At 39.7% G+C, this 60,948-nt stretch overlaps 5 protein-coding genes across 5 annotated transcripts; all 5 read right to left on the reverse strand.

Annotated features, from left to right (window-relative positions):
• Window positions 1-4,269: 4,269 nt before the first annotated feature.
• LOC115078529 (olfactory receptor 10G7-like) lies at window positions 4,270-5,208 on the reverse strand. Its single transcript, XM_029581452.1, has one exon. It carries the CDS (start codon window positions 5,206-5,208, stop codon window positions 4,270-4,272), a length of 939 nt encoding a protein of 312 aa, XP_029437312.1.
• A 13,712-nt stretch (window positions 5,209-18,920) lies between these two features.
• LOC115078530 (olfactory receptor 10G9-like) lies at window positions 18,921-19,859 on the reverse strand. Its single transcript, XM_029581453.1, has one exon. It carries the CDS (start codon window positions 19,857-19,859, stop codon window positions 18,921-18,923), a length of 939 nt encoding a protein of 312 aa, XP_029437313.1.
• Window positions 19,860-34,024: 14,165 nt separating this feature from the next.
• On the reverse strand, window positions 34,025-34,972 carry LOC115078531 (olfactory receptor 1509-like). Its single transcript, XM_029581454.1, has one exon. It carries the CDS (start codon window positions 34,970-34,972, stop codon window positions 34,025-34,027), a length of 948 nt encoding a protein of 315 aa, XP_029437314.1.
• Window positions 34,973-35,729: 757 nt separating this feature from the next.
• On the reverse strand, window positions 35,730-46,097 carry LOC115078532 (olfactory receptor 1509-like). Its single transcript, XM_029581455.1, has 3 exons — window positions 45,195-46,097; window positions 41,247-41,325; window positions 35,730-35,791 (listed from the first exon to the last, which is right to left on the reverse strand). Exons 1-3 carry the CDS (start codon window positions 46,095-46,097, stop codon window positions 35,730-35,732), a joined length of 1,044 nt encoding a protein of 347 aa, XP_029437315.1.
• A 10,544-nt stretch (window positions 46,098-56,641) lies between these two features.
• LOC115078533 (olfactory receptor 1509-like) lies at window positions 56,642-57,589 on the reverse strand. Its single transcript, XM_029581456.1, has one exon. The coding sequence runs from the start codon at window positions 57,587-57,589 to the stop codon at window positions 56,642-56,644; it is 948 nt and encodes a 315-aa protein (XP_029437316.1).
• Between the last annotated feature and the right edge of the window lie 3,359 nt (window positions 57,590-60,948).

The raw sequence follows: 60,948 nt of genomic DNA on the forward strand, positions 1-60,948 counted from the left end.
GCTACAGGGGTGTGGTATTATTTTCCTTCCATGATATTTGTTCTTGTGAATGTGTTCAAGGCTAGTGGTATAATTTCTCCACCTCTTATGCTTCTTAAAGAGGGGAGGGAGAGAGAGAGAGAGAGAGAGAGAGAGAGAGAGAGAAACTGACTAGCCATAATGCCCTCACACTAGATAGGTATTTATATCCCTATGGGAGGCCCCCGCCCCCCCAGTAACTCAAGGTGAGGTTTAGCTATTAGTGTAGGGGTTAGGGGCCACTTTGACATTCAAAGTGAGAAGTACGAACAGAACAGTGCTCTCTTGTGAAGCTCTGATGACCTTCGGAGTGAGGAAACTCACCCAAAGATTAGATTTGTGCAATGTTCTCTCAACCTAGGTCATCAAATCTTCACTAGAGAGCACTGTTCTGTTCGTACGTCTCACTTTGAATGTCACAGTGGCCCCTAACCCCTACACTAATAGCTAAACCTCACCTCGAGTTACTAGGTGGGCCTCCCATAGAGATATAAATACCTATCTAGTGTGAGGGCATTATGGCTAGTCTCTCTCTCTCTCTCTCTCTCTCTCTCTCTCCCTCTCCCCCCCCCCCCCCCCAATAGCCAGGTTAGCCCTCTGGGAACTTCAAAGTCCCAGACTCAGCATCCACAAAACACATCACAATGGGTGATACAGCCATAACACAAGCTATCACACAGCTAAAATCAGCATTAAAGCCATGCAATAGGGCTCCTCTTTTTCAGATTTGCATCGCACCATACGATATGGTGCATCGCACGTGTTAACAGCGCTTTTCACACGCGATAAGGCCTTAATGCATGTGAAAATGCCTTATCGCATTTTGATAAATGAGGGGGTTAAATTGTGTCTACAGAGCTCAGTGTAGTTTTACTAGCAACGGTAACATGGAATAGACTTAGTGTTTGGGTACTTGCCAGGTTCTTGTGACTTGGCTTGGCCTCTATTGGAAACAGGATGCTGGGCTTGATGGACCCTTGGTCTGACCCAGTATGGCAGGTTCTTATGTTCAGATTTATTTCCTGAGATCTCACATCTCCTTTTCAGGAATTGAATAGAGATGGGAGGATAGATTTTTTGATTTCTCTGTAAGGGTCTTTCTTTTCATACTCTGTCATTGTTTATCTTGATTGCTGTTACTCTCATTCTTGCTGCTTTTTATTCAAAGTTTCTGCTATTATTGCTTGCTTAAAGTTATAAACAAATAGTATAAAAACATCTGTTCTTGCCTTGTTTTTATTTTATCAGTGTCTTTATGTAAGTGCACAGGGCATACTTTACATACACATTTCTTTAAAGATCACATGAAATTCTGAATGTTATAGAGTATATAGAAATTTGAAAGACATACTACATAATATAGTGCTAGATTATACAAAGCAAAAAAATCTTTTAGCACACTGTATTTACTGATCAAAGCTGGCCTCCTCATATTTTCATGCTATTACATTCTTACACATAGCCATTAAAAGAACTTACTGCTAGAAATCTAAGAAGCCCGTTCTGTGACAAACCTCTGATCTAAACGCAACACACACTTCTTCAAACCATCTTCTCCAAATATCTGTTTGATTTTGTCTTTGCTTGTTCATCAACTGATTCTTCACCACTTAAAAGTCAGCTTATTTGCTTCTGGTGAGGCACCTTGGATATAATTTCTGTACATATAGCAAAGAAAATTGATAGGCACCTAAAATGAATTGGGAATTACAGTAGGGCAGAGTTAAAAAGTTATTACTGTTCAGAAGGGCTGATTTTTAACATAAGTCCCATCCTTGCTACACATCCACCCACCTTTTTCCAGTTTTAATGATATAAACCTGATCTCCTGCATCCTTTCCCAGTTAGGTGCTATAGGTAGTCCCTTTCCTCAATGAATTATATCTATTAACACTCCCAGGTTTGGTCTTCCTATTTTCCATCTATCAATCCATCTTGGAACCCTCTAATTTTGGGGGTCATTTTCTATCCATATCGCATGAGAAAAGGGACTTTTCGCATGCGATAGCAAGAAGGGGGCGGAGTCGGGGCGGCGAGGAGGTAAGCCACATTAGTATCTTCGCTGGCGGCAATAAGGTAAGCCACATTATCGTCACCAGTAGTATGCCCAATAGCACCACCTTTCACAGTGGAGCTATTGGGTGCGAAAGCCAGCAGCGATAACACTGCAGTTGTGCGATCGCTGCCGGCTTTCGCAGGATTTTCCAGTTTCTGTGAGAATGGAAAAGCCAGGCCCTTGTGAATTATTACATCAATTGACTGTTTTTAAAAAGTGAAGCATTCGCGCATATTTCATATTGTCAAAACAGGTCAATGAAGGAATATCTTCTATGTGATTATTTATTTATTTATTATTTTTATATACCGACATTCGATCTCATTTGAGATATCACGTGTCCTTGAAAGTTGTTATATGTGAGTAAAACTGATTATCTTTTATAGACGTGGATTATAGTAATTTGAAGAATGTTCATGTTGAGATACCGCTTGTTCAGCATTGATTAGAACTACAACATTCTGCGAAGGATTTATGTTTTTGGAGGGGGAGGGGTTTGCTTTTCAATAGTTGACTTCATATTACTGTGGTTGTGATATGTCTCATCAATTAGTGTAGAGCAGAAGTGGATTTATCCTTTGGATTCTGTTGCTCCTAGTGTCTTGAATATTAAAATTGAGTATTGGGGTTTTTTTTGGGAGAGTGTATGAATTCATAGTTTTTGAGAACTGATTGAATAGTTTATGAGTAGAGATTGTATTATTGGTTGGTGGCCACTGCGAGCCAGGAGGATGCCAATTTGGTGGTTTATTTGTCAGTAAGGTTTTAAAAACATGAAGGATATGAGCTTGTATAACTTTGCGTCCTGTCCAAGGGTTGCAGTAGGGACGCTTCTTATTTTGTGTTAATTTTTGTGTTAATTGAATTTATTTGGTAAGTTTGAAGCCTTATAGCAATTTTGTTAACATGATGGTTATATTAATTTGTTGTGTTTTTTGAGCATGCATTTGAATTGGGATGGACTGTAATGTACTTTTTGTTTACATTTGTAAAATGTGGATAAATGAAGAAGGATTGTGTTGATTTGTTGTTTTTGGGGGTTCGGTTGTTTTCTATTTGTGGTTTATTTATTTAATTTTAGTTTCCCTGAAGCAGTCTCATCTATGAGGTGAAACACGGGCCTGTGTCAGGTTGTGATTCCAGTCACACTGAGAAATATTTTGTAGCCCCGTGATTCATCAGAAGATATGTTTGTTGTATTTTCGGTGGAGGAATTATTTTTGAAGTTACATTAGGAAGAGTTTGAAGCTCCATGGACCATCAAATCATGTTTTGACACTTCATGGACCATCGATAGTTTTGAGTGGATTCGGAAATTATTGAGGGATATCTCTTTTTGTTTTCTTCCTTTTTTGTTGGATTGTAGCTTGATCATATTTTTGTTCATTTTTTGTTTTGATTTGAATGTAATATTTCTGTTTGAATTGATTTGCAAGCTATTTCTGATTGTTTAAGATAGGGGTTTTATGGGAAGAGATTTATATGGGATGGGGGTTTATGTATGGTTTGCTCTGTGGTTGTATTTTATTGTTTGATGTTCAATTTATTGATGGAAAAGAAGTATAGTGGAATATGTATTATGTATAGATGCATTATTACATTATATAATTTGTTTAATTACATTAAAGGTTTTGGTGTATGTTGTTTGATTACTTAAATGTTTTCACTTACCATAATTTTCATTTGTATATAGTATTCATACTTTTACCAGGAAAATTTTTTAAAAGGACATAAAGTCTGCTCTGAAAATCGTTGTAACTTATGTGCATATTTGCCAGCTAATGCATGCATGAAATTAAAAGATTATCCCATTAATGGACATGATAGGCTTCCTCATATATTCAGCTATTTTGTCTTACACCTTTTTATTAGAACAACTTTTTTTCCTGACAACCAATAAGCCATTTCTCTGGCAAACCTCTGATCTAAATGCAATGCACATCTTTTCCAATTTGCATTTCCAAATGCCTACTTCCTCTTTTTAATTTTATCTTAGCTCATTTTTCAATTGATTCTGCAGTGCTGAAAGCTTAACATTTTTGTTTAATGTGAGGGCCTCGACTCCATACCATATCAATATAGTAAATACATATATGAATATAACTAGTAAGAGGTGACAGATAGAAACATTCAATAACTCAGGAGATTCCATGTGACAGACTCCAAGCGTGCTTTTGATGTAAGATACTTCCTGTCTAAGTACATAGAGAAAACATGTGTCTTCCTCTCAGTTTTCTCAGAGCTAATTTCACTTCCTTATTTCTCAAAGAATAAATAATTGGATTTAACATGGGAGTAACCACAGTATAGAATACAGCAAGAGCTCCATCCACTGAATAGAGAGAATGAGGTCTCAAGTAGATAAACAAAGGTGGTGCAAAGAATAAAATAACCACAGTGATGTGGGAGGCACAGGTGGAGAAGGTCCTTCGCCTCCCCTCTGCAGTGCTGATCTTCAAAATGGCCAAAACAATGTGACCGTAAGAGACCAAGATCAGAAGAAAGCAGCCCAAGCCGACGATTCCAATGTTAGCCAGTATCACTGCTTCATTGATGAAGGTGCTAGAGCAAGCCAGCTTCAAGATCGGTGGGATGTCACAAAAGAAATACGGAATAAGGTTGGACCTACAAAAGGGCAGCCTGAAAGTTAAGATGGTGTGCATCATGGAATGGATGGAGCCAGTCAGCCATGTTCCTGCAGCCATCTGGATACAGATTTTCTTACTCATAATCTTATTATAATGCAAGGGGTGGCATATTGCAGCATAACGATCATATGCCATGACCGTGTACAGGAAACACTCTGTGCTCGCCATGAAATGAAAGAAATACAGCTGGCAGATGCAGCCAGAGAACGAGATCACTTTTCTCACTTCCAGGAAGTTTGCAAGCATTTTGGGGACAGTGACAGTTGACAGGCAGATGTCTAAGAAAGACAAGTTAAATAGGAAAAAGTACATAGGGGTGTGAAGTCGGGGATCCCCCCTAACTGTTACCAAGATCAGGAGATTCCCCAGTATTGTACAGATATAGATGAACAAAAACACTAGGAAAAGTGGGATTTTCAGTTCATCAGCATGAGGCAATCCTAAAAGAATGAATTCCTTCACAGATGTATGATTCTCCTTCTCCATAGCTAGGAATCCTAGAAATTAACAATGGTAGCAATTTTATTGATAAAGTTGTATCAATGCTGATAAATACAAGTTGTGTGTTTGTAATGTTTCTACATTCAGGAATTTACAATACAAGATTTAGTATGTAAAGAATACATTAAATCCTGAAATATTCTCTAGATAAAAGTCTGAAATTTGCATTGATAGGTATCACATCCTTATCCTCATTTGTGCCTTTTCCATGTAAAGTCTATTGACTTACCTCTTAAACTAGAGATGTAAATCTTTATTTAAAGCAAAAAAGTAGATTTAGAATGAACTAGTCACTTCTTAAAAATACAAATAGTTTATATGAAAACACTTTCAAACAGTTGAAACTAAAATGCAATTTTAACATTAATTTGATATTGTAAGAATGTATTGTTTGTGTGAGTTTTAGGTGCAGTTTCTTAGAACTGCTCTAAAGGGCTGATTTTTAATATATGGTCCCATCCTCCCTACTCCACATCCACCCACCTCACTTACAGTTTTTCTTATAGAGTTTTGAAGGAGAAACCTGACCTCTTGCAACTTGTCTCAGTTAGATAAGGTAGTTTGTTTCCTAAATGAATTCCATTTAATAACACACCTGGTTCTGGATCTTCCCAAACAGATCTTTGTTAATTTTAATTTGTTTTGGCTGTGTTTCCTGAGTAGACTGCAAGTTCCATGGATCAGTGAACACCTTTTACATTTATCTGTATAGTGATGTCTGCATCTAATACGGTATACAAATGACTAATAGTAGTAAGAGTAATGAAGCTCTTCTTATGAAATAAATGAATAGGAGAATGAAACAAAAAATAAAAAATGAGCTGATATAAAGAAATAATGAAATGCCTTGAAAGGCAGAAAATAAAAACTAAATAGTGAGATTTAAAAAGGAAAGAGGAAATGCAAAGAGGAAAAAATTTAAAAAAGAAAGAACTTACATTTTAGTTAATAGATTATGGAGACCCATTGAAAGTCATTTTGTTGTCACTTTCAGTGCTGACATGTTCTGGAAATCAGATAGGGATAGAATAAATCATATGCTAGGTTTCATATTTTATGTCCCACAAATCAGGCATTCATACTGTAATTGCTGAATTCCGCACTCCATGCACTACAGTATTTAAGGGGTTGAGATGACTTTAGGGAATAGCTCCCAGGAGCCCCTCAACCATCTCTGTGTAAAGCAGGCATGATCCAGCAATTAGTTTTCAAACAACCGAGGTCTCTAAAATTAGTAAAAAAAAAAAAAAAAGATGCAGATAAATAGGTATGTATTCCATATTTAACTTTTGATTTCTTTTTTCATCTTTATTTTATATACACAAATTTACTATTTTTATGGACATTTGTACTACACAAGCAATGCAATTAATAGCTCTTGCTATTTACAGAGACATATAATATATATTTGACAGATTTAGCAATTCATGCTGAACTATGTAGTTTATTTTCTATCCTTCATCTATCTTGGCTCCCTCTAATTTTTTGAATCAGTACATGGACTGACTGCATTCCAAAAGTCACTGTGTTTTGTGTCTTTAGATCCATTGTTGTACATCAGATTTACCTCCCCCACAGCAGACAAAATCAAAAAGTGAAGATTTTCCCTCTTGGGTGCATACAGAAAACTCAATTAGTACATAAGTAAAACAGAGTTCTGTCGAGGGATAGAAAGATAATGAGGAAATTAAGGTCATGCTATTATACAGAGAATAATTGCATCAAGATACAATGAAACACATCCCCCTGAACTTTCAAAGAAATATTAAACATCTTTTATTAATCCCAGAGGATACTGTATCGGCAGGAAATAAACGAGAAGGTAAATGATTTGATTTTCAGGATCTTAACAGAACTCTTTATATAGCTCAATAATTGCAGGTATCATCCCTACTTGCATAAATGAACTCTTTTGGTAATGGCCATTATTAATTATTCAATTAATAATGTCCTACCAAGTCCTACCAAGGACTGCTTTCATAAACTTCATGTCTTAAAAAGAATAAAACCACTTTTCCACTTTCATGACTACAGAACTGTCCTGCAAGCAATAATCTTCTCTAAGTTAGATTATTGCAACTCTTTATTATTAGGTCTCCCCTCATCTCACACGAAACCTCTTCAGATGGTTCAAAACATGACAGCCAGAATATTGACAAACACAAGGAGAAGAGATCACATAACTCCAATCCTCAAAGACCTACATTGGTTACCAATTCACTATAGAATTATATATAAGTCCATTACCACTATCTACAAAGCCATCCATCAATACTCGCTGCTCAACCTACAAATCCCATTCAGAAAACACATCTCCTCCAGACCCATCAGAGAATCCTATAGAGAATCTCTATAGGTACCACACTCTAAAACCTCTCATCATATAACTTTCAGAGACAGGGCATTCTCCACAGCAGGACCACCTCTTTGGAACTCCATTCCACCGGATCTACGACAGGAACCATGCCTTCCAACATTCAGAAAAAGACTCAAAACGTGGTTATTTAAAAAAGCCTTTCCAGACCCCAACTGAACCTTAACTAACCATTAATAGAGCCTTAACTCACCATTAACAGACTCTCAGACTTTACCTTAACACGGTAAAATAACAACACTGCAAAACACCATAACTTAGCAAATACCAAAAATGTTGTAAATATTGTTCGTTCTGTTAAACTTCCTATCGACTTTTTTGCTCCCAGTTGTGTATTTCCCAGTTTTATTGTAACTGCAACGTTTTTTAGTTTAACACCTTTTTAATGTTTATGGCATCTTCTTGTGACACCCCTTTGTTAATTGTAAACCGGCATGATGCGATACCTATTGTGAATGCCGGTATAGAAAATACACAAATAAATAAATAAATAAATAAATATTCATGTTTTTATGAAGATTATTAGCATATTGGCAAATAGGTTGCAGAAGGCATTAAAAATTGTATTCACAGTATCTTGGGGACAAAGGGATGCATAGACAACCACATGAACTGTCCACTAAAGCAGGGGTGATCAAACTTGTCCTTGCCTCTCGTCCCCCAAGCCAATCAGGTTTTCAGGATATTCCTATGATATCCTGAAAACCTGACTGTTTGGGGGGGGGGGGGGCTAGAACTAATTTGAGCACCCCTGCCCTAAGGGATTATTATTATGCTTTTTAGATCATTAGTTTTGATGCATAAACTTCTACATCTACACACACACACACACACTTTTAGATATTTTATACACTTATAGGTGATATAGATAAAATGTATGATGTGTTTTTAATTGTTTTTCTGTATTATATCTATATTTGACCATTTATATATATAAGGGCTAATAACATAGTCTGGGTAAAACAATTAAGCATGGGTGCAGCTTGCTTATTGCGGCGGCTACTACCCCTAACGAATCAAGCTAGATATTTCACTTGGATGCAGCTCCATCACTGCTCTCTACATTAAAGGTGGGGGTGGAAGGGAAATAGAACCAAGAGCTAAGAGAAACAGATAAGTATGAGAGAAAATATGTGTGAAGCTTGCTGGGCAGGCTAGATGGGCCATTTGGTCTTCTTCTGCCGTCATTTCTATGTTTCTATGTTTCTATGTTTCTATGTTGGAATGAAGATAGAATGGGGAGGGGTGGTGGCTTGTCTTCGTATGGCAGGAGTTAAGACCTCATCTAAAAATAATCCAGAATAAGTGAGAGTGAAAAAAATTGAATTAAGAACAAAAACACTCATTCATTCCCATTTAAATATTTGAATAGGCAGAATTCTAAATGAGGCATAAATACTTAATTAGTTGAAGGACCATCATAACACCGGAGCCCTTACTTTTCTCCGGGAGAATGGTGATATTTCTCACAAATGCTCCACCCACATCACACCCACTCTTAAAGACCTCCACTGGCTCCCCATAACCCACAGAATACAATACAAAGCCCTAACTCTCATGCATAAGACCATCAACAATGAAAATATTGACTGGCTAAAGGATGCCCTCTACCCTCACGACTTGCAAAGAGACCTCTGATCCAGGAACACTGGACTGCTAACAATTCCTTATACAAAAGAGTCTTACCTTACCACAATAAGAGAGTGCGCCATTTCAATAGCAGGCCCCTCACTATTGGGCCAATACAGTAAAGTCCGCGGGAGAGCAGGCAAATGCCCACTCTCCTGGCACGCGCACAGGCCACTCGCCCGTGTGCGTGATTCTGTATTTAAATGAGGCCTGGTGGTAAAAACAGGCAAAACAAGGCACTAGGGACACTAGCGCATCCCTAGCGCCTCCTTTTGGACCAGAGTGGCGGCTGTCAGTGGGTTTGACAGCCAACATTCAATTTTGCCGGCGTTGGTTCTCGAGCCCGTTGACAGCCACAGGTTCGGAAACCAGATGCCGGCAAAATTGAGCGTTCGGTTTTTGACCCGCGAGCCGTGGGCCGACTTCAATTTTTTTTTTTACTTTTGGGACCTCCGACTTAATATCGCCATGATATTAAGTCAGAGGGTGCACAGAAAAGCAGTTTTTACTGCTTTTCTGTGCACTTTCCTGGTGCCCGAAAAAATTAGCACCTACCTTTGGGTAGGCGCTAATTTCTGAAAGCAAAATGTGCGGCTTGGCTGCACATTTTGTTTTCTGAATTGTGCGGGAATACCTAATAGGGCCATCAACATGCATTTTCATGTTGTCGGCGCTATTAGGTTCTGGGGGTTGGACGTGCATTTTCGGCCCCTTACTGAATAAGGGGTAATGCTAGCGCATAAAAAATGCACATCCAATACAGGGTTAACAGTGCGCTCCGTCAGTCCTCTACATAACTTTAGTTACTGAGTCCCTATTCAAGTGTTTAAACTGCCAAGTGTTTGCTAGCTGCCCTTTAAAGAAAAATAAGACACTCCTATCTCATGGTCTCATGTGCTTTGTATATCAAAGGAGAGTTCCAAACTGTTAACCAAGTTACTCTGTTACTTTGTATATCAAATTTGTAACCTATCATTAAAATCATCCATTGTACCTGAAGACTGGAGGTTACAAATTTTAACTAATAGATCAGAAATTTCATTTTTTAGTTCCTTCAGTTCCCTAGGATGCATACCATCCAGTCCAGGTGATTTGCTACTCTTTAGTTTGTCAATCTGGCCTACTACATCTTCCAGGTTCACAGTGATTTTGTTCAGTTCATCTGACTCAACACCTCTGAAAACCATCTCAGGAACTGATATCTCCCCAACATCCTCATTAGTAAACACGGAGGCAAAGAATTCATTTAGTCTTTCTGCAATGGCCTTATCTTCCCTAAGAGCCCCTTTAACCCCTCGGTCATCTAATGGTCCAACTGACTCCCTCACATGTTTCTTGCTTCAGATATATTTTTTAAAGTTTTTATTATGAGTTTTTGCTTCTATGGCCAACTTAATTTCAAATTCTCTCTTCGCCTGTCTTATCAATGTTTTACACTTAACTTGGCAATGCTTATGTTTTATCCTATTTTCTCCAGATGGATCCTTCTTCCAATTTTTATGTCTAGCAAGTCCTGATGTTACATTTACCCAGTCAATATTGGGGTAATTGAAATCTCCCATTGTTACTGCACTGCCAAATTGGTTAACTTCCCTGATTTCTCTTAGCATTTCATCATCTGTCTGACCATTTTGTCCAGGTGGACGGTAGTACATGACTATCACTATACTCTTACCCAACACACATGGGATTTCTACCCATATAGATTCTACTTAGTATCTTGTATGATCTTTATCCTGTTGGACTCTATACCCTCCCAGACATAAAGTGCCACATAAAGTCTCCCAGAGTCTCTCCAAGCTAGGGTCAATTTGAGGTTCTCATGGCCAGAATTTCAGATACCCAGACTTGGCCTAAGCCAGAATCTCTGTGTTGATTTCAAACTTCAGGCACACATATATCAACTAAAATGAAGATTTAGAAAAAAAAATACATCCTGCATTTATAAAGCACAGACCCATGTGTTATTCATTTCTGATCCCTGTGTAACTGGGGAGAAAGATAACTTTCATCTATAGATAGATTGTTGTGCATTCTTTAGGCATATCTGACACATAGTGATGTGGAATTATGGAAAAGTGTGTGTGTGTGTATGTGCGTGAACCTAACAAAATAAAGACTATATACATGTATTTAAAAGGTGTCAGAAATGAAACTCATAACCAGCCAAAATAAATTGCTATGTTAATATAAGATCTAAAAGGGAGACAAACATGTGTTCATAGATCCTACAAGAGTCAGTTTGAAATTTATTTCATCAAGCAAGAAATCATGTCAGAAGAAAAGGAAAACTGAGGCAGCACATGGGCACAATGATATATTAAAAGCCAGCCCTTAAGCTCCCCTTCTCTGAATTGTTTTACGTTTTATTTGATCTGATGTTGGGCAGAAATAAAACATGAAATTACACCATTCACCACTAGGTGCCGCTAATAGATAACCAACTGGGGCTCTATTTATTAAGCATTTTTCCCGTAGAGACAGAATAGTCGAAAAACCTTGATAAATAGGCCACTTGAATAGAAAACCACAGCGAGGGAAGCGGGGGAGACTGTGAGAGATTCCAGTATGTACCATAGACTGCTTACAGCTTAATACATTTCAACTACATATTGTCTCTGTATTGATCCATGTTGCAATTGCACCTTGTGTTCATCTCTGGTCTGTCCATCTCTAAAATAAAATAGTGGAACTAGAGATGGTGCAGACAAAAGTAACAAAAATTATAAAGAGGATATAATTTCTCCCCTACAAGTTAGGACTCTTCAGCTTGAAAAAGAGACAAGATAACATGTATAAAGTTATGAGGGGAGTGGAATGGGTAAATAAAGGATGGCTATTTATCCTTTCAAATAGTACTTAAACAAGGGGCATTGCATGAAACTAACAACCAGCAGATTTAGAAAATATTTTATCATTTAGCGCACAATGAAGCTATTGACAGAAGACTTAATCAAGGTAGGTTTGGACAAGTTGCTGGAGAAAAAGCTAACACACATTGGGGCCGATACAATATCATGCACCTAAAAAGCATGATCCAACCTAGATGCATGTTTTTGAATGCACGCACATCCCCTGTCTTGGACACTCGATGTAATACTCAAATGAGCCAATGCACTAAAAGGGATGCACAATGGATAAACTGTGCACTAAACTGTGCACTAAAAGGGATGTGCAATGGATACACTGTGCACTAAACTGTGCACTAAAAGGGATGTGCAATGGATAAACTGTGTGGATAAATTGAGCACCCAGGAGAAGTGGCTGTGCACAGATTAGAAAAATGGGTAATGAGAAATGAATCTATTTTTTGAGATCTGCCAGGTGCTTGTGAACTGAACTGGCCACTGCTGAAGACAGGATTCTGGGCTTGGTGGACTTTGATTTGACCCAGCATGGCATGTCTTATGTTCTTAATTAGACATAATTTTTTTTTGGTGTTTTTTAAAATCCAAACTATTTTTTAAAAAGCTACAGCAGTTTCATTACTTTTACTAACTTGTATGATGGAAATAGCATGTGTTAAAAACATATTTTAAAAGACAACCTGCGTAGAAATGTGCAGAAGTCACTCTCACTAAAATCAGAAGGTCTGCTTGAATGTAGAGTTATGATTAAATAAACATGGAAAATATGGCTCTGCTTTTCAGCTGCATATAAAAACAGAAACCCAATAAAAATGAGTGGAAAGTGTAACCACGAATTGGTTGTTTAACCTTTGAAAAAGTGCAAAGATTAGGGGACATGCCATGAAGTTACGTAATACATTTATGACAAATAGGAGAAAATATTTTTTTATTCAATGCATATTTAAACTTTGGAATTTGTTGTTGGAAGTTGTGGTAAAATCTGTTAGTGTAGCTGGGTTTAAAAAAGGTTTGAACAAATTCCTGGAGGAAAAGTCCATAAACCATTATTAAGATGGATTTGGGGAATTCCACTATTTATCCCTGGGATTAAACAGCTTGAAATCTATCAACCCCGGGATTCTGCCAAGTACGTGAGGCCTGGATTGACAACTGTTGGAAACAGGATACTGGGCTTGATGGACCCTTGGTCTGTCTCAGTATGGCAAATCTTACATCCTTATATAAGTATTCAACATTTCACCCTTAAAACCTGTGAAAAAATTTTTAGTAGATAAACTTGTAAGTAATTAAGTTATTCTCAGAAAGAAACCTCGGTCTTTTATGTTATGTATTCCTTATTAAGAATTTACCATAATTTGGACAGACATGCAATGATAAATTATATATATACTTATATAATTTTAAACATACAGAAAGGAAAAAAAAGGAAATTAATATTTCTGCCATGTAATTCTGAATTCAAATTCCAAATTATGGATGGAGTAGGCTAGTATAGAATTAGCCCACCAATGAATGATTTCACAAGTTTGCTTTCACCTTCATTGGCTGTATTGTGTCTGCAAATCTGGAGCAGTGTTGCTGAGATAACACAGCAGAGGTAAAAGACTACAAAGTATTTCATTTTTCTCAGGTGCAAACGGAAGCTATTATTTTTATTTTTCTTGGAATAAGCAGATATTAATGCACTGAAACATGTTTTATTGGTTTCCTTATCTAATCTTCTGGTACTGCTATATGGACACCCTAACCTCAACTTACAGTTACTGTCAGATGTACTAAACAGTTTGTGGTTTGATCTATCTCTGGGAAAATGTACATAATATACCTGGCACTGTATTATTTCTCTATTCTAGTCTCCCTATGAGGATTACTGAGTTTTCAATCCAACCTCAGCTACACCTGTTAGCAGGTAGAGAGGAGGGACTGACCTTGAGCCTCCATGACCAGAACATATTTAAGGTCACCCTCTCCTTCAAATACACAAATAAAAACATACAATGACGGCAGATAAAGGCCCCCATGTGTTCTGTGAAGGGTAATAACTGCCGCTCCCTGAAGTTACCTCATTGCATTCTGTTAAAAATCCAGTTGCAGTCCATTAAGTGAAGCAGCAAATGTACAAAAACCAACATATCCAGGATTCCCACTAAAGGCTTGCGCAAGCAGGTGGTGTGAAAGGAGGGGACCAGTAGGTGCCACTGAAATTGCACTGCACATGCGTGGGAAACACCCAGAAACTGGAAACACGGGGGATCCACTTTTTCCTCCCTCACCCTTATTTACAGAATCCTGAAGTGAAGATGTCAATGCTTAAACTGCCTCATTTTGCAGAGTCTTCAAGCGATAGCCGCCACTGAGCCAAAACGTCGCCTACTTGTTTGTTAGTGAAATTTTATTGATGTATTTTAGTCCCTAAAACTTTAGATTATTAATTACTTGATTAATTACAAATCTTACCATGGTAAGTTGTCGGTTGTACAACTGCAATTTATTTTCACTGAATTGCCTTCAGTAAGTTTTGCTGTAAATGGGATCTGTGTCACCTCAACTGTAAATTAACCACTTAACCCCCATCCCCAAAAAAAAATTTACTAGGCTGAAAAAAGCTAGCAAGACTCGATAGCATAAAGTTAATATACAGGCCAAGAAAAAGGCTAAATGAAACCATATTGCTTCCGGAAATCTATTCAGATTACTGGGCATGGAAGTAATAGGTTCAAAAAAAGTATTCATTAGAACTGAGACTGTTTAAGGGCTTCCACAGGAAAACGTCACTCAACGAGTAGCCACTCCGCTGAAAGAAAAATCACCCACAGTCACAAATCTGCCGCTAATTTTCCTTCATATATCCAAAGACAGAGAAAGTAAGAGAAACAAAGTCAATTGGCATAAGAAGTTTCAGATTCAGCAGTTTGCTATTCTTAAGTCAGATAAGTACAAAATATGTTATTCACTATCACCAGTCTGTATTTATATAGCCCATCTTGTGTTTGAAGGTCAGTAAAGGAACCAGACGTTTTATCCTCGGTACGGGACTCTGTGCAACTTAACCCTAATGTCTCAGCCAAGTAGGGATCCTTAATATAAAGGACTATTGCTTAGCTTGGTGTAAAATCTACACCCCTTGGGGTCTGCAATACAAGGTTTCACCGTGGAAATGCATGGAAGAGCTTTCTGTACACAGCTCCTCGATGAAACAATCACCGTGCTCTGAAATCCGCAGTAGTAGGTGGCGGTGTCTCTCACGCTCAGCTGGGAGATGGTTAGATTGCTGGAGTTGGAATTCACCACAGAAGAAAATCTCTCCCTGGCAAAGGAGGCGGTGTTACTATAGCTCCCCTGAGTTCCTTTATCCAGGATATACTCCGGAGCTTGGTTCCGATACCGCCGGTACCAGTAAAGATACACTGCCCCGACATAGCTAGTAGAATAAGAGCAGGTCAGAGTTACCGCCGCTCCTTCTCTGCCAGAAACCCCGGACTCTTGATGGAGCGAATTGCTCAGGACTTCACCTGCACGAATTAAGTATCAGCAAAGGGTTATTAATGTTTCGGCTGGCAATTCAATGGCTTCAAATATATAAAACGACTTGTTACCTGAAATCATAATAAGCAGGGAAAACCTAACAATAAAGTGTGTCATGACTTAGAAATAAACGTTATCCTATTCCTAAACCTGTAAATTGCAGCTTCCAGTTTAGCTGTACAGTTACCGATTCGGTGTAAGGATGTGGTAGGAGAGGAGGGCGGAGTTTTCACAGCGAATTACAGGTCACAGGAAAACCAGCAGCTGCATGGGGTAAGCATGCAATTTCACTTCCTGGAATTGAGACTTTATTTTATTTTATTGCGGCTTTATCTGAGCTATTTCGTCTTGGGGAAGACGAGTGCCATCTACCGTGCAAAACATTCACTGAGTTTCTATAATCTGTCAGAACATATTTTTCTGAATAGTGGCCCTGGCCAAATCAGTGCACATCTTTGGAATGTAACTTTTCTGCACACCCTCCCACTTAATATCCTAGAAATATTGTCCGACCAACGAAAACTTGGGGAAAAAAAAAGTAAAAAAAAAAAAAAAAAATCTGCCCACAGGTTAGCAGTTAGCAAAACGGGTGCTCACTGCTCAATTGTACCGGTGTCTGTTTTCCTAACCCTACAATACAGCCTCAGTTGTGGGACCGCTGACAGCCACCTCTTATCGTTAATAAGGAGGCGCTAGGGATGCGCTATTGTCCTTAGCACCTTATTTAAATACAGAATTGCACACCTAGGAGAGGTGCCTGGGTACGCATGGGGAGAGTGGGTCTCAACACGGAATGCCCACTCTCCCGCATTTTTAACTGTATCAGCCTGTTTGTATGTCTGTGATGTGTGCATGTGTGAGCAGTAAGAATGTTTACTAATGTGCCTAGCATCTCTCTTTTTAAATTTTGTTTTGTGCCTGTAACTGGACATTGAAATATAGAAACATTATTTTCCTATGCCTCATATCTCATTTTTTTTCCTTGTAGAATTATAAACACCAGCACATACACATTTATTTATTTATATCTTTTTTCTTTTTTATATATATATCACTCACTCAGGTATCAGACCTGGCTGGTGCAGCCTACAGCACATATTGATAATTCCTGAAATAATGTAAATACTGCATGTGATGAGTGGATTTGGTCTTATCTTTGGATTTTATGTCCCTGAAATGTTTTATGTCTCATTTGAATACTTATCTGTTACTGTCATCTGCCTATTACATTTTCAGACTAATTTTAAAAAGAGCACATATACATCCATACACCCGCATACCAGTGCAAGAGCGAAGAGATGTTATAATTTTAAATCATGTGCGCAAGTGTGCACAGACATTTTAAGATACACCAACCACATGTTGGTAAGAGTTTCTCGAGCAATGCTAGTGCATGTGTCATCTATAGGACTTTGTTGGCTTTTACACATGTATGAAAGTGGATTTTAAAATATGCTCACGTGAGGGACAGTCCCAGTTTTTCCAATTAGCCCAGAAGTTTGTCCAGTTAATAATAAGGACTTCCTCTGATTCTTCATCCTGCATACCCCCAGTTGATCTGGACCCCTCATCCTGTCCTATGAGCCCTAAAACTAGACATCTACAGACTTGCTCATCAGGAGCAGCAGTAAAGTTATGCGGATAACTAGCCTGTGCACACCACAGCTTCTAGTTTTAAAATATGAAGTTATGCACATAAGTATTGGCCCTGCCCTGAAACACCCTTGCCTCACCCCTTGCCACCCCCTTATTCTTCACACATGCATGGGTACATACAGGCATATTTCACAGCTTTTTAAAATCTATGTTTCTCACATGTGGCACACAAACGCACATATGTGGGTATTTTTGTATGAGCAACACTTCTAAATTCAGCCTCTTGGACATTGGATGAGGTGGAATGTAATTTTATAAAATAAATAAAATTGGTTCACTCAGAAACATACTCACAAGTGCAGTCTCTAAATACTTCATTCAGATTTGTCCCAGTTTAATTTCCATTGATCAGTTTTGATCAGCAGCCAAGGAAATTAATGAAACTTAATTTATACAATTTCTCTAATCATCAAATGTACTATATAAAACATTTGTATAAGCAAACAAAAGTGGGTGAGGCAGAAAACAGGAGAACAGCAATCATTTGTTAACCTCTACATCCTTTCTGAAGCTTGTTATTATTATTATTCAACCTCAAACTTAAGAAACACCAAATTATATATAACGCCTTTCATTTCCTTATTTTTAACATTGCATTTTGGCTGATAGCACACTGTATACTTTAATTATTTACAGAAATTTATATTCTGATTCTTCCCAATATTAGTTCAGGGTGGATCAGTAAAAGCATTCATAATAAATAATGCAAGAAAGAAACAATATAAACAACAATCACATAAAACACTTCTTTTCAGATTTAAGAGGCAGAACAGGGGTTCCTGTCCCTCCCCTCCAAGCATCCGGCAGGGAAGAGGGAGGTAAGCCTGAAGTAGACAGAGCAGTCACTCACTCTGCTCCTTAATTCAGCCCTTCCACTTCTATTGTGCAGAGAACAGGAGAGGAGAGGAGGGGGTGGTCCTGCAGCAGATACTGCAGTCTAAAGAACTGACACAGACAGGAGTTAAATTATTATAAGTTTGAAACTTGTGAACAATAATGCCAATCAGCAAGGTCTAAACCCTGGTGACTACACTACTGCTCACAAGTTTCAGACTTGTGCTAGCTCGGTGCCTTTTTGTGTCTGTTACCCAGGGTTAATCTCTGACAGAACAGTCTAGATTCTAGAAGAGATATTCTATTACCTTTTATCCAGGACCTAATGAAATGGAGCAGAGCTGATGGTGTAATTCAGTTCTATGGGTGAAGAACAGCTGGTAGGTTGAGCTCTGGTGGGGGCTAGGGATGGAGGAGCAATAGAGTAAGGAGGAAGAAGAGTGATTTGAAGTGTGTGTTTGAGAGAGTGCATGTGTCTGTTTATGTTGTTCCACCACCATCCCGCTGTACATGCCAGTTCTGTGGCAAACATCTGATCTAAAGTCAGCACACATCTCTTCAAAGTAGTTTCTCCAAATGCCTAATTCTTCTTCTTTTCCCTTAGCTCATCCCTCAACTAATTCTGCACTGTTGAAAGCTCATCTTAATGAGAGACACTCCCCCGCCCCCCCCAAATAGGGCATTCAATTGATGCAGTAAAATAACTAAATAAATATAACATGTAAAACATTACAGAACAAAACATTCAGTATCTCAGGGGATTCCATGTGACAGAGTTCAAGAGCACATTTGATGTAAGATACCTCCAACTAAATACCTACAGAAAATGTGTGTCTATCTCTCAGTTTCCTTAGGGCTGATTTCACGTCATTGTTTCTCAAAGAATAGATAATGGGATTTAACATAGGGGTAATCACAGTATAGAATACAGTAATAGCTCCATTCACTGAATAGACTGAAGTAGGTCTCGTAAAGATAAACACAGGGGGAGCAAAGTAGAAGGTGACCACAGTGATGTGGGAGGCACAGGTGGAGAAGGTCCTTCGCCTCCCCTCTGCAGTGCTGATCTTCAAAATGGCCAAAACAATGTGACCGTAAGAGACCAAGATCAGAAGAAAGCAGCCTAAGGCTATGATGCCAATGTCAGCCAGTATCACTGCTTCATTGATGAAGGTGCTAGAGCAAGCCAGCTTCAAGATCGGTGGGATGTCACAGAAGAAATACTGAATTAGGTCAGACCCACAAAAGGGCAGCCTGAAGGTTAAGATGGTGTGCATCATGGAACGGATAGAGCCAGTCAGCCACGTTCCTGCAGCCATCTGGATACAGATTTTCTTACTCATAATCTTATTATAATGCAAGGGGTGGCATATTGCAGCATAACGATCATATGCCATGACCGTGTACAGGAAACACTCTGTGCTCGCCATGAAATGAAAGAAATACAGCTGGCAGATGCAGCCAGAGAACGAGATCACTTTTCTCACTTCCAGGAAGTTTGCAAGCATTTTGGGGACAATGGCAGAAGACAGCCAGATGTCTAAGAAAGCCAAATTACAGAGGAAAAAGTACATGGGGGTGTGAAGGCGGGGATCCCACCTAACTGTTAACAAGATCAGGAGATTCCCCAGCAGGGTGCAGATGTAAATGAACACAAACACTAGGAAAAGTGGGATTTTCAGTTCATCAGCATGTGGCAGTCCTAAAAGAATGAATTCCTTCACTGATGTATAATTCCTCACTTCCATGGTTAGCTCATCTAGAAGTTAATAATAGCAATAGTTATTATTGATACAACTTTATCAGTCCTGACAAATATAGGAACTTACAATATAAGATTTTTGCACATAGACAAAATAAATCATAAAATATTGCAGAGAATCAATAGCACCACCAGTCACTATGCATCATTTATTTTTATCTATGGCTTTTCCAAGCAAACTCTATTGACCTACCACTTAAACTTGGGTTTTAAAGATATATTTCTTTTTGCAAAATTTAAAGAATCACAATAAGAATGAATTAGTCACCTCTCTTGAACATATTTCTAAAAAAAAAATATTCAGTGAAATTGTTCTTATAAAATACAAATACAAAAGGGTACATACACCTACTATGAGTAAACCGGTGTTGATATGGAGTTCCTTTAGGCCATGTAGTTCTGTCCGACCGATATAAAACTCAGCAATTGCAACTGTCAGACAACGCACTCAAATCAGGCCAAAGCACAACATCCTACCTCCCATGGTTTTGTTTGTGATACCAGTCAGAGACGGAAAGATGCATGCGATCTCCCCATAAGGCCTTCATACAAGAACTGGACAAAGAAACAGAAACAAAGGAGAGAAGAAAAAGAAAATAAACCCAGTCAGAGTTAAAAATGTTTAATGAGATCAATTTTAAACAGGAAAAAAGGAATAAAGAGAGGTTGTAATCTCTGTATTTATGAGTCATGGACACTCATTGAAAGCCAATGTTTCTTTCTTCTCCAGTTCTGAAAAGTTAACGTTGTAAGTTTTGTCTGAACCATGTCCTGGGTTTCACACGTTAGATCTCTAACACTGCCAAATCAGTCATCCATACTCTGGCGGCTGATTTCAGTATCCCATGCACTATGGTCTGAAACAAGCAGGAGTATTTGAGGGATTGAGATGACTGTGTAATGATTCCCCGGAGCTCCATAACAATCCCTGGGTAGAAACAGGGACGATCCAGCAATTAGCTTTCAAAATAGAGCTTAGGTCTCTAAGGGCCTGATTCATTAAGGCTTTGCTCCCATTCTGTGTCTATGGGGAAAAACCCTCGGTGAATCAAGTACTACAATCCCTAATGAGGAGATGCAGATAAGTAGGGACTATTCTAATTAAAACTATTTTTTTTTTATTTTTGCTTTTCTTGGTTTGTGAACTGGTTCATTTATTCTGTGTGAATAATGGAATTAAGGTTCCTGCCATTTAGAAAGCCAACTATACCTTACAGATTTACACTTTGCTGAAATTCATATTCTATTTTTTATTCTTCAAGCCAAGGGATAGAAGAATGTAGGATGAGTGTGTGTGTGTGTGTGTGTGTGTGTGTGCAGGGAGGGGTGCGGTGGGTGAAGGCTGTAGGCAGCATGCAGGTGTATTTACAAGTGAGGAATGAGTGAAAGTGGCAATGATATCAGATGAAAAAAATCCTTAGAACAGTAAGTTTTGGTTTTGAAGGCCAACAGACCGAGAGAACATATTTTGGGGGGCATACCAGAGTGCCAGGGTAAACAATAATTTAGTCAGAAAAATATCGGAGCTGGCTTATATCATGTTAAGCGCTAAATCAAGCTTAAAGGCGCTTTTCCATGAACACAAGAGTACCGTACCAATTTAGGTACAGAATCGCAGTTCGCTCTGTCTGTCTAGATGCCCAGGAGAAGTACTACTCTGTGTCTCATTGTATGTCAGTGAGTGCTGCTTTTTATACATAAAACATACAATAATCCCTAATATGAATCTATGAGGGTATCGGTTAACAGTTTCTTGTGTCAAAACAAGATAAATTAAACCTAAGTTATCCTGATCCCCTCCCAAATTGAGGCCCACTTGCCTAATGTTCACATCAATCTTCTGTTGGTCCTTTGTCCTGTCAGGTTTTCACCCTCAGGGAGGTTTCCAAGACTCTGGTTTCACTGGTGCCACTTTAGTTGAAAGGTTGGCTTGTAGGGATGTGAATCGGGCTTCTGATGATTGAAAATATCGTACGGTATTTTCAAAATCATCAGAAATCGGGGGCTCCCCCAAAACGATAGGAAACACCCACGAAATTGTTCATGGGGGTTCTCTTATTGTTTTGGGGGAGGGTGAGAAAAACGGCACACAAAAATAACCCCTAAACCCACCCCAACCCTTTAAAACTAATCCCTTAGCTTCCCCCACCCTCCTGACCCCCCAAAAAACTTTTTACAGGTACCTGGTGGTCCAGTGGGGGTCCCGGGAGCAATCTCCCGCACCCGGGCTGTCGGCTGCTACTAATCAAAATGGCGTCGATGGCCCTTTGCCCTTACCATGTGACAGGGTATCCGTGCCATTGGCCTGCCCCTGTCACATGGAGGGAGCACTGGATGGCCAGCCTGTCACATGGTAAGGGCAAAGGGTCATCGGCGCCATTTTGATTAGTGGCAGCCGACGGCCCGGGAGCGGGAGATCGCTCCCGGGACCCCCACTGGACCACCAGGTACCTGTAAAAAGTTTTTTGGGGGGTCGGGAGGGTGGGGGAAGCTAAGGGATTTGTTTTAAAGGGTTCGGGTGGGTTTTTTGTTTATCGGCTCGGGCGCAGCCAATAAACAAAACTGCGATCGGGCCGGATGAAAAAAAAACACGATGTGAATCGGAACCGGAATCAGAACCGATTCCGGTTCCAATTCACATCTCTATTGGCTTGTGTGATTTTAACCTTTTCCTTCTGTTTTTCTGTGACCACATGACCTTCCATCATAAGTTTTTTGGCATCTCCTGCTGCTATCCAAATGTCACCTGTAATTTCTCCAAATTAGAGTCAATAGGGCATTTAAGGTTCTCATGGCCAGAATGTTGCGCTCAAGGGTGGACCCTGTCCTGGGGCATGGATGGAATGGCTCCTGAAAGGAACAGGAGGTAACTGGCCCCAGGGAGCAGAGTGCTGGAGGAGACAGAGGCTAGGAAGAGCTTCACCACTGGGACCCCGTAGGTACCCAGGCCACTTGGACTTAGGTGGGCCTCGCAGGGTCTCCTGGGAGTATGGAAGTCTGGCGTGCCCACAGACACAGAAGGAGTACAGTCGGGTTTGAGCTGGAGCAGGGAGAACCAGAACAGAGTTGGTGATGACAAGGCGAGGTACAGAGCCAGAATCTGGAGATGAGGTCAGGCGGGCGAAAGGTCAATGTCCATAGGTCAGTCCGAGGAGTAGTCAAGGAGGCAAAGGTCAGATACCGGAGGTCAGAAGAAAGTCAGAGGCAAACAGAGGTCTTGAGGCAGGCGGCAGACAGACAGGCAAGTCAAGAACTAGCTGAGGTAGTAGGCAGGCAGCAGGCAGGCAGGTCAGGAGCAAGTCGAGGTCAGTACCAGAAAATCAGTCTGAGAGTACTACCTGGGTAGACAGACAGACAAACACAGGAACAGGCAGGACTCAGGAACGTGGATACAGGAACAAGTCAGGAACGGAACTGGAACAGAAGGATCCTGGAATGAGACTAGGAACAAGCAGGAACAAGCGCTGAGACAATCTAGCATACAAGCCAACCCGATTGCCAAGGCAAGGAAGTGGAGGCAGGAACTTCTTTATATTGTTTGATCAATCAGGGCGCACTGCAGAACCAAGACCTGCCCTTGGCCCTACGAGTGTCCAGGCAGTCCGCGCGTGCGTAGGGGCATGGCTAGCATGGCAGGAGGTGCCGAACCTCGGCATGAGGCCTGGTGTGCAGAGGAAGGCCCGGTGACTGCCGCCATGGGACGCTGGGGCCTAGCTGGGCTAGCAACTACCACGAGGGAGGTCGTCCCGGGACCCGCTGAGGAAGTATGCAGGTGAGCGGTCCCGTGTGAGTAACACAGAACTGCAAGCAGGCCAAGGCAGAAGAGGATTCTGGATGAGTCATAGTCTCCTTGTTGGTTTCAAACTCAGGCACACATATCAGTCAACTGTACTGTTTTTGTGTAGCACAACCCACCGCCAACTCCATGATTGCTCAATAGTTGGTGAAGGAAGGAAAGTGCGTGCATTTCCCCAGAGATCGTAAGTGAAGGGGAGCAGGCAGGCATACCCCCTTCATTCTGTGCTGCCACAGACAGAAGACATCCTTCAAGGGGCACAGATGCTGGTGATGGAATGGTTCTCTGCATTTCCTGAGTGGAGCCAGCTGGTCAGTAAAGGCGAACAATGCATTTGGTCGCAGTTTCTGATTCTGGTCAGTGAAAGGAAGAGCACCCATGCTGGTGCAACTCCCGAGAGATGGATTAGGAATTCGGGGGACTTTTTTGATTCTTTTTTTGTTTTGTTTGTGGAGTCTGTATTTTGTGGACATGTAGCTACTTGTATAGGTGTGTTGTATATTGAATATATCTGGTACTGTCTTTTCTTATTGCTGGGCTTCTATTATTGTTTTATTTTTTATAATTATTGAATTATGCTTGTTTGATTTGTTTGAGAACATGTTTTTTTCACAATATATTTGACATTTTGCTAAAATGGTTTTGCTGATTGACTTATTAAATATTACTGGAACTTATCTCAGTAAGTTACCAAAACAGAGGACGATAAAAGTGGATCTACTCAAAACAAATTAATAATTGAACCCCAATATAGATAGAATGTCTTATAACTTTTCCTTTTTTTTAACCATTTCTTCTTTAAATGTAGCTCCTAAAGAAATCTGAAATCCTAGCATAAAATGCACAGCCAAAGAGACAACGTCCTTGACGAAGTTGAGGAAATGGGTAGCCGGCTTGCATTCACTTTGAGGCTGGTGAAGGAGCAGCGCTTCTTTACGACGCCCTTACAGAGAGAGATTGCATTATTGAGGCATTGGCCACAAACTCCTACGCTGCGGTCCACACAACTGTTTGAGAGGAAATGGCAGGATATAAGGGGTTTCTTTACTCTGTCTGGAAGAAATGTACTACTTCTGCGTAGAACTGTTTGAAAAGCACCTTGCATTATATGAATGCTTGCTTTACTTTGTTTTGAAGAAATAAAGTTTAGGATTTCAGATTTGTTTAAGAACTATATTTAAAGAAATGTTTAAATAAAGGACAAATTGTAAGACATTCTATATTGGGTATCTACCTATATATAGTATACAGTATACACGCACGCACACACGCTATTTCTATACCTATAGTATATATTGATAAACACCGATATCCAAACTATATTATGTAGGCATATTATACAAATGTAGGTGATATAAAAATGTGTGTGCTTTTTTCCTGTGTATTATATGCAAATACGTACAGTTAGATATCGTTAATTACATCATAAAATTCAAACGCCTTCCACCTTTGCCTAAATTACACAATATTGTAGGAAGGAAGACTGAGGAAGGGAGGGGTGTGATGGCTTGTATTGGGATGGCAGGAGTGAGGGACTCTTTGTTCCGATTTTGTGCGACTGCTGCCCCGGCTTCCTCCGCTGTGTCTCTCACTGCACAGAAATAAGTAGCAGCGTCGCCCCGCTCCAGTCTCTCCTTGCTCAGGCTGGTTGATCGCTGGGTTGGATCGGTTTCCATAGTAAAGGTTCCAGCTTCCGAGGATCCTGCAAATCCGCTGCCTAAAACCTGCAATGCCAGCCCCGGAGGTTGTTTGTACCAGAACATAGTCTCCTGACTGGTAACGTTCTGCTGGCAGGTTAGCCGGACTCTTCCTCCTTCCAGCTGGGAGACCTGAGGTGGTTGGAAAACTTGACAACCCCCTCTCTGATGAACTGTGGATAGAAAAACGTAGCCGCGTTAAACAATTCTGGGGCCAGAGATATTTTATAGTCACCAAGAAAGTGAAAAATCTGAAGTAAAAAGAGTTGTACTTTTTCATAAATATCAGCAGGAGTAAAGGCTATTCTCGGGTGTTGAAATGGTCTAAATAATCACTTACCCAGAACAAGTAGCAAAATCATTAAGGTCCTCATCACGATGATCGTGAATGTATTGAAATGCTTCTCCAAGCACCTCCATAGTTTATTTATGCTTATGAGCATGTGACTAACATCTCAGCAGAAAAGCTTCCTGTGATGATTCAGTGGAGTAGTACAAGAGTCCTTTCTTGTCATGAGAACTACCCAGCAATCCTCACCTGAAATCTGGGATGAGTGATATATATTGACATGACCTTTGATAGCCAGTTACAAACAACCAAACTCTAGGGAAAGGAACAGATAGTAGGACATCGATAATAGATGGTGAATATTTGAAGGACAACAGCAGTTGGATGACTGGATGGACTGATGGATAGGCTATGGCTGGGTGGACGAAGATGAAGGACGAGTATATGAAGGCAGAATTTATGTCTGCGTGTACATTTGAGAACACATCAGTCTCCATAGAATGCGGATAGCTCAAGTACACTTGCAAAGTTTTGGTCGCCATATTGATCCGAAAGAAAATAAGATTTATAGGCTTTGATATTCTGCTATTTATAATCCTTTTCAGCAAAAGTTGGTAGAGGTTTGTGGAATAAGGTTTACTGACTCTTTGTGTTCATCCGTTTTAATTCCTGCTCTGCCACGCTACCCACTGACTGTCATCAAATCATTTTCTCCCTCTGTTACTCCATTGACTCAATTGTAGTCAACTGCAGTTGTTTAATATTTAAAATAACATTATCTCATTGCTCTTTTGTAATCCCCTTTGTATTATAATTTGAGATTGGGAAATATGTCACCAAATTGTGCACATTAATGATACCGGTATGGGTTAAGTATTAAACTGGAAAATATATTAGGATCCTTTTGGATGAAAGATGTTCATTAAAGCTAAAAGAAGTTAGTGCTGATATAAACTGAATCAATTATAAAATATATTATTTTAATTTTTTTAAATAAACCACCAAAATAAATGAGTACAGATGATACTTTTATTATCGTAATGGATATTTTAAGATGCAAGCTCCCAGTTTATAATATTCCCTTTCTCAGGAAATATCTATTTTTCTGACGTATATAGCAGCAGCATATTGCTGCCCCCTTGTGGAGTACTGAAAGAGAGAAAAACACACAAAATAATAGAAAGGAAAGAAGATTATGTGCTTTCAGTTTTGTATCCCATGTTTCTCTCTTTCAGATTCAGGTATAACGCAACTGAAGTCAGGAAGCACAATATTTGTCATCTGAGCTAAAGTCAAAGACTGAGTTTAAAATAAAATTCAGCTTCAAACTTCTCTGAGCAAAAAGGACCCTAGGAGATTATGTTTCTGTAGAGGCACCTGTGCACCTGATTTTGTTTCTATTTTGAGTAAGTCATTCTTGGTTCATGACCTTCTTCATTGCACAGTGAATCACCAACCCTTTCATAAAGTGAAACAATTCTAAATAACTAGGAAAAATAATTCCAAGATTTCAAACCTTGCAGATAATGCAATAAAAAAAAGAATCACTCATGAATATGCATGAAACAGATTTGCAAACAACTGAGACAGAAGGCATGCAAATCTCTCTCATGCCTATTCATTAGGGATAGCCTGAAAACCCGACTGGTTTGCAGCCCTTGAAGATCGGAATTGCCCAACCCTGCTCAATATTCTCGCTAACTTAAGAACTGAGGGGCCGATGCAAAAATCTTCATAGAAAGCAGGCGCTGACTTTTCAGCGCCCACTTTCTTACGCAAGCATGGTGCCCACAAGGGGGGGCACCATGCAATATGTAAATTAGGGGGTCAAACTAGGAAGGAGGCGCTAGGGTCGCTTGCGTGACCTTAGCGCCTCCTTCCTAGTGCGACCCACCATGGCTGCTGGTTATGAAGACCGACGCCGGTAAACTCGGCCTCGGTTTTCATAACCTGCCTGTCTGCCAGTATCGACAGCCATTTTCATTACTGGCAGACAGGCAGGTTATCAAAACCGAGGCCGAGTTTACCGTCGGCGCTCTTCGTAATTCGGCGGTCTGCCGAGTTATTTTATTTATTTATTTTTTTACTTTAAAAAAAGAAGTACAGAAAAGCATTTTTTTCTGCTTTTCTGTACTTATTTTCAATGCTCTCAGTTATTAACACCTGCTCCAAGCAGGCATTAATATCTGAGCGATAAATGTGCATCTGAGATGCACATTTATCTTTTTACATTTGGAGTGAATGAGTAATGAATTTGCATGTGAATGAGTAATGCATTTGCATGTGATGAGCACTAACTCATTCACTCCGCGTCGGATGCACGTTAAATAGGCGCTAATCCCCCTATTGCATTAGGGGGTGGATTAGCACCTATTTAACCCGCGTCCGACAGCGGGTTAAACAGTGTGCTCAGCTGAGCGCATCAGCCCCTGAATCTGAACTATCTTCCATCACTAGAATTAGAACATTCAGAGCACAGATGAAACACATTCTTGCTTTTCCCATCTGCTGCTGTGTTCTTTGCCTTGCTTGGTCCTGTCCCCTGATAACATAGGTTCAAGCTCAGAAACTGAAAAATAGGCCTCACTATGGGTGAACAGATTATTGCCAGTGGGTTTTCTCCAAATGCGCTCACTTCTTTGTGTACCCTTTTGTGAGTCATGTGAATGCATCATGTTAGAAGGCTTCACCTCAACCTCTAAGTGAGAGCTTGAGGTGGATTTCAATTTTAAGTGTGTACTGGGGAAATATTATGAAATGTTATTTTTTAAATGGGTTATCTTTATTTTATTGACTTTTAATTTTTTTAATTCTATTATATTCTATTATCGTTATGCTATTACTATATGCTACTTCTATGCTGTAAGTGATTCTGAGTCTTTGTAAGAGAAGAAGGTTATAAATTTAAAATTGAACTAAAAACTAAAAATGGGAGAAGGAAGAGCGGAGTCTAACTGAAACCTTAAGATTAGGGAGGAGAAAGAGATATAATCACTTTCCACTTCCTTCAAAACACATCCCATTGACCCTTACATTTTCGCTGGCTACGTGAAATATGCTTGCAAAATGAGTTTTTGAAACTGATGATAAGTGATTAAAAACCACAAGATATGTAAACAATGGATGGATAGAAGCTATTATACATTATACACTAGTATATTTAAAATACTAAATACTAAAATAGTCTTCAATAAGTATATAGTTGGGCAGTGCCTTTCACACCTATACACCTCAAGGAGCACTTAGATCCACCAACAAGGGTCAATTAGTTGGAGCAACTGTACACCAGGTGCATTAAAGCAGGTGTGAAAATGTGCAATATCAGTAGGTGGGCCCATACTGTGGAACTCCATTACAGAAGAATTGTGATTAATGCCTGATATGAAGGAGTTCAAAAAGAACTTAAACACGCATTCTTGAGCTGACTGCAAATTTCCTCTCACCTTTATAATTTGAGTTAGGAGCAGACTGGGAGCGACCTTTCCTATCCCTAACCCTACTCTTCCTACCTCTTCCCTGCTCCACCCCAACCCCTAACCTAACCCTAGCTATCCCCATTTTTTTTGTTTTTTTACTTATTGCTCCGTTGGAGCAGAAACAACTTCAACGTGCTGGCTGGCTGCTGGCACATGCTTCCCTGGAACAGTGGCTAATGGCCTGGCATTTGTGCGTATATCAGGACTTATGCATGGCCGGGCCCTTTTGAAAATGCGTGCAGTACACTCAGGGCCTGGCCACACATATAAGTCCTGATTTTTACACGTATGGCCCTTTAAAAATTCACCCACTATATTTTTTCTTCACACTTTCAGGGGCAAGTACCTGAGCTAAAAGATAGTGATTCAGCTAGATGTCATGGATTCCATATTTCTTCACCTCTCTACTATCCACAGGTGCTGCAAGCAGCAGATAGTGGCTGGAAAATGGTGGGGCACACATCTTCTGATCCCCCCACAGGTGGAAGATATGATTTAAATTATGAGAGGCTAACAGAGGAATTTTCAAATGCTGGCATGCGTCAATACTGGCAGATACGCACATGGCCGCACTGAGCACATTTTCAGAGCAGCCTGGCCATGGAGCATATCTGCCAGTACGTGCAGAAGTACCCGGGTTATTGAAAATGGGTGGGCCAGGCACAGGGTCTGGGCAGGGTGGGGCCGGCCGGGACAGCACCATTTTGCACTGTTCTGGTGAAGTGCATGCCAGCACCCAGCCAGCGTGAAGAACTTCTCCTTTCGGAGGACCAGGTAAGTTCTAAAACAAACAAAAAAAAATAGGATAGGTAGGGTATGTTTAGGGGTTGGAGTGATTATAAAGAAGACATTACAGAAAAGTGTTTATACAATCATGTCTTTCTTTAAATGGACAGTAGATCAAGTCACATGTGTCCCATTAGAAAGCACTTTCCTACCTCTTAGTACCTTCATGCTCTTTTCATCTCCTTTCTCAGAGTGTATAATAAGGGATTTAGCAAGGAGATGAGGATGATGTAAAACATGGAGACCATTTTGTTGGCTGAAAATGTCACTAAGGATCTCATATAGATGAAGACACAGGAGTCAAAAAACAAAGTGACCAGCAGGAGGTGGGAGGCCAAGTGGACTATGCCTTACTCCATCCCTCAGTAGCAAACTATACCCAAGTAAAATATGAATAAAACCAAGAAACAACCCAGGGATAGCAATAATCAAAGGGAAATATAGTACATACTATACCTGAATGTAATCTGCTTTGAAGTATCATGAAAGGTGGACTACAAATTTACAAACAAAGGGGCAGATTTTAAAAGCCCTACGCGCGTTGAGCCTATTTTGCATAGGCCCGGCGATGTGCGCAAAGTCACAGGATGCGCGTATGTCCCGGGGCTTGAAAAAAGGGGTGGGGTGAGGGAGGGGCCAGAGGCCTCCGTAGGGCCACTCGGCCGGTGCGCACAACCTACGCCTGCCCGGAGGCAGGTGCAACTTGTAAAATAAAGGTTAAGGGGGGGGGGTTTAGGTAGGGCTGGGGGATGGGTTAGGTAGGGGAAGGGGAAGGGAGGGGAAGGTGGGAGGGGTGGAAGGAAAGTTCCCTCCAAGGCTGCTCTGATTTCGGAGTGGACTCATAGGGAACAGGGAAAGCTATCGGGACTCCCCAAGGGCTCAGCGCGTGTAAGGTGCACTAGTGTGCACCCCCTTGCGCGTGCTTACCCTGGATTTTATAACATGAGCGCGGCTGCGCGTGCACGTTATAAAATCGGGCGTACATTTGTTCACGCCAGGTTGCGCGCACAAATGTATGCCCATGAGTACGTCTTAAAATCTGGCCCAAGGTTTTCTAGTTATAGGATAGAAAAAAATCAAGGTCCAGTTATAAATCAATTTTCACTTCTAGATAAAGTCCTAAAGATCATATTTAATTTACTGGTTGTGAAACTAACATTATCATGCACTATTTGTACTGCAATGCACCTATAGAAATATTTTGTGGAAATATTTGTAGGATAACTTTTCTAAAAAAAAAAAAAACTGGAGAAAAAACAAGTTAACATACAGTAATAAAACTGGTCTATAGTTTCACTGAACTATAGACCAGTGAGCCTGACTTCAGTTCTGGGAAAAATTGTGGCAACTGTTATAAAGAATAAAATCACAGAACATTTAGATAGAGATAGTTTAATGGGACACAGCCAGCATTGATTTACCCAAGGCAAGTCCTGCCTCACAAATCTCCTCCATCTTTTTGACAAAGGTGAACCAGTAGATGTGGTGTATTTGGATTTTCAGAAGGCGTTCGACAAAGTCTTTCATGAGAGACTTCTAAGAAAACTAAAAAGTCATGGGTTAGGAGGCGATGTACTTTTGTGGATTGTAAACTGGTTAAAAGACAGGAAACAGAGAGAAGGATTACATGGTCTGCTTTCACAGTGGAAAAGGTAAACAGTGGAGTGCCTCAGGGATCTGTATTTGGATGGATGCTTTATAATATATTTATAAATGATCTGGAAAGGGGTATGATGAGTGAGGTGATCAAATATGTGGATAAGAGTAGTTAAATCTCAAGCAGATTGTGATAAATTGCAGGAGGACCTTGTGAGACTGGAAGATTGGGCTTCCAAATGGCAGATGAAATTTAATGTGGATAAGTGCAAGGTGATGGATATAGGGAAAAATAACCCTTGCTGTAGTTACACAATATGAGGTTCTATCTTAGTAGTTATCACCCACGAAAGAGATCTAAGCATCATAATGGATAATACATTGAAACTGTTGGCTCAGTGTGCTGTGGCAGTCAAAATAGAAAACAGAATGTTAGGAATGATTAGGAAGGGAATGGTGAATAAAACGGAAAATGTCATAATGCCTCTGTATCACTCCATGGTGAGACTGCACCTTGAATACTGTGTGCAATTCTGGTTGCTGCACCTTGAAAAGGATTTAATTGCACAGGAAAAAAGTGCAGAGAAGGGTGATCAAAATGATAAAGGGCATGGAACAGCTCCCCTATAAGGAAAGGCTAAAGAGGTTAGGGCTATTCAGTTTCGGGAAGAGACAACTGAGGGGAGATATGATAGAGGTCTAAAAAATCATGAAAGGACTTGAACAGGTTAATGTAAATCAGTTATTTACTCTCTCAGATAATAGAAGGACTAGGGGGGCACTCCATGAAGTTAGCATGTGGCACATTTAAAACAATTCAAAGAAAATTCTTTTTCACTCAGAGCATGGTTAAGCTCTGAAATTCATTGCCAGAGGATGTGGTTATGGCAGTCAGTGTAACTCGGTTTAAAAATGGTTTGGATAAGTTCCTAGAATAAAAATCCATAAACTGCTATTAATTAATAAGCAATAGTAGCTTGAGATCTATTTAATGTTTGCGTACTTGCCAGGTACTTGTGACTTGGAATGACCACTGTTCGAAACAGGATGCTGGGCTTTATAGACCTTTGGTCTGACCAGTATGGCATATCTTATGCTCTTATATTATTATTTGGGGAATATATATTTAATGTTTCTTAGAGACAAACTACTACAGAGTATCAAAACCTGTGATAAAACTAGCCTACAACAGTCTTCACTCTACAGCTCCTCACTACCTTTCCTCCCTTGTCTCATCCTACAACCCTTCTAAAATGCACCCATCCAGAAAGTCACTTATCCCTTTTACCGCCAACGCCTGACATCATGCTATCCACCTTGGTGGACTGTATGTTTGGAATACAATTTGTGAGCTAATGGTCATGCCTCTTCTTTGGCTTTATTCAAATCCATATTTTTGAGGCTGTTTTTTCAACTTAAAATAATAAATACAATTCCCAATTTCCCCCTGTATATTTGTCTTGTTTAGATTCTAAGCTGACTGAGAACAGTCTCTTATGTTTTATTTGAACTACACTGCATAGGTCAACTACCACTATCGAAGTGATAAGAAGTAGTAGTTCTAGTAGTATTGTTGTAATCATTAACTAGTTAGTTCTAGTAGTAATGTTAATTAATTAGTTCTAGTATTAATTATTTAGTTAATTAATTAGTTAGTTCTAGTAGTAATGTTAATTAATTAGTTCTAGTATTAATTATTTAGTTAATTAATTAATTAGTTCTAGTAGTAATGTTGTAATCATTAATACCATCCCTGTGTTCCTCCTTTCTCCCTCCTTTCCTTCCTCCCTGACAACCCTCTCTGTCAGCCCTCACTTAAGTATATCATCTGTTACCATGGTTCCTCTAGCTGTGTATCCTCAAGACTTGGCTCCCCCCCCCCCCCCCCCCACTCTCCTTCTTCCCAACCCCGGTACCCTTACCCTGGTACCCAACCCAGGTACCCCCAGCTCTGGTTTCCATCTCCCAGTCTCTCTTCCCTGCTTAATGTATAAGTTAACTTGTTTTATCCTTTGTTCCTATGAATCTCGCTCATGTTTTACCCATGTTATTCACATCTTATTTCCTGTGCAGGAATCTCACTCTGGTCATTACCCATTTTATTGGCCATGTTATTATCCCTTGTTCAATGTACCCCTTGTTTGATGTAATCCACCCATGTTCAATGTAAACCGATGTGATATGACTTGTCATGAATGTCGGTATAGAAAAAGAATTAAATAAATAAATAGTATTGACAGAAACCAGACTAAAACGTTGGAAACCATAAAAATGTGAGTTTTAATAAATATATATTTGCTTATCTAAAGGTCCTTGGAGTCCTTTGTGACCATTAAAAAAATATGGTCATCTTTGGCTAGAACAGGAAGCCATAATTCATTCCTGTTTACAATATCTTCAACAGAAAATGTAATTATCAACATTTTATAGCTTGGATTCAAGAGTTGACATTAACCACTCTGTGGGAAAAGATTGCTTACTTGATGATACCTTTCTTTAAATGACACAAAATCAGGGAATAAATAACCACTGAAAACACACAGTCCTGTCTTTCACTTTCTTCATGCCTCTTTTCACCTTCTCATTTCTCAGGGTGTATATGATGGGATTTAACAAAGGGGTGAGGATTGTATAAAACATGGAGACCATTTTGTCCATGGAAAATGTCACTGAGGGTCTCATGTAAATGAATACACAGGGTCCAAAGATTAAAATGACCACAAGAAGATGGGAGGCACATGTTGAGAAAGCTTTGTGTCTTCCTTGTGCTGAGTGAATTTTTAAAATGGTAAAGAGGATATATAGGTAAGATATGAACACCACCAAGAAACAACCTAGAACTATCGTTCCATTATTGGCCATAACCAAGATTTCATTAATAAATGTACTAGAGCAAGCCAATACAGATACTGGATGGACATCGCAAAAGAAATGATTGATCTCTCTGGGACCACAAAACGGTAATTGAACTGTTAAAAATGCCTGAGTGAAGGAATGGAGGAAACCGCCTATCCAGGTAGAGACCACCAGCTGGAGACATGATCTTCTGCTCATTATGGTGGTATAATGCAAAGGACTGCAGATGGCAACATAGCGATCATAGGCCATCAGGGTCAGGTGAAAGCATTCTGCACCCCCAAAGAAATGCAAGAAAAATAGCTGGACAATGCATTCATTGAAAGAGATGGTTTTGCTCTGCGAGACAAAATTAAGGAGGGATTTGGGGATAACCACTGTTGAAAGGCATAAATCTAAGAAGGATAAGTTGCTGAGGAAGAAGTACATGGGGGAGTGCAGATGAGAGTCCATATATATGGTTACCATAATAAGAAGATTCGCTCCTATGGTGAGCAGGTACACAATTAGAAATGCCACAAAGAATACTATCTGTAACTCTGGAGTGCTGGAAAATCCTATTAGTTTGAATTGTGTGACAATGGTCTCATTCCCGATTTCCATTTAATCCCACTTCATGGATTCACTTCACTGCATAGAAAGACAAGGGGAAATCAAGAGGATAAAAGGCATGAGACAGATGCATAGAGAACAGTAGTAACAAACAATAGTATTAATAGCAGTGAATTAAACTGCCAGAAAAGCTTGAGTCTGACATGTTTGTCCTTCACTTGTATTGTAAAGACTCACTCATCAGGCTTCCTAAAATTGCTGAATAGAGTCTGCTCTCCATATTCCCATAGATTTACAGATATTTCAGTCATACCTCAGTAATCCTTCAAGAATTCAGCATCCAAGGGTTGGCGTACCCTTTTTCTTAAATACTTTATGTCATTTTAAATTTACCCTTTAAGACACAGATCTATCCAGATTCACATATATCTTGCCCCAGGGTAAGATATACATCGTGGTCCTGAGAAAGGTGAATAACATTTTGCCAATGTATAACCAATTCAGCCCATTGATCAGCCTTTTCCCCACCTGAAGTTTATTCAAATTGTAATATTTATTTATTTATTTATTTATTTATTTTTTGTTTTTTTATACCGATCTTCCTACATTAGATGCAAATCAAACCGGTTTACAAAGAACAAAAACTTGCCAGACGGCCTTACATGGAACAATGAACATTTAAGCAACTTTAAGTTTAATATGGGTTGGACTCTTTTACGTTATCAAACATAAAGCCCAAACTGGTCCAGTTTCCTTTGAATGCTATTTAGTTTTATGATCCTAGTCATCTCCAAAATGATTTGAAATTTTACCACACTTCAAATAAAGAATCCTTTTTTCTGATGGTGGTGAAACCTATTTCACCATAGCCTACCATTAAGAATAAGGAATCAAATTAGTGATTTCCTAATTTAAAAAAAAGTGAAAGTATTTAAAGCGACTGACAAGTTGTGAAATTGGTTCTCTGTCAGGCTTTGTCCTTTTTATTAATTGTTCCTGCATTTAGGTTTATGTCAGCCATTTTATGCATTTTTTTAAACATTAAATAATAGTTTTCAGATTCTAGACCATTCTTTGAGCTTCTCTAGATCCCTCCTCATGTTTTCCACACCTACCGTATTGCAGATTTTTGCATCATCGGCAAAAAGACAAATCTTTCCCAAATCCTTGCAGAATATCATTCACAAAAGGATCTCAGAAAGAGGAATACAGGGAAGAATATTTGTTTGAAATGAATCAGTGAAAGTAAAGGTACAAGAGGAAGAAAAGATAGCTAAAGAGTTAAAGCAAGTAAACAAGTCTTCCTTCAGTTAAGTGAGTGAAAGGATGAAAGGAAGAGGTTGAATTGTAAGAATGAGAGGAGAAAAAAGGACAAGGTAATAGCTAAAACCAGAAGAATAATGGGCTGCAAAGAGAGAAGAATAACCAGTAAGAAAAAGGAGGAGATAAAACCCTTGTACAGGTCCTTGGTGAGGCCTCACCTAGATTACTGTGTTCAGTTCTGGAGTCCATATCTGAAGGGGGATAAAGACAGGATGGAGGCGGTCAAGAGAAGAGCGACCAGAATGATGTGGGGTCTGCATGAGAAGATCTATGAGGTGAGGCTGAAGGATCTGAATATGCACACCCTGGAAGAGAGGAGGTGCAGGGGAGATATGATACTGACCTTCAGATACCTGAAAGGTTCTCATGATGTACAAACTTCAAACCTTTTCCATTGGAAAGAAATCAGTAGAACTAGGGGGTCACGAAATGATACTCCAGGGGGAACAACTCAGAATGAGAATCAGGAAATGTTGTTTTTTTTTTTCATGGAGAGGGTGGTGGATGTCTGGAATGCCTCTCCATAAGAGGTGGTGAAGACAAAAACAGTAAACAAATTCAAAAAGGCATGGGATAAACACTGTGAATCCCAGAGGCTAGAGGTGGAAATGAAGGAAAGGGTGCATGTGGATAACCTGCATGGAACAGCAGCTGCTTCCCCTAACAGAAGGCATGGGGATTACTACCCTTTTTCCAAATAGCACTCATGATTTGATGCTACTGCAACATCACTCTCCTTTTCAGTGGCAACAAGGGTGGGAAAAGGGAACAGGATTCAGAATACAGCCAAGACTGTGTCTTGATTTTTAGGGTTCAGGATACTGATATGAAGACAGAGTAAAAGCATTGGACTGCTTCTATGCCAAGTCCAAAAGCAAAGCACATTCAAGCAGCATTGTCTGAATTTAAAAAATGTTGTTAGCAATACTTTTTTATGGGTTTGTCAGTGCTTGGTTTTGTTCTTTAATATTATTACCCTTAACATAAGGCTTTGGGGTAACTTGCATGAAGCAGCCGTTACTACCATAAGTAATTTGATGGGTAGACTGGATGGAACATTTGGTCTTTCTCTGCTGCTGTTACTATGTTAGATTACATGAGGGGAACAAGGAAAAAACTATAATTACTCAACAAATACTTCTGTTTGGTATTCATTGAACAAGGAATTGAAGAAAGATTGCTGATTGTTCCAGAGGTAGATATAATAGTGGGGTAGACACTACATCATTTAAGGAAGAAAGATTTTGCATGAAAGTAGCAAAACTGCAAGTGGAGAAAGTGATAGGGCTGGACAGATTCATATAGACAGCTTCTGGAGGGTCCACAGAAGGATCTGTTCAATAGATCATTGCAGAAGGAAGCTTTCTCATGGTACTCAAGAAGGATGAATGTTGTCATCCTTTATAAAAGTGAAACAAGAGTGAAGACTGGAAATTACAGGTCATTTAGTCTAACCTCATTGGTTAAAAAATTAATGGAGACTCTAATGAAGGATAATGAAGTATCTAGTAGAGACTCTAATGAAGGATAATGAAGTATCTAGAATCCAGTGGGTTACAGGATTCCTGCCAGCATAGCCTTACCCGAGGGATCACAATGTACTGAAAAGAAACCCTCACATAAGCAAGTTGTGATCTGTCATAATAGGCACTACTGGTGTTGTGTCACCTTCATTGCCTTGTGGTTAATCATTGGTCACTGCAGATTAAAGCAGTCACTTTTTTTAAGCAATCACTCTATTTTTATATTTTGATGCAAATAAAACAAACTTATCTCTAGTTGCAACCTGGGAATGTTGTCATTCAGCAGGAATGTTGTGCTATCAAATTCAAACACAGGTCCATGTTTTGTCAACTGTATCAGGGGTGACAGCATTCAAAGTCCAATGGTGAGAACATCAAATTTCAACAATTTATAATGTGATCCATTTTATAAGCATTCTTTGAAAATTTCACACTAAACAATTATCTGCATGCCATGACCACTGGTTTATCCTATTTTTTACCAGAGGAAAGACATCAAGCTAAGCCATGATTTATATGATTGCATCAGGATCATTTCAAGCCATTAGCATGAAAAAAATGTCACCAAGGAATGTTGTTTTCTCTCAGTAATACCCCTGATACAGTTTGAACAAAGAAACAATGGTGCCTGTGTCAAGTGATTTATTAAAGAGATTTTGATTGCATAGAGATCAACAATCAGCCTGAAATTAAAATACTTTTGATAAAATATTGAGAATCATGATAAAGCATTTGTAAAAGGTAGTGGGTGTGTGAGCCCTTAGTGCTGTGGCATAGTTGATTCAGCCTCATGGGCAAACCACTGAGGCTTATGCCTGCAGCTGGAGAATGCATCAGTCATCAACTCTGCAGTTTGGGCCCTTGGGTTTTGGTGGACGACAGGAGTAAGGTGGATCCCTAGGGTGGTGATAACAGAGTCCAGAGACACACACCAGAGTCAGTGCAGGCAGTAGACTAACAGAGTCAGAGATGGGCTGAGTTTGGGTCAATGCAATAAGCACAGTCAAAACGGAAAGGCATACATGCTCAAGAAAGATCAAAACAAGAGGGTGAGAGAATTTTAACATCCTCAAAAACCTTTGAAAGGTGTTGTAGAATAGCCTGAAAGAACTCCACATTCAAATGGTACAGAAATCAGGTTATTAAATCTCCTGACACGGACACCGTGTTTTGCTGATCAAGGCTGCATCGGGAGGGATAGTACAGGCACAAGCTCAGAAAACTGAAATAAAAATTAACAAATCTTAGAAAACAGAGGACAGCAGAAATTACAGAGTGCATCAAGAATCCATGCTGAAAAAGTTACCTTCAATATCAAGTTGTGGAGAGAGAGACCGAGAGCACCTCTTTGGTTCTGGTGGTGTTTAGGGTTTTGGGGACAGTTTGACATGCAGAGTGAGACATACGAACAGCACAGTACACCTCAGTGAAGATTTGATGTCATTTGGAGTGAGGAAAGTTTCACAAACATGAGATTTCTACAATGTTCTCTCACCCTAGCTAGAGTCCACCAAGCTAGGGTGAGAGTACTGGCCCCCAAACCCTAAACCACCACCAAAACCTTACCTCAAGTTACTAGATGACCCTCCCCAGAGGCTCTCTCTCTCTATTCCACTCCACTCCTCTTCTTTCCCTCTCCTCAAGCCCAGAAATGGCCAAAATGCAATTTGCAATCTTTATCGCAAATAGTTTTCGACTGTTTCGGGCATATCACACAGCTTAATGTCAGGAAAAAAGGTGTAGTTATTTCCAGTGTTAAAAACATATCATAGCATGCATTATGCTATCGCACCATGTGATATTGCCCTCATTTTCATTAATCCCACCCAAACCCCTCCCCAATCCCATCCTTATGAAAAATTTTCATTTGCACAATGCAATACGGTAAATATCACATGCGTTATGCCATTAATGCATGCATTATGGTGTTATCACAGGAACTATCTTCCTTTCAGGGGCATTTTGATGAATGCCTCTGAAAGGAAGATATTTAAACAAAGCTTTGGTGCCATTCTATGTCATTGGAGATCACATGATTAATGAGAACCAATCAAAATAGAGCTTTACAATCCCAGAAAAAGGAGACATATTAAAGAAAGGGAGCAGATATTAAAGAGAGAAAATATTAAAGAAAATGGATCCATTCAATGTCGGTGTTAAGTCCCTTTAGATACAGATATTGGAGAGTAAAAATCTGTTGTTGCTCTCTAGGTAGTAATTGTGCAGAAAAGTCACCGCCCCAAAGAGAAGGTCTAACCAAATGAATCGCAAAGAATCTACTATCAGTCAGCGTATGGGAGGCAGAAAGCCAAAGGTGCACTAGAGGAGTGTTACATGAGTTGGCCGCATGGTTGGGCAGCTGACTTTGCTTACTGGTGTGGTAGGAACTTCTATTGGCTTCCTCATGGTGGCAGGGAATCCCCAGAAATGCTTCCTGCAGCCCTCCTCCAGCTCCGGTCCCGCTGTGTTCCCTGGCATGCCTCGGTGGGGATGCCATCCTGCACATGGTCTCCAGCCTGCTCCCAGCTGCTCATGCCACTCTCCCTCATTTAAAGAGCCAGCAGTGGGAAAATGCCTACAGCACATTGCAATGATGTCAGAAGCAGGGGCCTTTATAATTCCAGTCCTGGCTATCTGCAGATGCCTCAGCAACAGGTCAAACTCCTTTGCTGCTGGTTGCCGTGTTCCTGACTTCATGTTCCTGATTCCAATCCCTTGGATTGACTTCTGGTTTCTGACATTGGTACATGTATTGGATATTCACTTGTCATCTGCCTGCCCTGATCTTGGAACGTCTTGTGATCTCTGCCTGTCTGTCACCTGCCCCATCCTCTGGAATGCTTTGAATCTTCTGCCTGCCCTGACCTCTGGAACATCCCTGGACTTCTGCTTGACTGCCACCTGCCTCAAATGTGGCCTGCCTGACTTCGTCCTTGCCTCTTGCCATGGGATTTTATGTTACCAGAGATCCCCGCTTAAGTCCAACTGGCCCCCAGTACCCAAGGGCTCAACCTGTGGGGAATGAGGGATGGTATTGGTGAAAGTCTCTGCCAAGGGTCCACCAGTGCAACAAGGAGCTTCTTCACAAGAGAGTCAAATGCTTGAACGATGTTCAATGGTGCGTGTTTTAAGGGGGTGTATAGTTTTGCCAACATAGATTTTACAGCAAGGGCAAATTATAATATAAACTACTCCTGAGGTCAGGCATGATGTATATAAACTCCAGCATTATAATGTTTGCCAGTATGAGGGTGATGGAGAGAAGTGAGTGAAAGAGATAGTGAACACTCTGAGCATTGGTGATAGGTAAAGTGGCCATGAGTGGTGACAGAATCAGTATTGACATACTCTGTGTGAAACTCGGAACGTACCAACATGTCCCAGATATTCTTACCATGGTGAAAAGCAAAATGCAAAGGATGATCAAAGGTAACATGCGAAGATAGAATTGGTCAGTGGCATTTAATTATGGAACAAACCTGGCCAATCCGGGCTGAATATGGTAAAATACCTAGAGATCAACGATCGATTTTCACCCTCCAATCTCTGTCTCCACAGGGACTTAATACTGACATTGAATGGATTCATTTTCTTTAATATCTGCTGCCTTTCTTTAATATCTGTCTCCTTTCTTTGGGATTGTAAAGCTCTATTTTGATTGGTGCCCATTAATCATGTGACCTTTGATGTCACAGAAGGCGTTTTTGGCGCCAACGTTTGGTTTAAATACTTTCCTTTGACTCTAATCTGTAAGAACTCTGCTCATGTTCACAACTCGATATTGAAGGTAACTTTTTCAGCACCTATTCTAAATGCACTTATGTATCTGCTATGTATTCTCGGTTTGCAGTAATTTCCACTGTCCTCTGTTTTCTAAGATTCATTTAGTTTTATGTACTGTCCCTCCCGATGCATCCTTGGTCGGGGATTTAATAACTTGATTTCTGTACCATTTGAATGTGGAGTTCTTCTTGAATGAAAGCCTTTCAAACTATTCTTCAACACCTTTCAAAGGTTTTTGAGGACGCTAAAACTTCTCTCACCCTCTATTTGTTCTGAGATTGGGACAGGCAGCTTGCAAGAGTAGTCTGGTCCAGGCAAGGGGGCAGATCCAAGTGGCAGGAGATCGTGGTCAGGTCCAAGCAAGAAATCAAGATCGGAAGAGGCAAGCCAATGGTGACCGAAAACACACTGAAGACACTGGACAGGATGAGTAAGGAAGATGAGGCGGAACAAGGTGAAGAGGAAGAGAAGGCTGGACAAGGCTGGACTGAAGGATGAGACAGGGCTTGAAAGCAAGGCTGGAAGATAAGGCTGGATGAGGCTTAAATCACACGGCTCTCATCTGTCTTGCCACCAAGGAGCAGTTCTGTGATGTCACCCGCAATAAGGTCACAATTCCAACTTAGTGCCACGTCAATCTATCTTTGGGAAGTTGATGCTGCCCCTTGCTCCACATGGGCAAATGTGTGGCTGGTGACACTGGCCTGGCTTGCCTCTTCCTGCTGCTGCAGGGTCCCCATTGTGCAGGTCCTGGAGCAATTACCCCACTTCATCCCTCACTTGGAATGGGTCTGCTTTTCGGGCAGATTTACTCCAGGCCAATCTTTCAGGTAGCCCTCCCTACTCTGTGTATACAGAATAACTGAGCATATTGAATGAACCAGATCACCTTTTATTGCCGTCATCTACTACCGGTATGTTGTTGTAAATCTATTTGGTGTCATTTTTATTTCTGTTTGTTTGTAACTCGTTTATGACATTAGACAGTAAGTCATAAATATTTTAAATACATAAATAATAATAAATATTTATTTTAAAACATCTGCAGCCCATTGATCTGACTGGCTTGTTCGTGGTGACATAGTATTTTGTAAATATAAATTATTCAAATATGCTATGTTAGATAAATTTGATAAAGATAATATTATACAACAGTTACAGCTGTAAGGCAGTGCAAGTTCCCCTTACACATTCCACATGAGTATTCTACTACTCCAGAGGGGGACTTCTCTAGGTAAACATGCAACCTACTGAATGTGCATGCATTCTGAATTTCACTCATCTTTTTCTATAGAGTACTATGGAGTGTTATTTCAGTGGGGGATTCAGAGAATATTAATGCATAGCAGAGGTCTAAAGAAAAGCAGCTAAAATTTACGGAGGAGATGCTTTGTTCTGGTCTGGACATGTAAGACCGCAAAATCTCTGTCCTCAAAATTGTGATCATTATGAGGAATGTAATAATATGCACAGAGAATGGACTGCACAGACTGGTTCGAATACCCTTTCTAACAAAAGAAGAATAGAGATTGCAGTCAGCTGTATTAATATTACAGTCCATTTCTGCGGTTTCTCCTATAATTTCAAAGTGGTAGAACCTTAAGACTTAATTTCCACCTGGGAATCAAAAGTTCCTAAAATAAGAAGTTGGATTAGTCACTTTAAGCTTTTTTTTTTTTAATGTATTTTAATCTTTAAAAGTGATTTTATAAACTAATATACTTCACAAGAAAGGAAATCAGTGAGAATAAAGCTCATTTCAAAATACCCTCCTGAAAACTATTAGTGGCCATAGGCGCTCGCTTTGTGGGAGTTGTGGGTGTTTGCGCGCCCAAATATTCAATGAACGTCTTCATTATGTCCAGGGAGAGTTAATTTGTGTTTAGTTTCCATCCCAATTATTTTGAAAGGTTGGCTCCTGTATCGGTGGTTATTCAGAGGAAGCAAAACCAATAAAGAACTTAAGACAGCTATGGTTCCTAAGTTTTATAAAACCTCTTTAAAGATTCATTGACAGAGGTTAAAAATCCCTAACACATTTAAATCTGCAGGGACCCTTTATGGCCAACACCAACATTTGAAGTCCCCGTACCTTTCTGCAGAACTACCCCATGGATAATATTTTCAAACAGAGGCACTGGAATAGTTTTTATAGAGGGTTTGACCCACGTCTTTAACCATGCAAGCCAATGTCCTTATTCTTCTAGCGACGGTGAGCTATAGTAGTCCTAGGACTCCACCTCAGCTGATACCAAGACATATGATGCCTGCCTATAGCGGGTTTGCCGCTTTAGTTTCCGAGCGTTAAATTGCGCCCTTCTAGTTATCAAAGCAACAAAAGCTCATCTCTGAAAAAGTAAGATGTGCTTCTTATGGTTATCTGCTCTCCTCATAATGCTCTTTTCGCTCATACAGCGCCAGGAAGAATGCCTTATTGCTTAGGAGAAGGGGGAGAGTGTCTTACTGTTTTAAGATTAAAACTGCGATTTGTTCTAAATATGTCATATCTTGGCTGCCTGGTACAGATGCATAAATCTGAGAGAGGTGATGCTTACAACCCTACAAAACGTTTTCTTTTAATTCTGACCTCGTGGTATCTCTGTCAAATTAACAGTTTATCATCTTTTGAACGTTTCCTTTAAGATTAAAAAAAATAATCATTCACAATTTAGAAGGAAGCACAAGCACAGGAAGAAACAAATTCACATATACAGAGAGAAAAACAAGTTGTTTATTCATTGTGGTAAAATTAGTTAGCAATCATTTCCAAGCATAAGATATAGTTTTAAAATAAAAAATTAAGTTTGTGCTATTACTTATTCTAAAATAATAATCATATTCTTTACAGATCGCTGAGCAAAACTGTATAACACTAAAACAGGGTTGTTGTTTTTTTTAATTTATAGGTAGGACAAACCCACAAACCCTTCTCTGCTGATGATATCAAAAAATCAAATTAAGTATTCCACACAAGCAACATATAGCGAACTCAACTTTAAAAGGAGATGCACAGAAGGGAATAAGGCTGAATGCTGAAGGCAGAGAAAGAGATTGAGAAGGGGTAGCACTGGGCAGTAGGATTCACATAAGGGTGGGGACAAAGAAATCATGGCCAGTCATAGTAATTGTCAATTTATCACACCTTGAGAATGTATTTAAAGATATATTTAGATGGATGACTATACCATATTTACACTGTATGACGTCACATAGTCGGAGCTTTCTTAAAAACAGGAAAATAACAGAGTTAACATAGAATAACAAACGCTTATTTCCTCCATAGATATTTAATGTCTCTTAGAGAAAAGAATCTGCTCCTGAATCTCAAAAACTTAAGGACTCACAAAAGAAAAGTTTAAAAAAAGTCATTAATAAGCATACATGTATCTAAATCAGAATTCGTGGATTCTGTGACACATGTGGCAAGAGATATATTTCCCAGTTTGGGTCAGTAATCAGCCAATCCACTCATGTCTACTGTATCTTTCAATGGAAATCCTACCAAAAAAGTAATCGAGAGAAAAAATTATCAGGACCCTACACAGTTGATTCAAGAAGGAATATTAATCAGTCAAGGGTGATTTTACTTGCAAGATAAATTAGTTTATGTGTATCATTGGGAAAGGGAATTCCCTGCCTTTCAGTTTCCTCATGGCTTTCTTCACCTCCTCGTTTCTCAGAGTGTATATGATGGGATTTAACAAAGGAGTGAGAAATGTGTAAAACACAGAGACCGTTTTATCCGCGGAAAATGTTACGGAGGGCCTCATGTAAATGAAGACACAGGGGCCAAAAAATAACGTGACTACCATTAGGTGGGAGGCACAGGTAGAGAAAGCTTTGCGCCTTCCCTCAGCTGAGCGAATCTTTAAGATAGTGGAGATGATATATATGTAAGATATGACTAATACCAAGAAGCAAATTAGGGATATCGATCCGCTGTTAGCCATCACTATGGCTTCATTGAAATCGATACTGGAGCAAGCCAATAGAGATAATGGGTGGACGTCGCAAAAGAAATGATTTATCACATTGGGACCACAGAAGGATAACTGGATTGTAAGCAATACCTGCGTGAGGGAATGAAGGAAACCACCTACCCATGTACAGACTACCAAATGGAAACATATTCTTCTGCTCATTATGGTGGTATAACGCAGAGGATTGCAGATGGCAACGTAGCGGTCATAAGCCATTAAGGTCAGGTGAAAGCATTCTGCTCCCCCAATGAAGTGGAAAAAAAACAACTGAGCAATGCAATCGCTGAAAGAGATGGTTTTGCTCTGCGAGAGGAAGTTAACAAGGGATTTGGGGACAGTGACTGTTGAATGACATAAGTCTAAGAAGGACAGGTTGCTGAGGAAGAAGTACATTGGAGAGTGCAGATTTGAGTGCACATATATGGTTACCATGATGAGAACATTCCCAGCTATGGTGAACAGGTAGACAATTAGAAACACCACAAAGAATACTATCTGTAACTCTGGAGTGTTGGAAAGTCCTAGAAGGATGAATTGTGCGACTCCACTTTCATTCCTGACTGCCATCATCAAATTATACCTAGAGAAACACAAGAGGCAAGGAATAAATGAACTGAGGTAGATGAAAAGAGAACAAAAATAACATTTAATATTCTGAGGTAGCCATTTAAGGTGCCAGTCAGTCTTGGTCTGTCTTGCTCAGTTTTTGTCTGTGTGAGCAAGACTCATTCATTAGCTCATCTGAACCTGCTGAATGGATTTTGCTGCCCATATTCTTACAGACAACTCACAGACCTACCTCAATGACCTCATCATCCACCACTTGAATTACTGTGTCATTAGATACTTTCTTTAATTTAAAATTTTCCTTTAAATTATAATTTCATTGGCTGATAAATGATATCTATCCAGTCTTTTATATAATCGATCCCCTTACCCCTTACCCCAATCCCTCAACCCCCCCACCACCACCCCAGGGCAAGCTGTACAAAGTGATCCTGAGATTTGTGAATAGTCCCATCTGTAGTCCATTTCAAAAATCCTTTCTGACTCCCTATATTCAGATCTGCACGTTTCCCACATGAAGTATATTCACATTTTGCTACCTATCGATCAATTTGTTCCTTATTAGATACAAAGTCTTCAGTTTCCTATTGGAAGCTAATTAGTATTTAGTTGTATGGCCGTAACCATCCGTAAAATCTTTTTAAAATCTCACCTCACATGCAATGAAGAATTCTTTCTTCTCAAGATGTTGATATGCTTCACCTCAGCCTGCGTCTAAAAGTAAAGAATCAAGTTAGTGATTTAATAATCAGAGAGTGAAAGTGTTAAATCCAGCTGACAAGCTCTGGAACACGCACTAAGGACCATGTGCACAAGGTATCGCCATAAAATGAAGGGAGAAACACTTTGTCACAAACCCTTTTCTCGATTTCTTTTCTTCTTCAGGTCTCTATTTTACACACACTTGTTTCACTCTTCACCTTAAGGGAACTAAATCCACATTCTTAACTACAGCTATCACAGTTTTCTGCGCCATTCATTCTGACTACTCGTGCAAATACAGTACACATCTGGCATCTAACTCTTCTCCTATGAAGTTGGTGCTCTACCACTCTACTCCAGGTTTGGTCAACTATGATTTCTCTTTTGCATATATATTAAAGACAGAGACAATAAGAGACAGAAAATGAGGTGGGATAAAGAGACAGGAAATGAAAAAGACAGAAGATAAATGTGCATTTATAATTGGAAGGATAGTCAGTCATTCTGCAACTGATTATATATTTTTAACTGTTTCCAGGATTGCCTGTAAGTGAAGTATGACACGGATACTAATGCTAATTGAAGAGAAATTACCACATAAATAAACCCACAATCCCCGGCCTGCGAAGCTTTCATATCATCCCTTGAAGCTATGGGTTTCCATCAAATTGTGAACTCTCCCACACACAAAGCTGGCCACACACTTGATCTGATTTTTATTAACTCCCCCATCAACATCAGCAATCCACCCTCTTGCACAGCAGTTCCCTGGTCAGATCATTACTTGATCCAGACTAAACTTATTCTTCCTCAAAGTTCTACCACCGTACCACGACAGCCATTATCTTTTAAATTTCGTAAAGCCTGCTCCACTGATACCATCTCACAAGCATGCGCTGAATTAAAAAAAAAAATTGACCTCTCTTCCCCAGAAAACGCCTTCTCCACCTGGGTCAACTTTACTCTCTCCATTGCCAATGAGCATTGCCCACAAATAACAAAAACTGTAAACCCGAACCACAGAAATAGAAAACCCTGGTACAATCCGTACCTCAGAAATCTTAAAACACAACTTAGAGCTGCTGAAAGATCCTGGCGCAAACAACAATCCCCCTCTAATAAAACAATCTACTACCAACGCATGCATGAATATAGAAATTCCATCATTCACACCAAACGTGAATACTACGCCAAAAAAATACATGGCTTGCAATACAATCCCAAGGCCCTTTTCTCTATGGTAGCTGAACTCACCTCTCCCGCCCACACACAACAAATTTCTAACTCTTCAAAAAATCGCTGCAATGAATTAGCCCAATTTTTTAAAAATAAAGTCTCCGCCATCACAACTCAATTCTCTAATAATAACTTAAATATTTGCCTACCGACTTTTAGCGCTTCAGTCTCCCTCTCCTCGTTCGACTCTTCCTCCTCCCTCGAAGTAGAAAACATCCTTAAAAGGATGAAACCCTCATCGCATCTGAAACTATTCCTTCGAAACTCCTGCTTTCAATACCCAAAGTAATTGCCAAACCTCTATCAAATATCCTGAACTGCTCACTAGAACATGGCTCAGTCCCAAATTTCCTAAAACAAGCAGTAGTGAAACCACTACTCAAAAAACCCAATCTCGACCCCGCTACCTTGTCTAACTACAGACCTGTTTCTAACCTCCCCTTCCTAGCTAAAATCCTCGAGAAACTAGTCAACTCTCGTCTTTCTGATCACCTTGAACTAAACAATATCCTCCCTCCCACACTACATGGTTTCAGGAAACATCTCAGTACTGAAACCTTACTGCTCTCCCTTCATGATACTCTCATCAGAGGGACTGACTCAGGTTCCTCTTATCTGGTTGCCATGCTTGACATCTCGGCTGCGTTCGACACAGTCAACCACGATGTCCTCCTCAACATCCTCAGGAGTATTGGGATCTCCGGCAATGCCCTCTCCTGGATACAATCATATCTCCAAAATCGCTTCTTCACTGTCTTTGTGGATAATAAAGAATCTGACCCCATTAGTCTGCCTCAGGGTGTTCCCCAAGGCTCCTCCCTCTCTTCTACCCTCTTCAATATATACATGCTTCCTCTCACCACCCTGCTCACCAACCTGCACATCAAGCATTTCATTTATGCTGACGATGTGCAAATCATTTTCCCATTTTCCGACTCCCTCCAAACTGCCCTACATAACTGGGAATCCTGCCTTTCTTCCATCACCCAACTTCTTAATGACATGCATCTAGCTTTAAATCCCAAAAAAACTGAACTTTTAATCATATCTAACAAGCAACCTCTTCCAGACATTCCACCTACACACTCATCCTCCTCTTTCCCCACACAGGTTCGCAATTTAGATGTACTTATAGATAATCACCTGACTTTTAAATCATTCATTAACTCTATCATTAAGGAATGTTATTATAAGCTTCAAACAATAAAAAAACTCAGACCTCTTCTCCATTTCATGGATTTCCGTACTGTACTTCAGTCTATTATTCTATCCAAAATAGACTATTGTAACGCACTTCTCCTTGGCATCCCCGCTTCACACACCAAGCCTTTACAACTTTTACAAAATGCTGCCGCTCGTATTCTATCAAACTCCAAAAAGAAGGACCATATCACCCCCATACTCATCTCTCTACACTGGCTCCCTATACACTCCCGAATTCTTTATAAGGCACTCTCCATCATCCACAAAAGTCTGCTACACTCCAATCTCAATTGGATCAACCCTCCACTCACCCCTCGCACCTCCAACAGACCCACCCGCACAGCTCTCCTAGGAACCCTACGTTCCCAACCTATTAATGCTTTCAAACTCTCCTCCACCATAAGCAGAGCCTTCTCTCTAGCTGGTCCCACTATCTGGAACTCCTTACCTCATGACATCCGCATGGAGTCATATACACCCACTTTCAAAAAAAAACTAAAGACCTGGCTCTTCCAGCAAGCCTACCCTACGTCACCCCCCATCACATAAACTCCTTCCGAAATGGATAACCCCAATCCACACTTGTGAACTCGGCCTGAATATTGGATTACGAAATGCCTCTGATTTTGGTACCTTGAAATGTTATAATATTTATGTTTATATTTACTTATATATATATATATATATATACATATATATAGGTTATAGTATGTAAATCAATACCCCCCTCCAATGTATTTCTTCCTTGGTTTTTGTTAAGGGCTATGCCCTAAAGTTAACTGTATTTATCTGTTCCTTGTAAGGGCTTCGCCCATAAAGTTCATGTTTTACTGTGAACCGATGCGATGTGCAAACGGACATCGGTATATAAGAGACATTAAATAAATAAAATAAATAAATAGTGATAAAATAGTTACAACATATTTGAAGAGACTCTCTCCTGAATGGTTGATTTTTAGCTTGCTCCCTTTAGTCAATGCCATGATTCCTCATTTCCAAAATAATAAATGGATTCCTGAGAATTACCAAGATGTATAATTATTAGAATCAGTAAATTCAGAAATTCTGGACAATAGTTAGTATCTGCCTCATTGGATCTGCTAAAAGCTACAGGCTGAGCGTTTGAAAGACCGATGCTCTTTCTTCACGTTCTCCTGTAGGCAGCGAATTAAAAACTTAAATTGTTTGGGACCCATGGGATAAAAATCCTTAGAGGATCTTAAAATGAAGTGTGGATTACATAACTGTTATATCCACTTTTTGTCAGTAGCCAGAATGAGTTTTGAATCTGTGGAAAAACAAATAGTTTGGAATCTGTATAGTATATCTAGATAAGTTTTGGATGCATAGAAACATAGAAATATGATGGCAGAAAAAGACCATATGGCCCATCTAGTCTGCACCATCTATCTAATTTATCTAGTCCTTACAATGCCCATCACTCCCTCAGAGACCCCTTCAATTTATCCCATACTTTCTTGAATTCAGATATCGTTATTGCATCCATCACCTTCACAGGGAGACTGTTCCATGCATCTACTACCCTCTCTGTAAAAAAACAAAAATTTCCTAGGATTACTCCTGAGCTACTCCCTTTAATTATCATCCATGACCCCTTGTTCTAGAGCCTTCTTTCCAATGAAAGAGGCTAGCCTCCTGTACATGGAAACATTTGAGATATTTAAATGTCTCTATTGTATCTCCCTTATCTGGCCTTTCTTTAGGGTGTATATGTTCAGATCTTTGAGTCTATCCCCTTAAGGCTGAATTTTAAATTGGCCACGCTCATAAAAAATGGGGTTATGTGCATGGTCTGGCCTTGCGCGCACTGCATGTGTTTTCAAAGGGGCCCAGTCACACACGTAACCCCTGTATGCACAGAAGCGCCGGGCCCAGAGAATGGGGTGGTCTTGGGGGGGGGGGGGGGAGGGGTTGGAGGCGGCCAGTACAGTGGCAATTTACCGTTGTGCTGGGGATATCTATTATGGCATTATGAGATGCCTATTATGGCATTATATTTATCGAGTGCCATACACTCACTCTTCCATCTTATTTCTTGGGCTTATGAATTTGCATACAGACTCCTGCATTTATTTCCTTTTATTCTTTTTCATATGCCACATATTAGTAGTTGATTCACATCCTTGATTCCACATCCTGATTTGTAAAACATAGATAAGCATCGCCAAAGCTCTTTATTATACATGTTAGGGTCCATAAATTTATTTATTTATTTGTTTATTTATAGCTTTTATTTACCGACATTAGTGTGCAACATCATAGTCTTAATAATTATTAAACCCACCACATAATATGCCAACATTAAAGATTAAGTGAACATTTATAGTGAACTCTAATGTAAATAAACTTAAGAGGGAAAAAAGACTTTGCATAGAATTAGCAAAACTGTGATGGGGCTGTGTAGATTACATTTATTTATTTATTTATTTTGCACTTTTTCTATACTGACATTCATGACTGGACATATCACATTGGTTTACATCGAACCATAGTTAAACAAATTATTATTATTACATCCAACAAGGTTAACTTCAACAAAGATAACATCGAACAAGGGTAAAATCAACATCGATAAGGGGGGTGTAGGATCACTAGAGTACGAGATTAGCTGCAATCAGTAAAAGCATAATTATGAGAGTAAGGTTAGCAACACATAAATTAAGAGAATAATTCTGGGAAAAAAGGTTAGCAACACTAGAATACGAGGTTAAGCAGCTCAGAGGGCTTCTGGATGGTCCACTAGAAGAATCAGTTCAGTAGATTTATAGAGAAGGAAGTGTTCCCATGAGACTGAAGAAGGATAGATGTTTTCTCCCTTCATAAAAGTGAAACAGGAGAAGAATATGGAAATTATGGGTCATTTATTTAAACTCAATGGTGAGAAAATTAATGGAGACTCTACTGAAGGATAATAAAGAATATAGAATCCAATGGGTTGCAGGATCCCAGGCAGCATGACTTTACAAGATGGAGATCATGTCAAACAAATTGGTTAATTTCTTTGATTAGGTAATTGGAGAATTAAGTCAAAGATCTGTGGTTTCAATGGATTTCAGCTCTACTTTTCATACTGTCCCTCTAGGATGCTCATACATAAAATGAATAATTTAGGAATGGGTTCCAAGGTGGTGGGCCAGGCTGGAAACTGGTGGAGTGATAGATAGGAGTAGTAAATTGACTTTTTTTTTCTGAAGAAAGGTGATAAGTGGAGAGCCTCATCCTCCACCCAGAACTAGGCCAGCATTCTCCCTCTCACAGGCAACTTTTGGGTTGTGACTGATGAATAATTCCTAATACTGGTCTACTGGTCCTTGAGAGTTGATGACCCCACCCCCTCCTTAGCATGCTGTGTGCATGTTCTCCTTTTGCTCCATACGCAAGCTTTACTCAAAATTCTGTCTATTTTATTTGAATATATATTTCAATGTGATAGCTGCTTCACAGTCACTCTCTCAGTAACAGGTACATTAAAAAGAAAGGCACAATATAGAGAGTAAAATGCAATAACAATAATAACAATAAAACATTGTATAATCATCATTCACATTATTGTGAACTTCTATGGAATTCTTGTTTTAGCTTATCCTTCCATTATGTATTTTGGATTGATGAGGTTCGTAGATAAGCTGATCTGAGCTATCAGATGTCCGGTATAAATCATGCAGTTTCTGGTCATAATCTGTACTTAACCCTATGGTAAGGAGCTTGCAGTTTAGCTGTATGTTTTAAATCACACATTCCCATAAGCTTTGCTCCCAATGATCACTTCTGTGATTTCACCCACTGTGAGGATGGGTCACAAGGTCACATGTCCAACTGAGCCACACATCAGGAAAGGCATGGAAGGAGCCCCTTCCCTCTGACTCTCCCAGGTTAAAGCACCATTAAGCTTTAACCCGTAGCCCTATGGCATCACTTCATATTTATTTCCTGCCTTATCTTCTTTCCAGCTTGTTGCAAGCTTCCAAGTTCTCTTCCCTGTTGATTGTAACTTTGACTCATTCCTACTTACTGTTTATCTTTCGTTTACTTGAATAGTTACCCCAGTTTTTTATTCTTGTTAATTGTAAACCGATCCGATATGGTTATTTACTATGAAGGTCGGTATATAAAACTGTTAAATAAATAAATAAATAAAAATAAATACATTGGCAAATGTGCCACTGATAACACTTCTTGGATTTACTTTTCATGATACTGCAGGCCCTCTAACTGCAGGACCTGCAGCAATCACCCCACTATTTCCCCCACTGAGAATCTGCCTGTGGCTCGGGCAGATTCACTCCAAGTCTTAGATAAGGAGAACTCTTGCAGGTAGCAATATTGTGGGATGTTTCATAAGCAGTGTGCACAGGATAACTGAATATATTCGATAAACCAAATCACCTTTTCTGCCATCATCTACTATATTACTGTGTCCTTGTAAATCTATTAGATGTCCTTTTTATTTATTTTTATTTGTAACTCACTTAGAATATTAGAGAAGTGAATCACAAATATGTTACATAAATAATATTTATTTAAAAGCATTTACAGGCTAATGATCTCAATGACTTTTTGGCAAGGTAGTCTTTTGTAAATATAGATATAACTTATTCTAATATGCTATATTACATAATTCTGAGAATGATATTATACCACTGCTACAGCCACAAAGCAGTGCAAGCTTCCCTTACACATGAATGTTATATTACTGGGGAGGGGTAACCTATCTAGATAAGCTTGCAACCTCTTGAATTGCTTTTCGAATTTCACTAAACGTTTTGTATGGAACACCATGGAGTGGTATCTTAATGGGGGATTCCGAGCAAAATAATACATAGCAGAGATCTAAAGAGATGCAGCTGAAATTCACAGTGCTTCTTTCTACTGGACATGTAAGACCGTAGAATCTTTGTCCTCAAAATATCGAACCTAATCAGGAATGTAGCGCAATGCATAAAGAGTGGAGTGGTTCTAATACTGTCTCTGAGAAAGGAGAGGTAAAGGGTGCAATCAGCTGTACTACAATTACAATATAGTTTGCGATTTCTCCTTCGGCAGTTTGCAAAGTGGTAGCAACCTGAGACTGATTTCTGCCCTGGGAGTAAAAAGTGACTAAAATAAGAAGGTGGATTTAGTCAGCTTAAGGGTTTTTAAAATGTGACCATCTTTACAGATCAACATACTTCATAAGAAAGGCAATATCAATGAGAGTAAAACCCAATAAAAACTAACGGCATGAAAATGATCAGTGGGCATAGATGCCAGCCCTGTTGGGCGCAGTAGATGTTTGAAATCCACAATATTAAGGGAACTCCTTCACTGGGTCCCTGGGGGAGTAATTTGTTTAGCACCCAGTCATTTTGAAACGTTGGCTCTTATGTTGGTGGTGATGCAGAGGAAGGGGATTATGCTACAGGATTTATGACAGCTATGGCTCCCAAGTTTTATAAAACCCCATCCTAACCCCAAGAGGGCACTGGAGTAAACCAATGATTTTTAAATACTCATCAACTCGGGTTAAAAATCTGTAGTAACCTTCAGGCCGACACCATTTAAGGTCCCTGTACCTTTCTGCAGAACTCCTTCAAAACGTGTTCTGCATATTCCAAGCAGGGGGCCTGGAATAGTTTATATAAGGAAAGTTGCAAAAACCTCTTCGGACCCATGCCTTTAATAATGCCTCTTTATTCGGACCCATGCCTTTAATAATGCCTCTTTATTCGGACTCATGCCTTTAATAATGCATCTTTATTCTGACCCATGCCTTTAATAATGCCTCTTTATTCCTGAAGCGAGGGTGTGGCTGCACATTAATACTCACAGCACCTCCAGCTGTAACTCAGCTGATACCAAGTCGCAATATTTTCCGTTTACCAAGCTGCAACCCGGCAGGTCAAATATTTAATGTAAAACGATTTGCTTTCGCTCTAGCCAACATTCAAAGCGTGGTACATAAAACATACATAATCTGAAAAACATAAAAACTGCAATCCAGTCATTATCGACACACACCCAGCTTGCACACAGATAACAGGGACAAAGTTTAGCGGTTTTGTCTCTTAAATTTCAGCTCGTTGAACTGCCTCCTTCTAGTTATAAGAGCAAAAAAAAAAAAAGAAGCTCAGCTCAGAGAAGAATGGATATTCTTGTTTTGGTTACCCATGCTCCCCATAACGCGTAACTTTTCACTAATACAGCGCAAGGAAGACTTTTTTTTTTTTTTTACTGCTTATGAAAATGGGGATTGTGCCCTATAGGGAACTGGGTGGTTACATCATGCTTTACTTTTAGCTGAAATCAAATAATCTAGTATAGGTTTTAAGATTAAAACTGCGACTTTTTCTAAAATTGATTTTTTTAGACATTTTTCAAGATTCTGTGCTACTTCTCTCAATTATCATTTAATCACCATTTCAAAGCAGCATTGTCTGAATTATCAAGAAGGCGGGCTCACCCCCTAAAATTGTTGCTAGCTGTAATTTTGTTATCGGTTTGACAGTTGCTTGGTTTTGGTTGTAAATATTTCTACCCTTAACGTAAGGCCTGGGGGTAACCTGCACAGAGGGTCTTTTACTACCCTTAACAGGGGTGACCTTCAGCGTTTACTACCCTAAGAAACTTGCTGGGCAGAATGTATGGAGCATTTGGTCTTTTTCTGCCGTCATTACTATGTTACTATGATAAAACAGAAAAAAAATATCATCATTCACGATTGTGAAGGAAGCAAAAGTATATAAACAAAGAAATAAATTCACATCAACTGAAAGAAAAAAAGATGTTTATTCACTGGGGTAGAATTAGCAAGCATTTGCCAAGCATAATCTTTGTGCTATAAATTACTCTAAAATTGTCAAAAAGAGTGAAAAGGTGGTAGAAGGAGGATTCACATAAGGGTGGAAAGAAATCATGGTCCAGTCATAGTAGTGGCAGAGAATGTCATTAAAGATATATTTGTTTAAGGGATGCCCATGCCACTTTATTTATACTGTAAGGCATCGCACAACAGGAGTTTTCTTAAAGACTTTAAAATGACAAAAGTAAACACAGAATTGCTCAATAGATATTTAATATCTCCTAGAAAACAAAATCTTCTCCTGAATCTCAGAAACTGATCATTAACCACACATTAGAAAATTCGTAACCAATAACTAGTATAATAATCTTTTAATTTCATAAATCAGAATTTGTGGATTCTATGCCACATGTGGTAAGAGATATAATGCCCAGGTTTGGTGAAGGATGAGCTGATTCACTCGGGTCTACCTTAGCTTTCAATAGAAATCCTAAAAAAAGTAATCGAGGGGAAAAGTCATCAGACCTTTACACAATGGATTCAAGAACGGACATTAAACAATCAATAAGAGAACGATGGTGTTTTATTAAAAAAAAAACAGAAATTAGTTTATGTGTATTCCTAGACAAAAGATTTTCCTATCTCTCAGTCTCCTCATGGCTTTTTTCACCTCCTCGTTTCTCAGAGTGTATATGAGGGGATTTAACAAAGGGGTGAGCAGTGTGTAAAACACAGACAGTGCTTTGTCGGCGGAAAATGTCACCGAAGGTCTCATGTAAATGAAGACACTAGGGCCAAAAAATAGAGTGACTACCAGGAGGTGGGAGGCACAGGTAGAGAAAGCTTTCTGCCTTCCTTCAGCTGAGCGAATGTTTAAGATAGTGGAGATGATATGTATGTAAGATATCAACAACACTAAGAAACAAATCACAACGATCATTCCACTGTTGACCATAACCAAGATTTCATGAATAAATACACTGGAGCAAGCCAACGCCGATACCGGATGGACGTCGCAAAAGAAATGATTTATCTCATTGGGACCACAGAAGGGTAACTGAAGTGTAAGTAATGTTTGAGAGAGGGAATGAATGAAACCACTTGCCCATGTCGACACTACCAAATGGAGACAGGTTCTTCTGCTCATGATGGTAATATAACGCAAAGGATTGCAGATGGCAACGTAGCGGTCATAGGCCATTAAGGTCAGGTGAAAGCATTCTGCTCCCCCAAAGAGGTGCAGGCAAAACAATTGAGCAATGCAATCCTGGAAAGAGATGGTTTTGCTCTGAGAAAGGAAGTTAACAAGTGATTTTGGAATAATGACAGTGGAAAGACATAAGTCTAAGAAGGACAGGTTGCTGAGGAAGAAGTACATTGGAGAGTGCAGATTTGAGTTCACATGTATGGTGACCATGATGAGAGCGTTCCCAGCTATGGCGAACAGGTAGACAATTAGAAACACCACAAAGAATAATATCTCTAACTCCGGAGTGTTGGAGAGTCCTAGAAGGATGAATTCCGTGACTGCACTTCCATTCCAGACTGCCATTTAGTCCACTTCTTCAAATTATACCTAAACAGAAAAACGAGAGGTAAGAGAATAAGCGAAATGAAGTAGGTGCAAACAGAACATCAAGAACATTAATATTCTGTAGTAGGGACTTAGGGTGCCATCTATCATCGGTCTCTCATGTTCAACCTTGTTCTTCGACAGCATGACATTACTTAGCCTATTTGAATGGATTCTGCCGCCCATATTCTTACAGTCCTACCTCAATAGCCCCTGAGAGCACATTATCCACCAGTTAGATTGCTGTGATATCAAGTACGTTCTTTAATTTTAAATTTGCCCTTCAAGCATAATCGATTGGTTGATAAATGAGATCTAGACAGTCTGTTATTTTACTGTTCCCCTATCCCCTCGCCTTAGTGCAAGATGTACAAAGTGAGATTTGTGACTAAAGGTCTTTCCATCTGTAGCAAATTAGAAAAAAATCCTTCCCTACTCCAAATATTCAAATCTATACAAATCATGGTCTATCCACATTGTGCAAATCACCGATTCACTTTCTCATTAAAAACAAAGTCTTCCGTTTCCTTTCGATGCTAATTAGCATTTAGTTTTATGATCCTAACCATCCGTAAAATCTTTTTTAATCTCACCTCACTTCCAGTGAAGAATTTCTTTCTTCTGAAGGTAATGAAATGTTTCACCTCGTCCTGGGTCTAAAAGTAAAGAATCAAATTAGTGATTTAATAAGGAGTGAAAGTATTAAATCCAGCTGACAAGCTCTGGAACGGACTCTAAGGACCATGTGTACATAATAGCGGCATAAAAGGGAGGGAAAACAGTGTACAACATCTAGCGGGAGTGCTGGTTGTCCTTTTATTTGATGTATTGATTGATGATGCCCTTGATGTTATTGCTTATTACGTCAGATGATTAATGCTCATCAGCTCCTTTGTGCAAGTTCGTTTATAAAGTTTCATTTTTCATGGGGGATCTTCGATTATTTATTAACACTGTCACCTAAAAGAGTGATACAGGTATTTTAACAGGCACTTCACCTATCTATTCTAAAGCACTAGCTATCATGATACAAATATCAATTTTTTTTAACACATTTTCACAACTGCTAACTAGAAAAAAACCCCAGAGGTTTCCAAGAAGCAGGCATCTTTCATCCAAAAGTCAATTCAAGGTTTTGGAATGTAGATTATTTAATTGTGCTTAGTTTTCCGACATCAGGTTAAGGAGACTAATGAAGTTTAAATCTTTCTTATAATCAGACAGTAAACATTTAACCAAATAAGATACATGGTTTGCAACATGTAAAAAATGCATATAAACTGGGATAAATATTAGAACATAGATGGTATCTGTTTGCAAGTCAAATGATGCCTAATTTATGCATTAGCAGGTAGATTTTCAAAACGTTGCATGCTTGAAAAATAGGGGTTATGCACTTCTTCAAAGGGGCTGGCCATGCACGTAACCCCGGTTAATGCGGAAATGCCGGGCACAGTTAAAGGGGCAGTCGGAGGAGGGGGGGGGGGGAGGGATCGGGAAGGGCGGGGCTGGAGGCGCCAGTACAGCAGCCATTTGCCGCTGTGCCAGGGAAGCATGCGCTGGCAGGCTGATGGTGCGAGCAAGTTACTACTGCTCTAGAGGAGAAGCAACTTGAAAAACAACAACAAAGCTAGGGTAGGAATAGGGGGCTAATGCACCATGCAGGGTCAGATTACAAAATCCAGCGCGCATTTGCTGCGGCCCAATGATTTTATAACATGCTGGTGCCACACCTTGAGTACTATGTACTGTTCTGGTCACTGCATCTCAAAAAATATATAGTTGCATTGGAGAAGGTACAGAGAAGGGTGACCAAAATGATAAAGGGGATGGAACAGCTCCCCTATGAAGAAAGTCTAAAGAAGTTTGGGCTGTTTAGCTTGGAGAAGAACTGATTGAGTGGGGATATGATAGAGGTCTTTAAAATCATGAGAGGTCTAGAACAGGTAGAAACATAGAAACATAGAAACATAGAAACAGAAATGATGGCAGAAGAAGACCAAATAGCCCATCCAGTCTGCCCAGCAAGCTTTCACACATTTTTTTTCTCTTACTTATCTGTTACTCTTGGCCTTATACTTATCTATTACTCTTGGCCCTTATTAGTAAACTTTTTGGTTCTAGTTACCTTCCACCCCCACCAGTGATGTAGAGAGCAGTGCAGGAACGGCATCTAAGTGAAGAATCTAGCTTAATTGGTTAGGGGTAGTAACCACCTCAATAAGCAAGCTACTCCCATGCTTATTTGTTTACCCAGCCTGTGCAATTCAGTCCTTGTTGGTTGTTGTCTGAATATAAATCCTTTTTTCTTCATTCCCCTGCCATTGAAGCAGTGAGCTGCGCTGGATATGTATCCCAAGTGAAGTATCAGGCTTAATTGATTCAGGGTAGTAACTGCTGTAACAAGCAAGCTACACCCATGCTTATTTGTTTACCCAGCCTGTGCAATTCAGTCCTTGTTGGTTGTTGTCTGAATATAAATCCTCTTTTCTTCATTCCCCCCTGCCGTTGAAGCAGAGAGCTACGTTGGATATGCATTGAAAGTGAAGTATCAGGCTTATTTGGTTTGGGGTAGTAACCGCAGCAACAAGCAAGGTACTCCCCTGCTTTTTTTGTGAATGCAAATCCTTTTTTCCACATTTCCTCTTGCCGTTGAAGCATAGAGCAATGTTGGAGTCACATTAACCATGTGTGTGTTTATTGAATAAGGGTATTAATCTCCAGTAGTAGCTGTCATTCCCGCAAACCACCCCCATGCCTCTTCTCTTCATTCACATCCTCTAGACTTTGTGGATCCACAGTGTTTATCCCACGCCCCTTTGAAATCATTCACAGTAAATGTGAATTGGTTATTTACTCTTTTGGATAATAGAAGGACAAGGGGTCACTCCATGAAGTTAGCAAGTAGCACATTTAAAATTAATTGGAGAAAATTCTTTTTCACGCAAGGTACAATTAAGCTCTGGAATTTGTTGCCAGAGGATGTGGTTAGTGCTATTAGGGTAGCTGGGTTTAAAAAGGTTTGGATAAGTTCTTGGAGGAGAAGTCCATTAACTGCTATTAATCAAGTTGACCTAGGGAATGGCCACTGCTATTACTGGCATTAGAAGCATGGGATCTACTTAGTGTTTGGGTACTTGCCAGATAATTGTAGCCTGGATTGGACACTGTTGGAAATGGGATACTGGGCTTGATGGACCCTTGGTCTGACCCAGTATGGCAATTTCTTATGTAATATTCTTATGGGCTGTCCTCAAATGGGCTTTACTGTGGGTGGAAATGTTGTAAAGCGTGCATCAAATAAAACACACACTGATATTATAGTAAATGTACAATTT

The sequence above is a fragment of the Rhinatrema bivittatum genome, chromosome 16, assembly GCF_901001135.1.
Source record: "Rhinatrema bivittatum chromosome 16, aRhiBiv1.1, whole genome shotgun sequence".
Lineage (NCBI taxonomy): Eukaryota > Metazoa > Chordata > Amphibia > Gymnophiona > Rhinatrematidae > Rhinatrema > Rhinatrema bivittatum.

Coding starts and splice junctions, on each gene's coding strand:
- LOC115078533 (XM_029581456.1), bottom strand. CDS start 57,589: ATGGCAGTCTGGAATGGAAGTGCAGTCACGGAATTCATCCTTCTAGGA.
- LOC115078532 (XM_029581455.1), bottom strand. CDS start 46,097: ATGGCAGTCAGGAATGAAAGTGGAGTCGCACAATTCATCCTTCTAGGA. Junction 41,326..45,194: donor TGAAGAAAGCCATGAGGAAA/CTGAAAGGCAGG, acceptor AGTATTAAGTCC/CTGTGGAGACAGAGATTGGA. Junction 35,792..41,246: donor ATTCAGCCCGGATTGGCCAG/GTTTGTTCCATA, acceptor TCTTAATGGTAG/GCTATGGTGAAATAGGTTTC.
- LOC115078530 (XM_029581453.1), bottom strand. CDS start 19,859: ATGGAAGTGAGGAATTATACATCAGTGAAGGAATTCATTCTTTTAGGA.
- LOC115078529 (XM_029581452.1), bottom strand. CDS start 5,208: ATGGAGAAGGAGAATCATACATCTGTGAAGGAATTCATTCTTTTAGGA.
- LOC115078531 (XM_029581454.1), bottom strand. CDS start 34,972: ATGGAAATCGGGAATGAGACCATTGTCACACAATTCAAACTAATAGGA.